Source organism: Hoplias malabaricus, chromosome X2 (assembly GCF_029633855.1).
Source record: "Hoplias malabaricus isolate fHopMal1 chromosome X2, fHopMal1.hap1, whole genome shotgun sequence".
NCBI lineage: Eukaryota > Metazoa > Chordata > Actinopteri > Characiformes > Erythrinidae > Hoplias > Hoplias malabaricus.
Window position 1 is genome coordinate 21,665,358 of NC_089819.1, and position 72,089 is coordinate 21,737,446.

A 72,089-nucleotide genomic window follows, 5' to 3' on the forward strand; every position below is an offset into this window, starting at 1 on the left:
CAAAGGATCAGTGAAGTTGATATTTTAATTATATTTCTATTCACAGGTTTTGTTTTTCAGAATGACTGTTTCTGACTCCAGCATTATGCACATCTAGAAATGTTCGGCTTGGTTCATAGATGTACATTAAATATACATATATGTCATTTGAAAGTGTCTCTTTTTTGGTAAGGATTTTTCAACATAAAATCTCCCAAGACTCCCAAGAGCCTGAAAAAGACTACAATGTTTTAATTATTTTTGACACTTAATTCCTTATAGAGAACAACAAAACAGTTCTCATTTGGATTCTCTGCGAAACATCAGCCACAACAGTAAGCAGAAAGATGCTGGAGTCAGCAGTAAAATAAAATGAATGCAGCAAATAAAGCTGCGCCTCGGGCCGAGAGAGGGAAGGAGCGGATACAGGAGGGAGGCGGACGTCTGAGACATGACAACTGGCCAATTCACGATCCACTGGAGAGCGTCAGAAAGCCGCAGAGCATATTTCACGGGCGGAGGAATGAAAGCTGAGGTTTCTGGTTTGGGGTCATCTCCAGAGTCAAGAACAAGAATCCCTCATGGACCTCCAGCAGGAAGTCATCAGAAAGTTTGTGTGCGAATCTGTTGGGGGAGGACGCCTTCTGACAACTTAAGGACAAACATGTTAATACTACACACATTCTGGTGTAGACCACAAGCTACCAGCACCGCTACCAGTTCTCCAGTGGAAAACTTAGTCATACACTATGCACGAGTTTAACCCATTATGATTGATGAATTCAGCTACTTTAAGGTGCAGCTATTATAAACACAGATGCTCACAGCTTTTATCTCCAAAGAAATGTAAGGAATGAAATGGATCTCTCAGAGCCAGCTTTACCTGTGCTTCTCCAATGCCAAGCATCATCTAGAGCGGAATAAAGCACCCAGCATTAGGCTTCGGAGCAGTGGAATTTAATTATCTGCAGTGGAGCACCATAATACCTTGTGTTTGTTTGAATCGTCAATCAGCCAACACCACACCTTGAGGACACTAATGTCCTTATGTATGAATGCCATCAAATCCTCACAGAAATGGTGCAATATCTAGTCAAAAACCTTTCTACAAGAGAAGAAGCTATGGAAGGACACACAACTCTAAAAAACATACCCTTCATTTCAGAAGAAGACACTGAGCAGTGTCATCTATGTGTAAATAAACAAAGCCCAAACTGAAACACATGATATTCTGCAAATAAAAGAAAATCTGAAACACCTTAACTCTGTCCCCTTATTGTGATATTTGCAAGATTTGTACATTGTTCACCATTTTCTAAGCCCTATCTGTTTACACAATCCCTGTTCTTAACACCAGCACAGCCTCAGCTGCCCTCCATTGTTTAAAGCACTCCATCAAGCCCAGCACCTTCTAGTCATATCCACTGTGGTGCAGCGGAGTTCACCAAGGTTCAGCTCCAGCGTGGATGTGCTCTCAGTGTAAATATTTCCTTAGCCGTACATTTGTCTTGCGGTCCTCATGTGGCGCTTTATACCAAATCAAATTCCAGAGGAGAGCCTGAAGTCTGGAGAGGATCCCACCTCTCGCTACGTGCTGAGAAACAGCACAGCTACAACACCACTTCAGTCCAGAAACCAGGGCCAGGTTTACTAAAGAAGGGCCTTCAGAAATAAAGGCTTAGGTGTGCTTTCGATCTAAAAGCTGTTATTCTTCATAAAACTAATGGACTTATTAATATTTTTAGTAAACTATATCAGAAATATCAAAAGGCTTTTTGAGTCATCGTAGTTCTAGATATATCCACAGTCTTCAGTGAAGAACCAATAAAGGCTAAGCACCAGCTATATGAAAGTTCATTCATTCATTCATTCATTCATTATCTGTAACCGCTTATCTAAGTCAGGGTCGCGGTGGGTCCAGAGCCTACCTGGAATTATTGGGCGCAAGGCGGGAACACACCCTGGAGGGGGCGCCAGTCCTTCACAGAGGAAACACAGACTATATGAAAGTTTCAAACAAATAAATACAGTGGAATTTGAGTTCCTAACTTGTGTTTATTGATAGTCAGAAAACATGTTATTTCTTACTAATTCAAGGAATAAGGTTTAAAAGACTGTTGGTCCCCCCCCCAACGGTGTTCGGAAACTCTAATAGGCGTCTTGCCTGTGACGTAGATGGTGAACAACAACTCTAGAAGTTGCACTTAATTTAATGCAAAATGACGAAAAGGTGTGTTGTTTTTGGCTGCAATCATTCAATGTACAGTGGGACATCTGTGCACAAATGGCCAAAAGATCCCAAAATATCCAGAAAATTGACTAAATTTGTCAACTTTAAACGGGCACTTTAGAAAGGACCATCCTCTCACTCCGTTATCTGTAGCTCATTTCACTGGCGCTTTTCCAACAATATGGGCATGTAAGGACACCAACGAAAGGTGTTCAAGAGCCTATGTAACATGGAGGTAAACAGGGTAAGGACACTCACTTCGCCTGTTTTAGTTGGTGTTAGTTAACGTTAGCTTGACTTGCTAAACTCGGTGACTCAGATTATACTCGGCTACGTAGCTGCATTACGGAGGTTTATAGTGTCGGATGAATTCGAGTTCGACTTCGATCACATTTACAAGAATAACGGTACCTCTAAATTTAAGTGTAGCTTATTGCTAGGCTATTGTCATGAATAATGTTTGTTATTTAGCTAGCTAGATACTGTCATAACAGTCAGTCATAACGGTGTTTTACCACGGCGTTGTTCAGCTGTTGTCCACCAGTGACGTCACGGTTGCATTCAAGAATTTCCGTAGCAAGCTTGGGTTTTTCCGTCAATTTAATAAAATAGTAGTTTTAAAGCAAATTAAGCTGCTATTTTCATTTTAATTCATACTTATATATGTCAGTAACTAAAATAATGTGAAATATTAATGGAGGTCCATTAAGTGCTTAGCCTTTATAGGAGTATATCGTAAAGGTAATATCGCTTGCATTAGACTGCTGAGCTAATTTTTTTTTTTTTCAGATATAAAGCCTTTAAATGTCCTTGGTTTGAAATTCACTAAAATAATTCGAAATATAATTTTTTTTATCATATTATTAACTAATTATTTATTAATAAATAATAAGTAATTAATAGCTGTTTGTAAAATAAGTAAATAAACAAGGGTTTTAAACAATTCAAATTAACATTCATGTATGCTGAAGCATGGGGTTCAAATCTCAGGTCAGGCAGTAAGACTAGTATTTACAGACTTCCTCCAGTGAAGATCACATTTTAAAAACTTGTTGTTAATGTGTCCATGTAGTTTTCTTTATACGCTAGAGTATGTATCACGAGTGAAGCACAGCAGCATTGTCCCACAGACAGTCTCAGAAGAGAAGACAGCAGCAGCCAGTGGGTTTTTATGTTTGATTTTTTTATTATTTCTTGGAAGGACCTTCTGATGAACAGAGATGAGTTAATAGAGGAACTTAAAGGCTGCCATGAGAAAATCTCTTGACACCTCATTTGCTTTCCACTAAAACATAATTATCTCTCTTAACCAGGAGCAGTGTCAGTGTGCAGTAGATTGATTTAAGATTCATATGTATTAGCTTTTTTATTTACTGAGCCACAGACCTTATATTTTTAGGTGTTTAAACTAATATATTCTTTCATTGTTGAGGAATAGCACACACTGGACACTGTTAAAGCAGTCAGAGAGCTAAGATATGAAGGAAAACAGGGATGGAGTAAAGGTTTATTCTGAAAGAAGTTTTATGAGTCTAATCCCTGATCTGTTTACATGGCGGCATTCGGAACAGGGACTCTGGGGAGGACTGGAGTGAAGGGAGAAAACAGAGAATAGAACACCATGCTGAGTATAAAAGAGCTGTGTGAATAAAGCATATGCTGCGCTCTGCATTGGGAAACGGGCTGGGTGTAATCTAAGCTGGCACTGTCTGAAACGAGGCAGGAAGCAGCCTATGGGATAATGCAGCTGTGGCCTTTAGAAAAACTCAACAATAGCGCTGTGCACAACTACGGCACGGATTCAGGGGAAAGACAGCTCAGCTGAACCAGCACGCTTCAGTTCAGACCAGTTATGCTCATAAAACAACTATTTACCCCAGACAGACTCTCTCTGAGGACACACAGAGAGGAACAGAGACTCAAAAAGAGGCTAGACTGTATAATACAAGTCTCAGAAATGGGCATAGCAAACCGTGGTACTCAGATACCCTCCTACACAAGTTACATAGTGCAGTTTCTGCAGTGCTGAGTCCAGAGTAGCAATAACAGGGGCTCTATTCTCCCTATTACAGCTCAGTAAGGTATCACAATGACTTTGATGCTGGTAAAAGTGTCAAGGTATAAACACTTCCTAGAGTTTCTTTACGTAATTTAAACCCCAGTAGTTTCTGACACTGTTTCAGTGCTGTGTATAGAGGACTGATAAAGATTTTGGAGGAAGAGGAAAGAGAGAATGTGAATGAAACAGAAACATTACTTAGTTTAATAATGTTGGATGATCCATTGACCCCTGAAGAGCCTAAGAGTTCTCTGTGTGACTGTGTTCATCGTGTGATAGACTGTGTGTCAACGCTGATACCATTAGCAACACTCACTTAATGTCTTCACCTGTGTAGACCTTTCATTTCTTATTGGCTGCTCTCAGTGTGGGGCCGGCGTGATCATGACCCAGAGCTCAAAATTGAAAGTGCATTTAACATGTGCACAGTGTTTACAGCTGCTCAGTCAGTTGAACAAGCTCTGAGGGGCCAGCCAAACGCTTACCAAATGAACACTGGTAGAAGTACTAGGCTTTGCACAACAGTTACAGGAAGATATTCTGACTATATTGATCAGTACAGATGCTTTCTTTATGTCATATGTGCAACAATGGTCTCATATATATATACAGCAGGTAGTTGTCGCAGGGACCTGGAGGTTATGGGTTCGAGCCCCGCTCCGGGTGACTGTCTGTGAGGAGTGTGGTGTGTTCTCCCTGTGTCTGCGTGGATTTCCTCCGGGTGACTGTCTGTGAGGAGTGTGGTGTGTTCTCCCTGTGTCTGCGTGGGTTTCCTCCGGGTGACTGTCTGTGAGGAGTGTGGTGTGTTCTCCCTGTGTCTGCGTGGGTTTCCTCCAGGTGACTGTCTGTGAGGAGTGTGGTGTGTTCTCCCTGTGTCTGCGTGGGTTTCCTCCGGGTGACTGTCACTCAAAAGTGCCCATAGGTGTGAGTGTGTGAGTGAATGTGTGTGTGTTACCCTGTGAAGGACTGGCGCCCCCTCCAGGGGGTATTCCCACCTTGCACCCAATGATTCCAGGTAGGCTCTGGACCCACCGCGACCCTGAACTGGATAAGCGGTTACAGATAATGAATGAATGAATGAATGAATGAATGAATGAATGAATAAAGCCTTCAGCACTGCCACATAGTGTAAAGGTGAGGGCACCATTCCACTGAGAGTTTAGTACCTTCGTTTTGATAGTGTGTTGTTAGCAGGATGCTGAGTTTGATTCATTTCTGTGCTGTTTTTATGTCACCCTGCTCCTGTAAATTTAGTGCCCATTGTGGGTCAAAGCCCACTCTTCTCAATACCTTTCAACCAGAAGCGAAAGAGAGTTTCAAGTTTGCTCTGATGATGATACGATACATGTGTGAATTCCCTGCCCTTGTCCTTGCGCTCAAAGAGAATGAGCTAAGCGCCGGACACAGGGCATGGGCAGAAACAGCAAATTAGCCGCTCTGACATGAGCGTGACACAAACACATGTGCCGGATGGATTTCCTCACTGTAACTCTTTCTGATTACGGAGAGATTATGAAACCTAATCCCTGGGCCGGGATTACAAGGGCGACGGGTCTGAAGCTGTAATGTGATCTCATTGACACGGTGGGGGGAGGTGGAGAGGGAGCAAGGCACCCCCCACTCCATCCCCCTTTAGCACACAGGCACCCACAGCTTTGTGTCACTCTAGATGCCCTGAGAGTCTTGAGCACTGAGCGACAGGGGGAAATAGTGCACAAATGGGAGAAGATGAAAGGAAGGCCCTGACAAGTTGGGGTTTAAAGGGGGCATTATTTGCAGTCAAAGCCAACTCTCTGGAGCTGGAGATGAGGTCATGATTTGACGTTGCCAAACAGCTTTCAGGCTCCAGGAATGCTGCTGGATGTCACCGACCTTTGGCCCAAGGCCATTTCGCGATGAGTTATACACGAATATATTGCAAAGTTGGTGACCACACTCTGGGAGTTCATAAGATGTACCACTTGATGGCTGCCATGGCTCCTAGATGTTTCCATCACACAATAATATCATTTACAGTTGACTGGGGCAGCTCTAGCAGGACCGACATTTCACTGAACTCTTCAGTACAATCCACTCTTCGGTAGTGTATATCTATGGAGAGTTCAATGCATTTAAATGTATACATCTGTTAGCAATAGGAGTGGCTAAAACACCTGAATTCGGTCATAAGGAAAGGTTTCAACATAATGGTTTTGACAGGAACATCTGACTGATTTATTTATTGTTGTATATAATTGTTTATTTATTGTTTATTTTATACTGTTGCTGTTTCCAAACCCTACCCTCTATTTTCCTATGTGATCATATATGTCATATATCATTATGGATAATTGTCTCGTTCATTAGTGTATATAAACATATAAATGCCTAAACGTCTCCTTTTTTATAGGGTTTAAAGCACCTGTTATTCATTAAGAACTAAATAAAGTAAATAAAAATATGAATAATTTCATTTTAAACACAGTACTCAAGGATTATTAAGGAATATCTGAGTTGCGGCTGTGCCAGGGAAAAGGTGAGGTTAGCAGAAAGGAATTTTTCGCCTCCCTTTCTTTGTCCAAAAATACTGCATGGAAACACTTAGCAGCAAAAGTACATGTACAGGGGAAGCTAATAATTGGCTTAAAGGAGCCACATCTGGTTCCCTCGCTAAAGACGAGTCAAAAAGTAGAGCTCTGCTCTCTGCCAGGCAGAAGCTGAGAATAGGCCCAAAGTTAAACACAAATCCTAACTACAGGAAATGGCCTTGTTATCATAATGCAGCCATTTACATTGGCTAACGGCCAGCGTCGTGCAGAAAAAAAGAACTTGTTTACTATTTTCGCATAAAGCTGTAAATTCTGCAAAATAAACTCGGTTCGTGAGCAGGAGCAGGTTTCAAGCGCATGTTTGGAGACACTTCAAGGAAAAGGAAAAATGCATAACAAACAAGTGTGAAAGGAAGAGTTTGTTTTGAGAGCTATCGGCTACTCAGAGGGGCAGAGTTGATGATCCTCACTGATCTCAGCTCCTAAATGAACTGCAGTTCCCAGATCTGTAGCACGGCGAGAGTGGATAAGAGTAATTCTATCCACATTTATTCAGACTTTGGGCACTACACGTCCACAAGTTTCTAGCTTCACATTTCTGTGAAGATTTGATGGCATTTAGCAATGAAAATATTAGTAAGATCAGGTATTGATAATGGATGCTTGGTTTTTGATCACAAATGCCCATCTAATACATCCAAAAGGTGCTGTATGGCGCCCCATCAATGGGTGCACCTTAATGTAGCAGAAATCCTGTATTATACAGGCATCTTAAAAATGTCTGGATAAATTGAGCAAAATTAAAGGTTCTGCTCTACTTTAAATATTTGATGCCCATCCAAAACAGTAATCAGAACACTGGATTTAGGAAAATATGAGAGGATTTAAGCAAAGTGTTAAATACTGGCTAAAAGCTTATGCTACAGTTTAGCTACATTAGCCTGTTAGCTGCAGCGGAAAACTATAGAAGTCAACTTCACAGAAATTATTAACAGACCACATTTAAAGGACAAACAGTGTCATAATTATTTTCTTTTAATGTCAAATCATATTTCAGTCAGTGTGTGTGTGTGTGTGTGTGTGTGTGTGTAGTACATGTATGTCTGTTGTTCCTGCTCCAGTCTCAGTTGCAGTTCAGTCGCAGTTGCTGCGTCTTTTCATTCAACGCTTCAAGCCAAATCTGTCCAAGAGGCGGCCGAGCGGGTCTCTGTCGCTGATTTTGAACACTGTTCTGAAGAGCTGCTTTGACCCTGGAACTGCTCCCTTGTTAAGGCAGAACCCCACTGAGAAAAGAATTACGTAAAGGGGGAAAAGGCAGCTGGGAACAGTTAAATCAAAGCAAGGAAATTAAACTTCAGAAAACAAAGTAACGTTTTTCTTGTGCTTCCAATTCTATTCTTAAGGGGAAAAAATGGGGTGGCTATTTCTGCTCCCGGCATGTTATCCATTTCGCCTGCCAAGCAGACACGGTGCCGTTAAGAGAGAAATAAAAAATAGAGCTAAAGTAGTTTCAGCAAAGGTCAGTGAAGGAGTGGCCCAGAGGGGGTGTGTGTGACATCATTGGTCATTTATCCACTGAGAAAATCAGCGTGGTCCAGTAAATCAGGCACCAATCAAAATTGCTCTCATTTAACTTTATCTAAATGTCTGCAGGCTTTGATCCCGAGTCGAATGCATGCTCCCTGGCCGCCAAGTTCCAGAGTCCCCTATCATAATGGCCGGCTGATTGTGAATGGGCCACAAGGCTGATTCATTTTTTCCTCCCATCTGGCCAAATCCACCCCAGCTTTAACAAACTGTAAACACACTAGCATTAGCGCCTGATGATTTGCTAAATTGCTGAAGCAGAATCTGATATTAAAACTGGACGACTGGAGCACAAACATTCCTGAACAAATATACACTTAAACGCTACTTAAATGGCCCTTGGCTTGGACGTACACTTCTAACTTTAGATGAACTTTAATCTTTAAATCACATGGAGGTTCAACAAACTTTAAAAACATTCATCACAGTCACACCTTTCATTTATAAACATGGTTCTTCAATGAACCTTCCGCTGAAAGCTCCTACAAGGAACTACTACAATGTTCTGCTAGAACGTCTTCACTTAATAAAGGACCTTGAATTAAACATGCGAAGAGCTTTGGTAAGAAAAAGCTGCTAAAGCTATGGAAGTCCATTCCTTTCAGGTAAAGGTGACAGGGCTATTTCTTGCCCTCGCAGCATATCGAAATGTCAGCCTGACATCTCAAAATGAAGTCCTGGTTTCTGAAATATAGACTAAATATTTTAAATTCATAATGAGTTGACGTAACATTTTGAAATAACTATTTACTTTCTTGAGATTATTTAAGTTTCAAATTTCAAATTTCAACGTTGGACTGCCTCAGAGCTCCAGGATCCCTAAATCCTGGGTTCAATCCATACCTCAAGTCACTGTCTGTAAGAGTGTGGTGTGTTCTCCCTGTATCTGAGTGGGTTTCCTCCTGGTGTTCTGGTTTCCTTTAAAAGTCCAAAAACATGTGTTGGTAAGTAGATGTGGAAAAGTGTCCACTGGCGTGAGTGTGTGTGAATGAGCAGGTGAGCGTGTGATGCTCTGTGAAGTGATATTTTAAACTTATATGAACTTAAACACTGGGGGGCAGCATCTAAACCACATTGTATAACACCAAGCAATGAAAAAGAAAGTTTCAGGGCTGGGGCCGAGCTCGACTGAATTTCTCAGCCGCTACGTCACAGAAGGCTGTTCCAATGAGAAGGACCTTTCGTATACAGCCTACGTTTGGAGCAATTGGAAGGACGCGACAGACGTATCCTTCTTAGTTACCCACAATTCTCTGCGCACCTAAGGCATTTGAACCCAGCTATTGTGTTTTACAGAATGATTTGAAGAAAAATAAAGAATGATTTAGTTTTACAGATTTTAATTGAGGATCACCCATGGCAGTATTAGACCATTCCTCTTCTGACACTGATTCTCACACTGTTTGTGTCTTAGGACCAAGGCTACTGGACAACCAGTCTGCTTTTACTTGACACATAGCTGGAGATATATACATTTATCATGTCTGTGAGCCTCTGTGTTCTATGCTGACCCCTTCTCTGCGTCACAATAGAGCCATTTACACAAATCTATACCCCAGCCTTTATTGCTTCCATGAACAGAGACTTTTTTTTCCTCTATAACCTGGTGGGAATATGCTTCCATACAAAACACGCATGCTAAAACTGTCACGTGAGTTAGAAAAACATCATATCCCCACCCCCACCTAATCCCTCTCCAGTCATACACCCACACATAACTTAATGAGAACCAGTGTGCTCCACACACTACACACTTTCATCACAGTGTTTTAATGGAGCACCCAGCAGAGAGACAGTATACCTTTCAGCATGTTTTGCGGTCTACAAAGATGTTCCACCAGTGCCTGTATGGAGCGACCATGTCGAATCTGTTTTGTTGCTGGCGCTGGCCGCGAGGCGTCTTTTATTTCATTTTGCTTTTAACCATTGTTTTCTTTTGACATTACATTTAAAATAATGGTTCTGGCTTGTGTTAAAAATGTTATAAAATGCTTTCAGGGCCAGATTTTGCATAAATGTGCCTCTCCCAAATTACTCGGCTAAAAAAAAAAATGTTCAAAAGCAAACAAACCCTCAGGAACATTTTTTTTTTTCATCTCAAGTCTCCAAGTTTATCTCGCCATCAGAGAGAATGCATGGCAAGGGACTCCTAGCTTCAGGCCCTTAGCTTTATTTTCTCCCCCTCTCTTGGTTTTTCTCATCTCAATGAATTCCAGATGTGCACAGAAAGTTGTAAGAGAAACTTTTGGAGGGCTTTGGGGTGGGGGTAAATGTACTTCTTCCTTATTGTACCTTTATCAATCACATTAGAGGGTGGAGACAAAGACGTTGGCTGTACAGCCCCCCGGAGCTTAGCTCTGTGAAAGCTGCAGCTGGAGTTTGAATGCTCATTTTCCAGATATTCCTGGATTTAAAGCTCTGTCCTGTGGTGAGGGGGGCTGAATACCTGCAGGAGAGAGAGAGAGAGAGAGAGAGAGAGAGAGAGAGAGAGAGAGAGAGAGAGAGAGAGAGAGAGAGAGAGAGAGAGAGAGAGAGATTCATGACTGCTGTCAGCTCCCTCCTCTGGAGGCTCAAACGTACATTCCTTCAGCATCTTAATTCTGTCTACTATCTATCTGGGTCATGCTGTTTTCCATAACTTGCATTTACGAATTCTTTGGCAGTTTTGGAGTAGGCATAAACAAATACAGTTTCAGGAACATGGAAAAGGTTGACAGCTTCAAGATAAGCCACGGATAAATCTTTCTTCCTAACTCAAGTATATTTTTGATTGTCCAATATATATATTTGATTTAAATCATCACATATTCCTACATTATCGCACATTTACCTCAAACTTTGCTGAGCTCTTAAATAATCTTAAACAAGCTTGTGGTTCATGACAATGTATGTCCTGGGTTTAAATGTCCATAATAAAATTAAAAAGAGTAGCGGCGACCATCTTGAAATTATGTCATGATTTTTTTTTAAATGGAAATATGCAAATGTTTGTTTTGAAAAAAATATTGAATATTGTTATATTTAAATAACTCCACTATTGGGGGCGGCACGGTGGCGCAGCAGGTAGTGTCACACAGCTCCAGGGGCCTGGAGGTTGTGGGTTCGATTCCCGCTCCGGGTGACTATCTGTGAGGAGTTGGTGTGTTCTCCCCGTGTCCGCGTGGGTTTGCTCCGGTTTCCTCCCACAGTCCAAAAACACACGTTGCAGGTGGATTGGCGACTCAAAAGTGTCCGTAGGTGTGAGTGAATGTGTCTGTGTTGCCCTGTGAAGGACTGGCATCCCCTCCAGGGTGTATTCCCGCCTTGTGCCCGATGATTCCAGGTAGGCTCTGGACCCCCCCGCGACCCTAAAAATTGGATAAGCGGTTACAGATAATGGATGGATGGATGGAACTCCACTATTGCTAAAGACAGATTAGCCTACAGTATTTAAGGGTTAATATTTTCCCATCCTGTCCAGGTGAAATTACGACAAACTTTTAGGGCCACAGCACTCAAAAAAAGATTTCAAGAACAAAGTCAGAAAAATTCTGAGATTAAAGTCTGAATACTTCAGAGAATAAAGGAAGAATACTTAGAGAAGCATTGTTTAGACTATTATTTTTTATAATATTTAGACAGATAGACTCCCAGTCTATGCAACATATAGTGAGTTGTGAAAGAAGCGGTCAAAGGAAGTGAACAGAATTATTTATTATACGCTTCCATCTACCCTTCCTTGCAGCCACTGACTGCGATGCATACGGCTTTAGTTTATTATAGAGTCCATAAGCCATAACGCGTATGAACCTCATGGACATGCTGGAGTTCCACTCCCTCTGGATCCATCATTTCATGCTCATGCAAACCTATAATTCAGGGTTCACATACTAAATAACAACCTGGTCCTGATGTGCCAGAGGACTATACGACATACGGTAGTATGACTTCAACAATGCACTGCATTCTTCAGTTACACTGCATAGGGTTGTATATACCTCATCATACATGCAATGAAATATTCTGACTTTCATTCATTCATTCATTCATTATCTGTAAGAGCCTACCTGGAATCATTGAGCGCAAGGCGGGAATACACCCTGGAGGGGCCGCCAGTCCTTCACACAGTCACACATTCACTCACACACTCACACCTACGGATACTTTGAGTCGCCAATCCACCTACCAATGTGTGTTTTTGGACTGTGGGAAGAAACCGGAGCACCTGGAGGAAACCCACGCAGACACAGGGAGAACAAACCAACACTCCTCACAGACAGTCACCCAGAGAGGGAATCAAACCCACAACCTCCAGGCCCCTGGAGCTGTGTGACTGCGACACTACCTGCTGCTCCACCATGCCGCCCATATTCTGATTTTATCCTCTGAATTATTCTGACTTTTTCTACGATTTTTTTCTGACTTTAATCTCAGAATTATTCTGACTTTTTGCAAAATTCTGAATTTATTTTCAGATATTTTATCTTCAATACTGTGGCCCTAAAACTTTGTTTTTGACGCTGTGGACCATTACTATTAGCTATAACATAAAAGACAAAATATTCACAGAAAATCTAAAGGAGGTAACATTCATTCATTCATTCATTCATTGTCTGTAACCTCTTATCCAGTTCAAAGTCGCGGTGGGTCTGAAGCCTACCCGGAATCACTGGGCATAACGGCTGGGAGGTAACGGCCATCTTGTTTTTGTCGTTTTGTATTTTGTGTTAATGTATAGACAGCAGTGAATTGCAAAGGAAATATTTTTTACAACCCCTTTAAGTTTGAACAGTTCCAATGTAGTCTAAATGCTAAAGATAATAGCACATAAATCTGTAGAATTATTTATAGGATGATATGTATTTTCTCATCCAACACAGAAGAAAAGATTAGAAGATTAGAAGAGTTTAGTTTTGTAGCACAACTCACGGTTACAGTGATGAAGTGGTGAACACAAACCTGAAAAAAATCAGGAGGAAAGAATTGTTTGATGAAGGGAGAAAAAAACAGCTTGGAAAAATAAGCTCTTTTCATTCAGCAAAAAAAGAGCAAAATGTGTGTGTTCCTGTCTTAGCGTGCACATGTGTGTGTGTGTATCCATGCATCTGTAGGTCTCAGTGTGTGTGGTCCTCTTTCTCTGAGTAACCCCCGGTAATAGAGTAACGACTGAAAGAAAAATACCGCTCTCTATTTTTAATAAATCTCAAATCCTCGCAGCCCCAGGGGCCGCGTGTGGGCCTCAGCCCAGTTTCATCACTGCTGGGTAATAAAAAAAAAAAAGAAAATACTGCCTTCACGGAGCCTCACACACAAGACGTGTGCAGAGCAGACGTTTCCAAGCGAAAGCCTTCACGCCTTTGTTCCCTTCACCGTATTTCTCCTGTCGTGGTGACAATGATGCTAAACGATAGTGGGGTCTCTCCACGGAACACACATAATGCCTTAGATGGTTTGTGTTTGTGGGGAGAAGTACATTGGGATGCACATTCTGACTGAGGTTGCAATGGCTCAGCCAAGAAACGGATGGCAGTCCATAAATGACTTTGTTTACATGCTCTTTCCAATAGCTTTAATAAAACCTTTTGGTCCGAAGACATTGCCATATTCAAGGGAATCAAACCTTTGAAATTACGCAAGCTGTCCTCTAGGGAGACGTATTAAAGAAAGAGCTGAATGAAATATGATGTGATTTAATTGTCTTCAGCAACACCATCTGCACTTTGTTTTCAACCCAGATGCAAAGCTGTAGAGTCAAAGTAATGCATTGTGTTTGTCATCAGCCTTCAGGCGTCTGGAGTTATTACTGTTGTTTTACTTTACATTAGATTAAACTTGTTCATCTAGAGCTTGGAACACAGGATCTCTGACCTCCTTCTAGGAACAAGAGCACACAATATCGCCCTTGAGGAGACTTTTTTTAAACATGAGCGAGTCAGTGAACGAGTGAGTGAGAGAGTTAGTCATTTCTGTGAAGTACTTCACATGCTGAAATTACCCAAAGCACTCCCTCAGTTGGGAATTCCTATTTGGAAAGTCGTGATCTTCAAGCTCAAAACAAATTACACCATAAAGAGTGTAGAAGTGCTACTGTTATGCTATATTTATCAAAGAGCTGTAGCTGTAATGGGTTAAATCTTAGCCCCCAACACCTTAAAACAGAGTTTAATAATACATTCAGATTCTTTTCAACATTATCAGCATTTTTCCATGTGAAAAATGGCAAGATCATAGGGAAAAAATGGCCTACACTCCCTTAAATCAAGTCTTCATACGCAACAGCAACTGTTTACCAAATTGAAACCATGATAAAATAACCCCTCATCTACTTACAAACACAAGTATGGTGTAAAAAAAAAGTTCACAATCTGCACTTTGGCCAGAATTTCTCAGTTTGTTTCACTGAGCTGTGAGTGAGATACAAATAACTTAAGAGTAAGAGGTGCTTGGAGGAATATACAGCATGGAGAAGAAGACGGAGGTTTATAAATGATTCAGATAATGGCATCGTTCATGGTTTACCTCCTTTTCTCTCCACACTGTGTGGCATTTTCTTTTCTTTTCTTTTTTTCGGTGGAGAGCGTCGCTGGCAGCCGACGATGGGGCAGAAAGTGGCGAGAAGGAAAATAAACTGACCGGCTACGATCCATCCGCAAAAGCTAAATATTGACTTAGTGACCTGTAATCAGATTCACACACATGACAGAATGGAAATAAACACCAACATGTGCGACTGCCGGCCGGCCCACAACACAGAATGAGCGCAGGACAGAGGAACGAGGGGCCGCCTGGGGCCGCCTGTAAACTTAATCCAGTAATGGGCTGGCTTTGAAGTCGTGGGAGCAGGAGAATGGCAGTTAAACAGGCCCCGCTCGTCGTGAGTATAAATATATGGATGCACACATACGTATGTGAAACGTTTGGTGAGTGTAACGTTGCTACGGTCAAAATTGCATGTTTACGACACCAATTGGAGCCTGGCAAAGGCCACGAGGCTCTTCACACTTGCTATAAATAGGCAGCAGGAAAGCATATGCAAGGCCATGTTTAAATGACAGCATTGTACTAGCAAAATAAAATAGCTGAAAAACCTTACAAATGGATGGTTAATAGGGAAAGCTTCAGAACAAATGTTGGAAGATTCTTGTGAGGATTTGACTGCATTTAAACACAAGGATAATAATGAGATTAGAAACGTATGCTGTGATTAAATCACAAAAGCCTCATCTGAAAGATACTGAATGGTGCTTAATCACTAAAGAGAATTTACAGCTCCATAGCCCCATACTAAGAGGCTTTATACCCCTATAGCACACACACAGCCTTCAACTCATGTGCATCTGCTCCAAAGTGTCTGCGGAATGTGGAATGTGTCCAGCTCTGGGTGACTGTCTGTGTGGAGTTGGTGTGTTCTCCCTGTGTCCGCGTGGGTTTCCTCCGAGTGCTCCGGTTTCCTCCCACAGTCCAAAAACACACATTGGTAGGTGGATTGGCGACTCAAAAGTGTCCGTAGGTGTGAGTGTGTGTGTTGCCCTGTGAAGGACTGGCACCCCCTCCAGGGTGTGTTCCCTCCTGTGATCCCGCCCAATGATTCCAGGTAGGCTCTGGACCCACCACGACCCTGAACTGGATAAGTGCTCACAGATAATGAATGAATGAATGAATGAATGAATGAATATGGAATGTGTACTGGAACTGCACTGTTCCAGTCTCAAAACATAAATTCAGACAGTGTTTCTTTTGTCACAATCCCAAGGAACCAGTACTGTCAGCTTTTCCGGTTGGGGCTTTCCATGGATGCTAGAATTGCAGGAAAGTGGCAAAGGGGTGGGTGGACATAGGGTTGTGGATTAGTTTCATATTCATATATTTGTGCATATTGAATTAAGGTGGAGTTACAGCTACACTACTTTAAGACATTAGAGAATTTTTCTTGTTAGGATTAAACTCTAAAAATATCATGGTAACACATTAAATTACAGCCTGCTAATTACTGGGTAAGTACAGAGTAAGTACGTGTTAAGTAAGGTGTAAGATAAAAAAAAGTACTAAGTAAGTAAAGGGTATGATACTAGAAATATGTGATTATTACTGGGTCTCTTACAAACACTTTACAAATAAGGCACGTAACTACGTTATGAATCCATTTGGACTCCTCAGCATAGTTATAGATGACAAAATTTAATTAACAGTTTATGCAAGTGACTATTACTATTATTTTTTATAAATAAGGAAGGCAGATTGTATTTTGAATTGATTGTAGTTCTGAAAGTAATTATAGAATCTTTCAAATTATTTACAGATTACAGATTTTCAAATAATTTTTCATGGTGCTTTGTTATCATTAGGTTCAGGACATGTGATTTACCACAATAATCATCACATACTAATGACTAATGATGAAATGGGTGTTTCTCTTCTGCTCTTATTCCTTATTTGTAAAATGTTTGTAAGATACCCAGTATTAACCACATATTTCTAGTATCATACACTGTCAAAAAATTCTTGTAAACTTTACAGTAAAATACTGGCAGCAGAGTTCCCAGCCATTTACCGTATTTTTACAGGAACACTACTGTATTTCAAATTTACAGCATAGTACTGTAAATGAATAATACAATAATTTACTGTAAATACTGCGATTTACTGTAAAATACTGGCAGCAGAGTTCCTAAGCATTTACCATATTTTTACAGGAACACTACTGTATTTCAAATTTACAGCATATTACTGTAAATGAATAATACAATACTTTACTGTAAATACTGCGATTTACTGTAAAATACTGGCAGCAGAGTTCCCAAGCATTTAACGTATTTGTACAGGAACACTACTGTATTTCATATTTACAGTATATTACTGTAATTGAATAATACAATAATTTACTGTAAATACTGCGATTTACTGTAAAATATTGGCAGCAGAGTTCCCAAGCATTTACCGTATTTTTACAGGAACACTACTGTATTTCAAATTTACAGCATATTACTGTAATTGAGTAATACAATCATTTACTGTAAATACTGTGATTTACAATAAAATACTGTAGAAGACTTGCTGTAAATTTACAGCAATTTTTTACAGTGTACCCTTTACTTACTCAGTAATTATTTTATCTTACGGCTTACTTATGCTGTACTTACCCAGTACTTAACGGGCTGTAATTTAAAGTGTTACCGTGTTCACTAGTTAGAAGTGGTGTCAACAATTTTTTTTTTATTAAAAAAAGTTTTTTTCCTTTTTAATATTATGCTGACACACAGAGATGGAGTATTAAATCTACCATCAAAGTCTCAAAATAAAAACTGGTGGAGCTTTATTTCAACCTGCGACACTTTCTATGGAGCAGCTTCAAACTCAAAATATGCGCACCATTAGTTTAAGAGCAACTGCTAGCTTTGTGCTAGCTTCACCATAAGGACACGTGTGCTCTCTTAGAATTTAATGATTTATACAGTCTTAGCATGTGCCAAGGCAAATTAGCAAAGGCAGAGGATAACACAATCAGACAGCATTTCCACACAGAAGAAAATACTTCTCCTGTCTGAAACTAGAACAATTTCAATCTGACCTGACGTGAGCTTGGAAACTGGCGTCAGTGTTTACTGTTCAGAGAACAGATTGACTTTGTTAAGGCAGAGTTAGCTTTGAGCTGCAATCCACTGAACTGAGGTAAGCGTTCCCGCTCTTTACTGACGGGCCCATGAGCTCCTCAAACAACTGCTCTAATGGCCTTGGGGCAGTTAACTAAGAAGTAGATCTCCTTGTTTTGGAGGTTTGAGCCATCACATAAGTTGAGACCTTGTTGGTATTCTCAGCATGGAAGGTTCTTTTCTTCCAATTCTTACAGACAGTCTGATTTTTCAGAGTCTTAGGTTTCTTTGGAGGGTGGTTTTAGAGCAATGCTTTACATGATCTAAATTTGTTACCCTAAAGAACCTTTCAGTTAATGGTTCTTTAGAACCTGTGTTTACCCCAAGGTGAAGTCTGCAAGTGCTGTTTTCTACAGAATTAGAACACAGCTGGTGTTTTTTGGGAACACAAATGAGACGTAGGCCTCATTATGGAGTACACATCCAATACTACTAAACGTCCTTGTCATGTACACTAATTCTGGCATAAAATTCCTAACTGTCAGTGTTTGCTTTAACACTTTCATGGATGGTGTCCACATATGTGCACCTTTTAGTAATTTTTCATCAAGAGATATTCAAAGACCATTCTTAGATTCACTTTTAAATATATTTTAGATTTGAAAAGAATGAAAAAATGGTTTAATAAAAGCTACGCTGTGTGTCCGATTTGTTTTACATTTTCTAAACTGTAGTTTCACTGTGTCAGAGTGACAGCTGCTAATTCGGTGCCCACTGCAGTCTGAAAGTAGTCTTTTCGTGTATAATCTGTTACAGGTGGATTGTGAGATTTCCGTGGAACCCTGGTTGCTCTCATTAGGTCTCAGCTGTGCGAGATGATTTAGAGTCAACTTTTATGCTCTGCACTGTCATGTGGCTTGGATCTGGATATTAAAACGACAATTATGCATTATTCATTAAGAGGATGCACGTGCACATCTGAGGTCGGATTGTTATTGTGCGCACGTGAGGGGAGCAAGAACACAAAGGAAATATGTTGCAGGCCTAAGAATGCGTTCATCCTCACACAACAGATGGAGGGAAACAAGCTAAAAGATAAGAACATGTGGATGAAAAAGTGAAAAGTTATTTGTAACACATGGCTAGCATTAATACGGCTATGTAGTCTGTTATCTTGGTGTCTTCACTTTCTGTGTTTATTTAAATGAACAAGATCATTCAAAGATATATCTTCTGGGTTTTGAAGGCTTTTTGTTGTTTATTTTGGTTCCTAGAGATGAAAATACCCAGTTAGAACTTGTAAATGTGATATTGATAATTGGTGGTTACCCTGAGTACGCACTTGCATTCTCATTTAATGATTATAATGTTACATTTACTTTTATCTCTAATAAAATACTGAAATTATCATTATCTGTAAGCACTTATCCCGTTCAAGGTCGTGGTGGGTCCAGAGTCTACCTGGAATCCTACACAGCGCAAAACACACATTCACACCTACACATCTGAATTGCCAATCCACCTACCAACGTGTGTTTTTGGACTGTGGGAGGAAACCCACGCAGACACAGGAAGAACACACCACACTCCTCACAGACAGTCACCCAGAGGAAACCCACGCGGACACAGGAAGAACACACCACACTCCTCACAGACAGTCACCCGGAGTGGGAATCAAACCCACAACCTCCAGGTCCCTGGAGCTGTGTGACTGCGACAACTACCTGCTGCCATGCCGCCCATACTGAATTTAGCTACTGTTAGAGATAAATATTGAAATACCTTGGTTCAACTTTATGTTTTGGACTGGTGCCCTGTTGAGGGTGTGCTACTCCCTTCCTTCTCTTCCTTGTTTTCACTTCAAAAAATATATAAACATAAAACATCATTTACCAGGGTGCTTAAACTTTTGCATGAGAGTGAATTTTACTTTTGGTTAACCATTACAATTACACAGTAAAACTCAATTGAATTCACAGCCTAGGTAAGCGCCTAGCTAGCTAAGCTAACATTTTATAAACTAAAGCTCTTAATACTGGGATGTTCCATGTGTCAGTGTTGATGAAGACACTGCAGTAAGAATCACTCTTTTAATGAATGCAAACTTATTATCCTTTGAACAGACAGAGAACAGCCCTATACAGTATGTTGAACTGCCCAAAACACTGCACTGCTAGGAGGCACAGGGCTCGTGAAGACCTCTCACAGACATACAACCACAGCCATTGTGCGCAAAAGAACACAACCCACACTACTACTAAAAGAAACACTACAATACTACAACAGCACAAACTGTCCCCTTTTTAACAGAAATGTCACAGTGAATTCCCCACTCCCTGCAATACTTGCTCTTATGCTAACACCACAATACGGTACCTCAGTTTTAGCTAGCTAACATAGCTAGTGTAAAATAATGATACTGTTCCTTGTATTACGTGAATTATTGCTTGACTACACACAGCACTGATATTTTCAGTGCTTTTTCCACCCTGTCTCTTTCTAAAGACTTCAGTTCACATTGCAGATGTTCTTCAATTGTGATTTGGTCCTCCACACTTCTCCATCTGCTCTTGATTCCTTCCTTCATGCTTCTCATGAATTGTGCTCCCCTATGAATGATGTCCAAGCACTTTTATCATGTGCCAGGACATTAAATGATGTAAGAAATCCAAGATTTTTTTTTTTTTTTTGCTTTTGCTTTTGCTTTGAATTATGATATTGTGGTGTCTCCAAGTCTTGATAAGAATGTGCACCATATTAATGCGAAAAAGGCAGTGGACACACAATGGATAAGTTTAAAATGTTGCAATAGAAAATGTGACCCATATTTTAGCATTAACCACTGAGAGCTGTAGATGGCCTTAGCAGAGGGGAAATCTCAGTCGCTTGCTTGCTTTCTCCAGTGGAGCCTCTAATTGTTTTTTTCCATGAACAGTTCTTTGTAATAATCCCCTAAACAAATCATTTTAGTTTCCAAAATGACCTCTCAATAAAAGGTGCTTTAAAGAATCTGTCTGTAAATGAGACGAGTGGAAAAACACATTCTTTCAGGCTCATTCAAAAACTGTTGTTGTATGGTCCTTCTTTGCGGACAAGTAACTTCTAAGACACAACAGAAAATCTGTGGTCCTTTTAGCGCCCCCTGTGGCTTCCAGTCTGAGAACTTGCAATAAAAATGTTGCACTTTATCATGATCCAATGGGAGCTGTAGGGGGGCTTAGATGAGGGTGAAGACGGAATCACAGGACACATCTCCAGTACTTGCTTTTCTTTCTCCAGCACAGTCTGGAACTGTTTTCTGGACGACCACAGCTATTGGAAAAGCTTTTGGGTGCACCGTTTGTCCCTATAACACATACAGACACACACACACACACACAAACACCACCGCGAGCACACCCCTCTACTTTCCTCGGATAAATCTTGGTTCCAAACGGTGCTTTGCCTTTGGTGCACTGCAAAAAGTGAAATCTAAACAAGTCAGAAAAACTTAAATTTTTTTAATAAATCTTATTTTTTTAATTTTAAGAAAAACTGACTTGAATAGATTTTTTTGTGCAAGATAAATAATCTAGTTTTTAGAAACTTTTTCTAGGATTGTCTTATTAAGAAAAAAAGAGATAATTTTAAGGACAACTTAAAATGATATAAGAAATTTGTTTTAGAGACCAGAAAAATTAAGACGATCCCCACTCCAAATTAAGAAATTCAAGAAAGCTTTACTTAATTTAAGAACTTTTTTAAACATTTCCACTCATACATTTTTCTCTTTCATGACAAAACATTTTTGTGATTAAATAGTATTTTATTGCTATTTTACTTCAAGTTGAGCAAACTTTTAAACTGAGAACAAAGTTTAAAATGAGGTAACATTTCACAAAACTGTAATAAATTCAGCAAAACTCTAAAATCAAAGCATTTTTAGTAATGTAAGTTCATTAAGATTCAGACATTCTGGGTTTTATCACACAAAAACTAAAACAATGAAACTTTGATGGCCAGAATACTAGCAGACATTTGTGCATCTGTGTACTTCAATCACATCACCGAGGTAGTATTTCAGAGGAATGTAGGTATGGTTCTTAAAGCTAATGGCATAGTATGCAGTGTAGTCAACAATCTTATCTGCATCCACCAATGTAGCTTGAGCAAGATTTGGCACCTGAATTTCATAAGAGAGAAACTCAGGGTTGAAAGTTATAGTGTTATACAGCTGACATTCAAAACAATACAATGAAGAATTTGCAATGAATATGTCTTTTATAAGTCCAAATACAGGAGTGCCTTCAACTTCATTACTGATGATCATTGACTTCTGACAAACATACTTATTGCCATTTAGTTCAAGCCACTTTACAGACACAACATGATTCACGTTTTCTATGCCCAAAAAATCTCTCAATTTGTCCTGTACACACTGCACATTTCTCACCTCAGACATTGGCCCTATTACCACCTCCTTTGAGAAAATTGGGTGTTCCACACTGCTGACATTTTGACAGCATTCAAACAACTGGTTGTGCTTTACCAGGGACTTGCACACATTCTTAAAATTTAAGTTTGAAGACCACTGCTTGAAAAAACAATGTTTGGATTCAAACCTCATGCACATATGTCTTACCATTGGTCCTAAAGCTTTCATCTGTGCTGGAATGTGTACCAGATAATGCTGCTTTGGTGTAATGGTGTTTTCAGGAAACAACTGCTTCATATGAAGTAAGTGTTGCTTGATAAGTGATTTCAAGTTTGATATAGTTGCAAGAGAAATTACTGGGGCAAACAGAATCTGAACTATCTGTATTAGTTCAGTAAGTACTTGAATATAGGCATTTCTTTCACAACTGCCCAAAACAAAGGGTAAAATCTTGAGGAGGACAAGCATTTGACCAGAAGATTGCTTCAATTTGTTGTCATTTGAGGATAAGGTTGTAACAGTGATGGGGCATGGCTTGTCTCTGACATCAACTGAGTATGGATATCCCAGTACAGCACAATTAAATGTGTCCAAGTCAAGCTGCCCTGACAGCACAAGATATTTCAACACACTTTTCACTTCTAGAGGCGCTACTCCCTCTAGTACTACATGCATTATATCTTGCGGAGTTTGCTTAATTAGGTCAAAGGATGGAAAGTCAACCAATTTGCTTTTCCTGTTTACTCCATATGTGGTTTTCAAACTATTTTTCAAGAAATCAGTTGTTGCCCTCTCAATTTCATTACACTGTTTGAGATGTCTACTTAATGTCCTTTGAACAAAGCTGTCCTCATCAAATTGAACCTGCATGTCTTCAAAACTGCACTCACAGTGTCTACATTTACAGAATGAAAATCCAACTCCCTCCTTAAACCCTGTTACCTCATGCTGAGCCAAGGTGTCACCACAAAGAGAGACTAATGCACCATATACAGTTCTCTCCTCATCACAGATTTTGATTTTCACACCATGGTACAGCATGTTCAGATCTTTGTGTATTCTGTCCAATATTACATCAACACTACTCTGAGCAATATCAGTTGCCTTTGCAATGGCAAGTAAACGGATAGCAGCCAGCTTAGACCTATATTTCGGATTTATATTCCCTAAGGTATAGTACACCATTAGAAGTTTGTTTTTAGAGGCATGTGAACCCAGAGGATTACACAGTTCTATTTCATCCGTGTACAGTATCAGTTGTAGGGCATTGGGTTTAACAGAGAATAATGGATGTGATTTCATAATATCACCATCAATTATGTCTTTTAAAAATCCAGCCTTGCATTTCTCTATACCTTTGTCGAACATGGCTAGAACCACAGGATGTGAAAGTAATTGTTCCAAACTTTTGACCAAAGGTATGTAGTAAAAGTATTGAGATCTTATAGATAAAGCCCGAGAGGATTCCTTTGTTTTATAGCATGCAGACTGGCCAATCTCGATTTCCTCTGCTTCAACTAATCCAAATAACTTCTTGATAGTTGAGTCTTGCATATATGTAGTGGAAACTCTGACAAATGGGTCTTCAAACTGATCAAAAATGTCCATTGCCTCACGATGCAGTTCATCTGTAACTTGTGAATGTCTCTGAAGTACCAGTGCCATCTGATTCCGCAAGTTCTCCAGCAATGATGCTTGGAATTGCTGCACTCCAGATACAATATCATTGACTGCGCTCTAAAAGGTAACAAAATATTTTTGCAAGTTATTTACTCACAATGTGTAATACAGTATTTCTCAATATTAAATCTAAGTCATGTGTAAATTTAATAAAACATTATGACCATGACTACATTCACAACCCTGTCAACATTATAGACGTTCACATAAAAAAAAAAATTATAAAAATTAAAAAATTATATGAACCTTTCCATCAATAGCATCCGACAACATCCCAATATTGCAGTGTGTGTAATTTTAAAATCAGAGCATCATTAATTTTTGCTTGTTTTGTTATGTATATGCATGTAGTACTTTCCATGTACAAAATGTAATTCAGTGATTTTCCCCCCAACATTCCCCAAGCTTTATTAGTTACTGCATAAATACATAAATTATGCAATTAAAGCCAGCCAGCAGTACTGACAAAGGTTGGTGTCAGTGTATATGCACAAGCAGCACAAATGACAAATTTTGTAGTCAGTTTTAGATGTGTAAATTTCAGCTTAGCATATTATATCTTACCTGTGATAGATGATGTTTCTCTCTAGCAGAGAGCACAAGGGCAGTGGCATGTTTTCTCAGTACCATTTCCTCAAGCTCTTCATGTGTGGCACCTCCTACCTGTTGCAATTAGATAGGTATTTTAATTATACATAAAGACGCACAGCAATTAATAAAAAACTCAGCTTTAAGTATAATAAATATTATTATTTAATAGTATTTAATAATTCAACGCTTTTGCAATTACTGCCCCGCAAATTTTACATTTTCAAAGAAAATGGTTCAGGATTGACACCGACTCCACGAAGAACCGATATATTCGAGTCAATTCTCTTTACTCCAAGTGTAGTTTTTACAGCTGTAAATACTGTTCGTAATGGTCTTTTTGCTTTTTAGTAATCCAACGCTTATGCAATTGCTATCCCACAAATTAAAATGATCAGAGAAATTGGTGGAGTCGACACCGACTAGTCCAAGAACCGACTCTTAGAAGTCAAACGTCTTAGCTCCAAGTGTAGTTTTACAGCGGAAAATGCTTTTCTTAACGGTCAATTTCTCATTACTCATGAAAACATAGTCATGAAAAATGTTCTGTTTTGTCTATCATGATTCTGGTATTACACACGCTTATCTTACATGTGCTATAAATGTTTAACTCCGTCATAAACAAAGTGACCGAAAGTTGAACTACGACCTTTATAGTGCACTACAGGCAAAATCTGTGGCTTATGTACCCTAACATTACATTAAATATGTAGCTAATAGTGATGATTAATAGAAAAACTTCTATTAAACACATAGCGAACTTGCTATTTTGCTATATAAAAGTTATTTAATCACACTGTGCGAAGACAGTCCAATTCGGGATGCAGCCTGCAGTCTAATTCAAACTTGGTCACCGTTTTTTTATTTTTTTAAATAAAGCTAATAAGTACTGTAAGCTGAAAGGTACTGGTAAAAGGGTTATATAGAATTAATACTGTGTTATACAAATAAACATGTTTGTGAACTTACTTGTGTAGACTGGAGCTGTGTCGTATTTTGTTGAGTCTGGGTTGTGATTTGGGCTCCAGGAGTAGAGGGATATGGATTATCATCACGGGGAGCTGAAGCTGAGGGACCTCGGCTATATTCACCATCATTCACACAGTCAGTATTACACACTGCATGACCTGCTGCTGGTGGTCCACTTTCTTCCAACACTGACTGAATGCTAGGTATATCAAAATTCTCGAAATATCTCTCTCTCGGTTGAATTCGGAAAGTTGTAGATGCACAGGGGCCTGCATCGTCGTCTGTGGCATTATCAGACCCTCGGACTCCACTCGACCTGATGCATTTGCGACTGAGAAGATGTGAAGAATGGCTCCGTTTGATATGATAATAAAACGAGTTGTACACTCTGTATTCCTGAGTACAACCATCAATACCGCAAATTACTCGAAAATTTGGGCTACGGCTATGCACAGTATTTATGTGGTTCAGCAATGCTCTTAATGTTACTGCCACAAAAAGGCAACAAATAACACACTGCCAACTCATTTTTATTTTATGCTCAACCACAGAGAGGAAAGCCAAAAATACATTAGCGGAAGGTTACATTACTGAGAAAGGGGGTGGCGGTAAGTCACAATTAGTCGACATTTCATTTTATATATAACGTTACCTGTATAACATAAAAAGACAGGTTAACATCCATTCTTATCATAGTCTTCATATTTGAACTTTGGCAATAGAAAAGATTTTCGGTATTTTACTATGTTAACAGCATAGGTTGAACCCTACTGATCCATCGAGTGGAATCACCCTTCTTCATCTGAGCGGGAAAGTTCGTTAAGCAGAGCTTGGAAAACCTCAGCGCAAAGGTATTTGAGAATGCAAATACATTTTAACTCTGTATAAACTGGGTAAGATAAACCAGATAAATTAATGAATTAAATATATACGTTTATTTTACTATTTTAAGTAATGTTTAACTATAGTTTTTATTTTCAAATCGGCAACTTGGTTTGATTAAACTAATTCAGTTAACTGTCATGCTAGCCTAGCTGAACCTAGCTAGCTATTAGCTTATTAGTCCGTGCTACACTAAGTGTTGTTATTTTAACCTCACATTACTAGTGAACTTTTACCATCAACGTGACCTGTCTGGACGTTACTCCTTTAGATTATGGATGATGTTACAAGAGCTACGTTACAAGGTAAAAATCCTCCTGCCCATTCTCTAAATTGATTCTAATAAGCCATTAATGACTGTTCATTTTCATATTTGAAAGTACAGAATCGTCTTATGCTTTGCTAAAATCATTACACATTCAAGTGATATTTGTTTTTAGTCATGTCTTTAAAAAATCTTTTGACATTTTCTATTTATTTTGTTTCTTAATTAACAGAGTTTATATAATTCGCTATAAAACAATTAATACAGAACAGAAAAGAGGACATATCCAGAATGGGCTTCAACCCCATAAACCCCTTAAAGTGCTAATACAAAACATTTAACAAAAAATATTTTCTTTTTGCATAAGATTCAATGGATTTTATAAAGCAAATTATTTTACACTAAAATGTATACTAACTTTTGTATGTGGACTTACTATAAGCTATCCCCTAATAAGTAATTAAAGTTAGTAATCATTTTTATTCCCTAGAGTAGGAAATGTTCAAGGTTTCACAGTTAAAGGAATTGGTATAAATGTTTACTTAATTCAGACGAATTCAGGAAGTTAAAGACACATTTGGAGTGCATCTAATGTGGTTTTATAGTTTAGTACTGTACTTGCAAAGCTAATTTTTCTAACAGGTGCTACAAATGGATAAAGTTAATCACCCCAAAAATTCTGTTAATAAATGCCCTGCCCTTCTCTCAATCTGCTCATACATTAAGGTCAACCAGTGTTGTTTAAGACACCGTATGTGTTAGTTAAAAATAAATAAAAAACGAAAAACCATATATAGCTTAATACTGTGACAGCCATTTTAGACATAAAATTCGGAGCACCCGTTATGTTCACAAAGGAATGCTACAGATGTGTGTTTTTTGTTGTCTCCTCAGTTTTTTAGATTAGATTGTATGACTTGGGCTATCCTGTTATCTTGTGGACTACTGAAATGGAAACTATAAAATGGCAAATTTGTGTCTGTATGCTTGATGCATGTGAATCTGGAAGTAAGTCGACAAATTGGCTACAATTGCTGTCATCTTCAGCTATATAATAGCAGTTGTGTTTTTTGGCTTTTATAACTTAAAAATAACTTCTTTGTCCCTGACCATGTCAACAAGGTGACGTTAATTAAAATCTGGATCTGCGGTTTGATGCGTCTGAGTTTTGGGAATATGTTTACATAGAATATTTACCTATAAATCCTTGTGTTTGTTAAAAAATGAAACTAAATTTAAAAATAACTAAATGTGTCATTCATGTGGGACTCGATGTCACTAGTTATTTAAATTTAATTATCTTACAATGAAGCTTGAATTGCCTGTGGTATTGGATAGTTATAATGTGGGAGTCCTACTGTGAAAGATCTGTTTTAAAATAAATTTTTGGTTGGGGTACAAGTCCCAGGAATATTAGGGCATTTGTGTTTGTTATTACTTATTACTACTTACTTACTAACTTACTTATTAATAGCAGCGAACATCAGTGAAGCCCTGTTACCAACCCTGTCTCGTGAAGATATACGTGATCTTTTACCTGGACCTGAACATTTTCTTAGAAGAAAGGCGATATGGGACCTCTTTCACAAGGAACAGGAGGTACACATTAAGCTCATCCTGATTGGCTTAGCATGTTTAATGTCATATTATCATTTTATTTCAATAATTTACTAATAGCTTTTTAAGTTTCACAGTAATTTGCTGTATTATATTTACTGTAATTGTTTTAATAGTCCCAGTCATATACATTAAAATATTTTGTAGTCTGCTGCATAATCAATAGCCAGGTTTCCATCCATACGTTTCACAAATTTGATCTGGATTTATGGAATTATGTCAGGAAAAAAATGATATTTGTTTTTTGATATTTGAACAAAAGTTGTTTTCATCCATAATTAAAAGAAAGTTATTAATTGGTTATATTCATGTAATTTTAGCTTAATACTCTTCATCAGGGCCATCAGGCAGCAACCCCCACTCAAGAGAAAGGTTCAAGTGACAGAAGGCTGACTGCAGTACAAATGAACCCCAGTATCTCAGAAACTCCTAGGTCCAGCAACCCTGTCCCTTCCAGACCTGATGTACACAAATCAGTGGATCCTCCAAGAACCCTGCAGCTACCAAATCCTGAATATATAGTATATACTGACAGTGAGCTAGAACATGTTAGAGGGCAGTATTTTGAAATGCAGCGTGTTGGCCAAGAAGATGTATGCTCCCTGTCAAAAGAACTTCGTTGCCGATTAGTGAGAAACACAGTGACCAACATGGTGTCAATCATCAGAGCAACAACGTCTGAATTTATGTATCCATCCAAAAATGATGTCCAAGCTATGGCAAAGCGGCTTGTGGAGTATTATCCTATGCTTCGTGACAACTCTGCAAACTGCAGACACAGTTGGGTAAGTGATTGTTCTGTCTGTGAAATGAGTCTGTAACTTGTTAGTAATGTCATAGAAGACAGCCAAATTACTCTGTGATTGAAAACATATTACACCATGCCCTCTAAGTGTTGGTGTAATACCCAGCAGATTCTAACTATTGTGGAGAATAATGGCATTGAAAAATATCTTATTATTTGAATACATATTTTTGAGCAACTCAGTGTAGTGTTTACCTAAGCTGAAAGTTGAAATAATTATTTGTAATCAGAACACAGTTAAACTTCTGTAAAATTTAGATTCATGACTGTTAAACAACAACACATGGACCTTTTCAGGTGCTGACTCTGTATATTACTTTAGATAGAAAAAAAATGTACATGGCCTTCAGTGTGTAATTAATAATATCTAGAATCTGTTGGGGATATATAGTTAAAATACATTATTATGTCTTGTTACACATGTTTTGTATGCAGGAACAGCTTTTCAAGCAATTAATGAAAAGACTTAACAACATAAAAACACCAAAAAAGAGGCAGGGACCTACACCACAAAGACAGAGGAAAAGAAGACAGTTGGATTTTGAGTGTTCTGATGGCGACTCAAGTGAATCCACCTTTAATACATCAGGAAGCACTGCGGCAACTGTAATCTTGGAGAGAAAAAGAACCAGCACACCATCATCAGAGGGCAATGATTCTATTGAAGGTAAATCCATTTCATTTTAAGAATATCCCATTGTCCAGTAATCAAACCTGAATGTGGCTAGAGAAATTGAACCTAATTGTCAACTGAATTTGGAAAACTGGTTGATTAATTAGGTAAGGGGCAATTTCTTGTTCACTGGGGACAGATAGGGATGAAGAGCATTTTTTTCTTAAATAATTGGAACAATCATTTAAAATCTGCATTTTATGTTTAATCTTGTTGTATTAATCTTATATTACAGTTTTTTACATTCGCTAACATCATTTTTTCCAATCTGTAGTCACATTTATAAAACTCTAAGTTTAATTAGGGAACATAATTGTATCACACTCCTTTATAATTGTAGATTTTAAAGTTGTGTTTATTTCAGTTGTTCTTAAAGAGAAGAGAATGTAATGTACCTTTAGGGAACCCAACTGAACTCCGAAACCGCTGTTGTACCTTCAAAGATACATTCACACTGTTTTTACCTTTAGTGACAATGATGCACCTGTACATTATCTTTTTTTCTCCGACAGTGTACATTTATAAATACTTTTACCATACCATGGTTGTCTACCATACAGTAAATATTATTCATTCACCTCTAGATAGTATGTTACCATAAATGCACACATTTGACCCTAAAGCAAAAAATGTTGTAGATGTCATAACACCTATTGTTTGCTGATAGAACTGAAACATGGAAAGTAAAGCTGTTTCTGGAATGCCATCAACTGTTAGAATTATTAGAGTTGTTTTGCTGTGATTGACTATGTTCCTCTTGGACAGAAAATGTGCCAGTGTTTTGAAAGAATGACTCAATATTGAGGCATGTTTGCCATGTTTTGATAGAGTTTGTGTATGTAGAGAATGTTTTGTTTGAATATTGAAATGAAGACTTGGTATTTAATGAACAAAATCTGGTTTGGAGCAGAAAATTATCTACTTGGCTATGTGTATAAGGTAAGATGAGTTGCTGTGTTATACAGACTGTAATACAGAGTCTTATGTTTATTAAAAAGCAGAAGCTGTTGACCAGAGTGGAGAAGGTATTCATACTGAAGAACTGGAAGGCCATTCTAACACTGACAGTCAGCAAAGCCAAGCGAGACATTATCGCACCCTGCAAGAATTGTATAAAAGACCAAAACCTAATAAGGAAGCTGTTTCTCAGCTGCTAGACCTTGAGTTTGATGCCCGTCGAGCCTTCATCAACTCTGACACTTTGAGAGACCAGGACAGGCCAGCTAACATACTGCAAGCATACCCCTGTTTCAAAGAATTAGATCATGCAAGTATTTATTTTAGCTATGTTCCTAACTTGAAGATTGCTTAAAATTTTATTAATTTTATTAAATCTTTATGTATGATTTTATTTTTCCCATTTCTTATGATAGGTCATGGAAGAACTTGGTCGCATCCTTGACAGACAAAACCCTCAATTAATTTCACATCTGAAGACGCGCTGGGAGAGCTTTTATCGCAAAGCTCAGTTCTATGGGGTTTTTAAAAAGGTTTTGAGGCCACCGACAACACTTGACAAAAGTGAGAAACTTAACAGGATGTACTACTTTTCTGTTATCCTTACAGCTTAACATACACTTAACCCAGATGGTGGAATTCAATTCTGACTTAGACATGAGCTTGACTTTTGAAAAACTAAATGGAATGTTATGATAAAAATGCATTAATACGAACGGACCTTGTTATAGGCAACATTCAGGATTTTAATAAAAAAAAGAAAAGAAAAAAAACACTTTTAACAAAATTCTGAGGATGTTTCATTTGCTGCTCTCCAGTCGGTTTTCATGCTAAATCAATCTAATGTGTTTACAAACCTCAAGTGTCAGTAAATGGGGTTTAAAAAAAAAAAGTGTCTCGGCCCGGTATGCTAGGCTTTGTTTCTGGAAGCTTTTATTCAATGAATCGACCTTTGAAAAGCATGAACTGATATGAGGTTATTGCTCTATTCTTGCTACATAGATGTATAATATTGACTTATTTTTGCTATAGATGGAACTGACTCTAAATTCAGGAGAGAGCGAACTCAAGTTACAAATGACTTTCTGTGGTAATTCCAACAGTGAATAATAACTTACAGATACGTTTAACATCAGCCACCTACAAGCAACAATCACCCCCCCCCCCCCCCCCCAACCATACCATTCCACCTAGACAAATGAAAGAACAGCGTTTTTCCACTTTTGTAGATGTTGCCTTTAACACGCCCTGTAAATTTGAGACACTTTATTAGATTGATAGCAAATTAGTTAGACATCAAATCTATGTCAGATTAAAACGATGAAACTCAAGTCCAATTTTAATGCATCAGTGCAGTGTATAATGTATCATACTGCTTATGTCTCAAACAGTGACCCACTGTATAGCCATGATGAAGGCTCTGCCTGGGATGTTCCCATCACCTGTGGCCCCACCCAAGAAGCTGGGACATCCAAGTGAGGCGATAGTGCATGTTCTTGAGGTAAGCAATTAATGGGAATGCTTTAAGTGAAGTTTATCAGAATCATGAATATAATGATCTGAATAACTAGGAGAGGGATTTTTAATTGCATTTTGTCAAATAATTTCTGTTTGTATATTACTGTCAGAAACAAGTCATGATCCTTACATTTTGGACCCTCTATCCTTGTCCACCTCAGCACATTTTATAATCTTTTTTAATTGATTTTAAACTTTTCTCCATTACAAATTTTGAAAGTAAAGTTCAGTTGAAGTGTTAATAACTCTTATATTTCTAATATTCTAATATTTTTTTATGTTACAGCCCACAGAAGACCCAAACACCTATCTTCAGAGAAGACCTATCTTTAGTCCTGTTTTGATGGTTTGTGATAGCAACTGCATGCTGGCCATTGGTTCTTCACCTGTGACAACATTTCCAAAAGAGAACATAGACACAGGTGTGCTTTACCTTCTGGCATACTACTACACATTTCATCTGACCTATCCAAAGTGCATTGCAACACTCCTGTCAGTACTTCAGACAGAAGTCCTACAGGATGCCATTCATGATCGAGATGCAACTTCATCCTACAAAAAAGCCTTATCTGAGTGGAAAAAATTCATTGGAGAATAGGGAAATTCCATTGGCCATTCAGCAGTTGCTGTGTTGCAGTATTGTTACAGTAGGGGTAATAATAATAATGTAATAATAGCATATAATCCAGTTTGATTCACAATATTGAGATTATTTGACATTCTCAGAATATTCTAAACATATTATGGTGGAGAGGGGTGTTGGTTGTCATTGGTAATTAGACAAAACAACTGCATTATATTTCATAATAATAATAAAACCCTTCTAAACAATGCACATTTATCTTATTTTTACATTAGGCTTCCAGAATTTCTTGGTGCATTGTCATACCCTGAATAAAGTAAAAAGCATAATGAATATGTTGTACACACTTATGTAGTGCCTGTTGGTTTCTTGGTTTTTACAATGCATCTGATTTGTTTTGTAAGCAAGTGCTATGCATATTCTGATAATAAAGCTGTTCATTATTATATTTAATTTTCCAATTTGTTTCTCATTTCAAGAAGAATTTAAAAAATGGTGTCTAATTTTAAGCATTATATTTTTAATTTAAGAAAATGTAAAATATATTTATATTTATTTTATTACAATATTTTCCATTTTAAGGTTTAAAGTGTGCTCAATGTTTCTAATTTAAAGTAAATTTTTACCAAATTAGGTTTTTTGAAAGTAAGATTATTAGGCTAGTTTTGGTGATTTTTGAATCATTATTATGAGATGGAATCCAGTGATTGTTACTTAAATCTAGCCATAATGCCTCAAATCAATACAATTTTTACTTATTTCAAGATTATAAGATCATTAACAATGCAAGATATTTTTTCTAATTTTAAGAAAGCTTAACAAGATAAATTTACTATATTGGCAGATAATTTTACTTGATTCAGGTAATTTCTTTCTTGATTTGTGTTTATTTTTCTTATTTTTTGACATAGATTTTTTGCAGTGTGAGGCCTTTGTTCCAAGTGCCTCTAATTACCGGGTGCCTGGATAAACTGTCAACTCAGTGCCATTTCTTATGCAGCCGTCCAGGCCTTGCCCTAATAGGCCATTAGTCTTGCCTACAATCCGAGCACATTTTTGGCCCGACTACACAGAGCCGCGGAGATAACGTGCAGCTGACGCCAGGCCCTGTCCAGAAACGCCATCCTGCCCACTGCAGAGGGAATGAAAGAAGAGAAAAAAAATCAACAGCCTTCATGGCGCTTATTTTTAAAGCATTGCAGAGTAAGGGGCTCTTTTCGTGTCTAATTGGTGGTGGGCCGAGGCAAATCATTCCCTTGGTTTCTATTCAAACAATGCTGACCCCTTTCACAAGCTTTCCTGACCTCCCTGGATTAGCATGGACGCCCCTGCAAGTCAAGGCCATGTGCTAAACAGACCACTGGAATGGACTTTGTTGCTTTATTTAAATACATTTCTTTGAACTCTTTGTATTTTGCCAGGCTTATTACAAACTAAGGCTTATTATTCAGTAAATAAAGTGACTTCACTGCAAACTGGTGGGGATATTCTTAGATATAGATAATGCAGGCCCATGGCCATTTGCTACGAGGCTGACTTTCCCTGCATTTCAATTTTGAATATCATTGATGTCAAATTTACATAACGGGTTACGATGGCGGGGCGGCATGGTGGCGCAGCAGGTAGTGTCAGTCACACAGCTCCAGGGACCTGGAGGTTGTGGGTTTGAGTCCCGCTCCGGGTGACTGTCTGTGAGGAGTTTGTTGTGTTCTTTCTGTGTCTGCGTGGGTTTCCTCCGGGTGACTGTCTGTGAGGAGTGTGGGGTGTTCTCCCTGTGTCTGCGTGGGTTTCCTCCGGGTGACTGTTTGTGAGGAGTGTGGTGTGTTCTCCCCGTGTCCGAGTGGGTTTCCTCCGGGTGACTGTCTGTGAGGAGTTGGTGTGTTCTCCCTGTGACTGCGTGGGTTTCCTACGGGTGACTGTCTGTGAGGAGTTGGTGTGTTCTCCCTGTGTCCACGTGGGTTTCCTCCAGGTGACTGTCTGTGAGGTGTTGGTGTGTTCTCCCTGTGTCCACGTGGGTTTCCTCCGGGTGACTGTCTGTGAGGAGTTGGTGTGTTCTCCATGTGTCTGCGTGGGTTTCCTCCAGGTGCTCCGGTTTCCTTCCACAGTCCAAAAACACATGTTGGTAGGTGGACTGGCGACTCAAAAGTGTCTGTAGGTGTGAGTGAATGTGTGTGTGTGTGTCTGTGTTGTCCTGTGAAGGACTGGCGGCCCCTCCAGGGTGTATTCCCGCCTTGCGCCCAATGACTCCAGGTAGGCTCTGGACCCACCGTGACCATGAACTGAATAAGCAATTACAGATAATGGATGGATGGATGGGTTACGATAGCAATTCTAAATGCTTTTGGCTAAATTAGCCTAACTCTGTAATGTCATTAAAATAGTAAGCTGCTCTAGATCCTGCTGAACATATGATGAACAGCTTTTAGATTTATTAGATTTATTTATTAGATTTATTCAACTTGTGTAAAGGCTTCAAACTAGATCGGTGTCATCCTTGTGGGTCTACAACCAACCTGGAATAGCTGGGCACAATGCAGGAGCACATGCAGACACTGGGAGAACACAACAGTGACCTGAGGCACGGACTGAACCCACAACCCAACCCTAGACCCTGGAGCTCTGTGTTAGTACCATTACCTGTAGCACCAAAGTGCTGCCATAAATGTAAATGTACATTTGAAAATCAAATTGAAAACTGCCGCCCGCCAAACCCAACATCTTCCAAATGAAGAGCCCCAACAGACTGAATGTGACCTACTTCCAATTAGGTGGAGATTGAATTGGGTCACACACCCACATAATTGTACCACTGCTGCAATATTAGGGCTCAGTGCTTGCATTTTTTTTCTGAGCTTTGCTTCGCAATCTTCCAAATACAATAATAGCTTTGTAACCATTCTGGAATGCTCATATTTTCCCAGTTTCTCTGCTTACTCATTTTTCAATTTATGGCTTGGTCGAGACATCTATTTTATACCCTTTTGCTCTCCTCTTTCTACATTTCACTCCTTCAGGGCAGAAAGAACCTCTCACAAACCGTGTAAACCTCAAACTGTCTATGACGAGCCGATAGAATTTCAAAAGTCTGTTTACCCTAAATGTCTGTACCCTAAAGACAACTGTTAACCGCTATAAATAGGCACATAAAATCCAGCTAAAACCTCATGCCTTATCTGAGTTATATTTCAAACTTTCTGTAACAGAAATATTATGTTCAGCACATTACTACTGTACTTCTCGGATATTCTAGTGCTTCTCTCTGTCTCACTATAATTATTAAATATAAATTATTATATAATTGGTCACCAGTTTGCATTTTGGGTGATCAGTTTTATCTCAGAATTCCACAACTCTAATCCCCTTGTCTTTTTCTGAAGAGTGCTGTCACTTTCTTGAATTTCCCCTGGGGATCAATAAAGTATCTATCTATCTATCTATCTATCAATCTGACCTCTAATGATACTGCTGTAAATTATGTCCCACAGGATAAAGGTAGGTTTCTTTTTTGACTGATTTATCTTGCATTGCTAAGCTGAATAACATATGTCATCACTGTCACGTCAAAATCTCAAAAATATACAAAATGGTAAAGAGAAGGAAGAAAATGTTCTTTGTTTTATTGGGATTAAGAATTGGACTGTCATTTTAATCCTTTCTTTTTTGGCCTTTTCTGATATATATATATATTTTTTTTGCAACTTAAAGGGCTGCTGCAGATTTAAACTTATAGCTTAGCATGCTGGAAGAATAACACTTAAAGCTAATGCCTGGCACACAATACAAAATTTGATACTAAAAACGGTAGATTCCACACCAGAACATAACACCCCTCCGTGTAACTCAACTTTATGTTAATTAGCCAGTGTTCCGATGAATGGACCTGAATTTGAAATAGCATTAATTAACCTATAATTATATAGGTTTATAATTAGAATTAAATGTAACATTAATAATTGGTGACACTTCTGCTTTAAAAAATTGTCAGACTAAACTTTTTATTATACCTAAATATATAAAATATAAACTTTTAGAAACCTTTAGTGAAATTATTCTAGGTTATTTTTGGTCATATTTAGTGAAGTGGCAATGATTATGAGGTAATGATTCTAGAGAGTTCTGTAACCAGTTAGGTGTATAAGACATTTAGCAGCACTTCAAACTTGGATGTTAGCATTAGCAGCTAACAGTGCTCAGTTTAAAGCTTGGGTCAAAAAGAGGCATTATGTCCTCCATGGCAGCGCTTTCTGGCAGCAGTGTAGAAGCTGACAGGGTGTAGTGTAGACGTCCTGCTGAAGGATTACTGTAATTAAAAGGAGAAGGGCAGCACACAGGACCTAACAGAGACCCACAGTCAGCTAACGCTCAATAGCTTTTCTCACTTTACTGTCTGTTATTGCATTACTATGTAATTTAGATTGAATGTAGGTCTAGTGGATGTTGTTTGGGTTTTAGATCTAGTTTCAGCTTTGGGTCAACACAGCGTTACTGATGGTGAACAGAGTTTTATTCAAAATGCACCCACCCTTTGAGAGAAGCACTTTTCCCTTGACATTTTGAGTGTAGCCTTGGTTTCAGAGAATAAAATCTGATATTCAGCTGAGGGTTGCTTGACTTCACCTCATTATAGTGGCTTATCTCCATCACACATTTACAAATACTTAAGCTAACTGTCGACCCAAGTATCAACAGAGGTCCATTCATGAGCCGGGGGCAGCTAACTCGAGCCCCTTGACTCCGTTTTCTGAACCGTTTCTGAAGCTAACGCAACAACAACAGCCGCTATAAACTCATGTTTACTCTGAGGGCTTTTACGAAAAAAAGAAGAAGAAAGAAAGCCACAACTTCAAACTCCAACAAGGTTCCCATTGTGTGAACAACAGAGCTTCCTTGTGAGGGAACAATTCCAACTATATCACCAAATCTATTCACTCCCTTTCCTGGGGGAAAAAATACCAAAAAACCTTTAATTTTTTTCTGCCTTCTGAATTGAATTAGCATGTGTAATATAGCGTTTCACTTTCCTAGCCTCATCTGTCAGAGAGTTTTAGCTTAAAGCTACCTCCAGTCTACTTGAGCCTCTTCCTCGATGACATTGTGACGGCTTTCAGATGATTATGAGCCCGTAATCTGTAATCTACCTTTGACAGAGGGCAAGATGACTTTTGAACAGCAGTCTCTGTGAAATGGGATAGCTCTTCCTGACAAAAAAAGATTGCCGCGAGATTTTTTTCCCTTCAGAATTCCAGAATACGCTTCAAATAGTTAGCCAAGGAGACAGATATGATAACTGAAAAACAGGATAACTCAGATTGATTAAATGGTGTTTTCATCTGTTGCTGTGGTGATGTTGTGTTTCTTTGGCAGAAATTGGCTCTCACATTCCAGGACAAATTTGACTCCATTGCTGTTGAGTATGATTGTCTGTTTAGCTTGGCACCTGTGTGGAATCTCTTTTGGATTTTTTTTCCTCCTTCTCTGATGAAAAAGCAGTGTAAACACATTAGTGCTCTCTCTCTCTCTCTCTCTCTCTCTCTCTCTCTCTCTCTCTCTCTCTCTCTCTCTCTCACACACACACACACACACACACACACACACACTGCTTGCACTTGTGTGGGATTCTCACATATAAACATTCATGTTTCGCTGCAGCCTCCTGGTGAAACCCTAAATTTGTCAGTGGCACAAATTAGCAACTGTTTGTTTGTGTGTGTGTGTGTGTGTGTGTGTGTGTGTGTGTGTGTGTGTGTGTGTGCGCGTGCGCCAGGGGCCGCAAGGTGCGGCGAAGGTGCATTTAACTGTAACTACACTCAGCCCGCTCTAGATGTGGTCAGTGGTTTGCAGCAAAGATACAGCAATCTGAGGTGCAGATCTGCCGCAGCTCTGTGTGTTCAGGGAGATAAAACGAGCCATAAATCTAACACCATGGACGTTTATTTACTTTCACTTATATGTCCTTTAACACCCTTTAAGAAGAGCTTACTTTTTTGTTTCCTGTGGTTCTGGGAACAAGTCTGTACAAATCAGAAGACACTGAGCTCTCTCTCCGTACTGTGCCAAAACCTGACAAGGTCTTACCAATGGACTCACCGTTACGGGAAAGCGCTAGCAGACTCCAGAAAAACACACTCCATCCAGCAGTGGACCGGACAACACGCTCACGCCCTTCACACCATCGAGTTCATCTGAGCACAAACACTTTTACCACAGGATCTCGGCTGCTTGCCACTTGAAAAGTTTCCACCTGTGTATGAAAAGTTTGTGGTGGGAACTGTCACGGTGTTGTGCTACAGTTCCAAACTTTTCCCTCTGAGGAAGCATTCAGTTCACATGCCAGATGCTACATGGACGAAATGAGAAAGAATGTGCGTGTGCACATGCAGACTTACACAAACCTGAGACATGAGCTGAGCTACATCCAGGGAATGTGGTTTTATACAGCAGTTTACGCAATTAAACCTACGCCAATCCAAGTCAAACTACAAACAGTAAAAGATGTTTGGAAAAAATATGGATTTCCTTTTGATGGCTGGCTTAGTTCCTCTTTCATAGTTTAGTTCCTCTGCTAATCAGTACATTCATTCATTCATCTTCTGTAACTGCTTCAACCTTATCAGGGTGGTGGTGCGTCCAGAGCCTATCCAGAATCAGGAACATAACGTAGACAGGGGGCCAGACACGCAGTTCTTAGACTGTGGAAACCGGAGCAAACCCAAGCAGATCAAATCTAGGGACTCAGGGGCCTGAATATATGTGGCAAGGGCCTGTGTGTCTGTGCCTCTCACCAATCAATATATTCCCGTACTCAAAGAGGTTTCTGTAACTAATTTAGGAGGTTTTTACTTATAGGCTTTAGGCTTTTACTACATATATTTACTTACAATCTACACAATAGCTAATGTAAAATATATTAATTCATAGCAGCAATCATTGAAGGCTCTTTTCAGAGAGCTGTGGCATTCATTCCAGGATGAGGAATCAAACTCCCCATGTTCAGGGTGATACATTATCTATTTTGATACCACTACAGGATACATCAGCTAAGTAAAATAAAAAGAGGGTAAATTAATGGAACTTAAGACAGCAGTATACATGATTAAATGGTTAAGTGATATCTCCATTATGAGCTAAAGAGAGTAATGACAGTTCTATGACATAGGATGCATTATGTTAATATTAGTTAAGGCAATATTAGCCGTAACTAGTATTATCTTTAATATTACACTATATTGGTAATCACTGCTCTCATTAATTTTTTTTTTTTTTTTTTTGCATTATTTAATAATTATCAGTATTATTTCTTCTATTTCTGACCGTCCCCTAATTCCGGCCACTGCCGTATATGGTGCAATTCCGCTCTCTCTCTTCGCCAGTCGCATTGGGTAAAACAATAAAACATAAGATCAAGCCTTAGTAGGGCATTTAAACATCAGTCTTGCAAGAAATCACACATCTAAACAATATTTAAGTATCTCTAACAGTGTTGTAATTCTTTGTGTGCAAAACTGCATGTGGAACACAACACATTTCCATTTCGCTAAAGATATTTCCCTCAGTGTAAAAGTTAGCTTAGCGGTTAGCTTCCTTTTCTCTGAGGGGATAATCTACCGCCATTTGTAATCCTTACATGTAGAGTACGAATACCAACACAGGACAAACGTAATCTCATTGTGAACCTCTCAAAACCACTGGATGTGGTAGCAACTGTCTCGTTTGACTGCCACAAGCAGGGGAGGTGGCCAAAGTTAGGGGGCGCTAATAATCTTAGCAGTATTGGCACCTACTTAAACATAAGTGTTTTTATCTAAAAATATATTTTCTTTCAAAGTCAAGCAAGTCTTGGACATTAATCTACACATATTTGACTCCTGAAAAAAGTTGATTTGAGTGAGTAAAGTACTTCTATTTATTTACAGTTAGCTAAGATTTACAATATTGTAATTAAAGTGGCCGGAAGTTGGGGTAATTTCGCTAATAGTAATGCAAACATTATTTAATATTTATCCCCCTCAGCCATATATATCCCCTCCAAACTCACATCGTTTCCACTTCAGACAAACTCACTTCCACCTCTATCCCGTCTCCACCCTTTCTCTTGCTGTCATCTATCCAGTAGAAGGTGGGGGTGGGGGGGTTTGACTGGGGAAGGGGCGGGGGGTGAACACATTCCACAGCCGCCCTGAACTCCTGCCCAAAAGCTATTATCTGAGTTTGCCTCCCAGTTTCAGCCTTCAGGCATGGTCCATACTAGCAAATGTACTCTTTTTGTAGAGTGATACCTATGATATAGTGGGATATACTAGGCAAGTTTACGTTGATGTGTTGGAAGCAAGAAAAATGGGCAAGCATAAAGATCTGATCGACTTTAACCGGGGCCAAATTATGATGTCTAGACAACAGGGTATCAGAGAATCAGAGCCTCTTAGCCACAGATAGGTCAGAGTCCATATGTCGATATGAGCATCAGAACAGGACCGTGGAAGAATGGAAGAAGATGGCCAAGTCTGAAGAATCACGCTGTCATGCTGTATGGCCGAGTGCATTTACATTACTTACTTAGGCGAACCTGGAGACACATACAATGCACCTAAATATTGTTGCAGACCAACGATGGGAGGCCCTGGATTCTCCATCACTGCCTGGTGATCTCCAAAGCTTGAGCGTGTCCTGATGACGCTGACTTCACTCTGCTGCTGTGTGTGGTGGCCAACTTCAAGCTACTGACCGCTAAAACTGCCATAATCTACAATGACGGCTAATTCTGGCCCTGTATTGTTCATTTGCCACTAAATACCCTCATTATTTTTTGTATTGCTTTGATCCTCTTGATGTTCTTTGTTTTTGCTATTTGTAAGCGCTTTGGGTTCTTGACAAGCACTACACAAATAAAATGTATTATTATTAGTAATATTAGTATTCCCTAATGGCAGTGGCCCTTTAAACAGGATAATGTGCCTCGCAAAAATAATTCAGAACTGGTAGGAGGAACATGACAAATCGTTCAAGGCTTCCAAATTTCCAAGATCTCAATCTGATCTCGCATCTGTGGGATGTGCTGGAAAAACAGGCCCATGGAGGACCCACATCACACCTTAAACTTAAAGGATTTTTGCTAAAATGTTGGTGCCAGTAGCCCTGTTAAGGACTGGCGTCCCCTCCAGGGTGTATTCCCGCCTTGCGCCCAATGATTCCAGGTAGGCTCTGGACCCCCCGCGACCCTAGAATTGGATAAGCGGCTACAGATAATGGATGGATGGATTGGTGCCAGTATCACAGGGCACCTTCAGAGGTCTCGTGGACTGGTGGATCATGGGTGACAGCTGTTTTGGCAGCACTAGAGGGAAATAAACAATATAAAGCATGTCAGTTTTTAATGTGTTATGGCTGATAGTATATCTACGCAGCATTAGACAATGAAATTGCAAACTGCAATGCAATCACTGAAATAGAACACAGTGGCATTCACCATCCAAGCATGAGGAAAATGTAAAAATAAGCACTTTGTAGACACAAAACTTTTAGTAAGGTATATTGAGGTGTGAAGAGAAAGTACTTGTTGCCGTATGGAAACACCATGACACAACAAAGCATTTTTCTATAGAGGAATTTCATGAATATTCAGTTTGTACTTTTTGAACTTCCTCCATGTATAACTCTGAATTAACAGCAGCTGTGGATGTGTTGATTGCCTCCATGTGTTATAAAAGCAGTGTGTGCTCCCTCACCTTTGTGGCAGCCACAGCATGAAAGGGGGAGCCTAGATTATAAGTGGGGACTGAGAAAAATTGGATAAAAAAAGCAAACTTAAAAAGAGGAAACCACCAAATAAATAAGACAATGCCAAAGATGCAGATTAAATTCCCAGTTGGTGAAGATAGCTGGACAGGAGCTGCGTTTGAAAGCTACAAGGCGCTGGGGTCGAGAGGTCAATGAAGGAGAGGAAAATAAAGCCCCCATCCACACAAGGACCTGAGAGCAGCACATGCCGGCTTCCCTTTGATAACTGTGTTAGCTGTAGTGTTGGGGCCTGCTTCTACAAGCGTCTCTCTCTCTCTCTCTCTCTCTCTCTCTCTCTCTCCTTCTCTCTCTCTCTCTCTCTCTCTCTCTCTCTCTCTCCATCTCATCTAAGTTAGCACTCCCAAACAGGAAGCCAGAGAACATGCTAAGCCGAAGTGGCTAATGCTACGGGAGCAAATTTCAAACCCCAGCAGAACCATCACACAGACGGTTAGCTTTAAAATGAGCAAGCGAAGTTTAAGCAACTTACCAGGCAGCCCATCCAGCTCGCCAGAGGTTGTGTGGAAGGCCTGCATTACCATATTGTCTAGACTGTGGTATCACGTGTTGTTAGCGTTTATAAAACAGGCCCTAGCATAAGTAGCTAACGTCTGGTTTCGTGATCGTCTGAACATATACTGATATGGAAGGGGCTCTATGGTGGTCTGGTTGTACACATTAACTTCACGAAGCTCCAAGGTATGGCTGGAATTTCAAAAATGACTTGCACACACAAACACCAATAAATGACCAGTGATTGGCATTTCACTGGGCCAGCCCAGGACACGCTTCTTTGCTAGGCGATTCACACGCGACTTTGTTTTACTAAGCTCTGACACGGAAAGACACACCATGGAAAAGAGGAAGGTGGTCTGCAGAGGGAGGGCAAGCAAGCTAAAGAGAGCCGTGGAGCGAGAGAGAAACGCATGTACTTTTCTGAGCCTCATTAATGTGTCAAGTGCAGTGAAAATATCATCAGCGTGTGACTGCGAGGAAGGAAAAAATGAGGCATGAGAACAGCAGTGCAGTTAAAAGGCTCTGGAAGCACTTTTCTAGTCCTATATATATATATATATATACAGGAGTAGCCTACGTTTTCTTCATATCCTGACCTAGGGTCAGCTGGGGTTTTTTTTTTTTTTGGAAAGAAACCAAATTCTTAATTTTTCTTTTCTCTGTTCCCCTAGTGTTATGCTATAGCAGGCTGTTTTTTACTCTGCCTTTATGAATGATATATGTAAATGATATATCAGTCTTTCCCCTAACTCCCCGTCCCCTAATTCCGGCCACTGCCGTATATGGTGCAATTCCACTCTCTCTCTTCACCAATCGCATTGGGTAAAACAATAAAACGTAAGTTCAACCCCTAGTAGGGCATTTAAACATCATTCTTGCAAGAAATCACACATCTAAACAATATTTAAGTATCTCTAACAGTGTTGTAATTCTTTATGTACAAAACTGCATGTGGAACACAGCACATTTCCATTTCGCTAAAGATATTTCCCTCAGTGTAAAAGTTAGCTTAGCGGTTAGCTTCCTTTTCTCTGAGGGGAAAATCTACCGCCATTGTAATCCTTACATATAGAGTACGGATACCAACACAGGACAAACGTAATCTCATTGTGAGCCTCTCAAAACCACGGAATGTGGTAGCAACTGTCTCGTTTGACTGTCACAAGCAGGGGAGGTGGCCGAAGTTATCTAAGCAGTATTAGCACCTACAAAAGCGTTTTTAATAATAAAAACATATTTTCTTTCAAAGTCAAGCAAGTCTTGGACATTAATCTACACACATATGACTCCTGAAAAATGTTTATTTGAGTGAGTAAAGTACTTCTATTTATTTACAGTTAGCTAAGATTTACAATATTGTAATTAAAGTGGCCGGAACTAGGGGTCTCAACGCTATGTAATGTCCTATATGTAATATGACTCAAAAAACAGCCCAGGCTGAAACACGTCAAATAACGCCTTGGTCTTGGCGCATTTGCTCCCAGTCCAGTCCACACAATCACTACTATTTAAAAACTCTTCGTCCACTTTAAAGCAACCTCGTTTCAGTTGTTTGCCCTTTAATGCACGGACAAAGCAGCTCACTCAATGACAAAAATAATGTCATTGAAAACTAGTCTTTTACAAATTCTCTCTGTATTCTTCTGTATCTATAGCTTCATTTTCATAGTTGTCCCACCAAGTAGAATCCGACTGGGTCTTGTCAAAAACCGACAGCACTGCAGCACTGTGCGTACGGGTGCTGGAAGTGAGTCAGAGTGCACCCACCAAAGATTTTTATTTTACTTTGTCACACTACTTTTGAAGTTCATACCTCATATGGTTTCTAATGCCCATGTGTTAACTGTAATAATATTGTATACAGTTATTATTATTATTATATGTATCTGCATATTACATAGTTATACTACTACAATAGTTATACTATTATTACATTTTAATAATTACAATAATATGTGTAAAATGAATGTATAGTGTCAAAGTTAATGTGTAGAAATTTGTGTTTACAAAAACTCAAATGCGTTTATTTTATTATTTTTTATAATTATTCTTAAAAATGTGAGGGACAATGCACTTAAGTTGATGTGACAATAAATTTGATTTAATTCTGAATATCTTCTGCCTGAAAGGATGTTTCCAAAAGGTCTGTTTACTGTGAACGTAAACCAGTTCATGTGTGGACATAAGGCACGACATTGTTTACACTATTTTAATTGTATTGAAATATGTCCGTTTAAAATAGCGAGAAATACAAAATGGCTGAGGGACTATTGCTGTGTAAAAAGAAAATTATTGCAGCTGTACTTCCACCTCCAGTCTGGTGTAGTGCAGCGCTAAGCTGATAGAAACATGAGAGAGCGAAAGAGAGAGAAACAGCTGTCCAACTCCGGCTGTGTCAAAGACCACAAGTAAGATTATTTTAAGCTGGGGGCTTCTTTGAAATCCCAGTGCTTGGAGTGTGAGTGGATGCCTCCTCCAGCTTGGCCTGCTTCACCACTCCATCAGCCTCCAGCCTCTTTTGAACCTCCATTAAAGTATTCATCCTGTAAGGTCATTACTGATCGTGACCATCCATTTCACTGAGGAACTTTCTCCAATGAAAATAAAAAAGCAAACACCAGTGTTTATTCTGCTGTCATTAGGAAAAAATTATGAACATTTGCATGTGGTTGTTGCCTTTGTTTCCAAAGGTGTCACCTCCAGAATTTGCTTATGTGAAGTAAACATTTCCAGGTTGGGAGATTTGTTTTAAATGCCACCTTTCGTTTGTTTTTACTCTGGTTTATGAAGTCCCTCAGGTTTTCCAGTGCAAGAACTGGGGAGGAAACACTGAGGTAGAGCGCCCTCTTGTGGTCATGAAAAATATTGTCGGTACTAAAATTCCTTTCCAGATTTTTAATAACATATTTTGAAAGACAGTCCGAAGTTAGGCCTAACATCAATTCGTTCTAATAGTTCCCAGGAAGAGAAGCACTTAAAGAACCAATTCCAGCACAATTTTACACTTAACTGAAGGTGACTGCAACAAATATAATAAACAATGACTAAAACTGATAATAAATCATGATAACAGCCAACTCTGCAGGTTTTTTGGTGTTGGCTTCATGATGGCTCGGCTTCAAGAACATAATATGATTATCTAATCTAAACTGCTTTTCTGTTGCTGGCACAGATCGTAAAAATGTTCTCACATATCTGTTTATACACGTCTGTCTCTCATCAACTTTCAAGTTCATTATTAAGAAGAAACAAACCATTTGTTGCATAATGCAGCCCTGCTCTTGCTTTAGAGCTGAAAAAATCCATTGGTGTCTGTCAGTCCTTCCACATCTCAGCACTAAGGGTCTGAAAGTATATGGATCTGTGGAAATCGAAGGAAATAAAATACACAAATAAGAAGAACTTTCTTAATGTATCGTTAAAATCCGTTGCTGTCCACAGGGCAAGGGACGAGACACCAAGGATGTGTTTGGGTTTGTTTGGAAGCAGAAAATTCAAGCAGCATCTAAGACTGAATCTTCAGTAGCTCAGTAGCTATAATATAAACAAAGAACTTTATATTTTGGCCAGTGCTAGTGTTAAACACATGGTATGCATTTACACCTGCACACACATCTCGAATTGTATACAGTCGAATGTGTGTGAGAGCGTGTGTGTGCCATTAGCAACTCCTTTTCAACCCCTTGCCTGTGTTTCTTTCATTTTTTCTCTGTCTTTTTTAGGTCAATTACTGCAAAGTTTTTCCAGAGACTTTGGCCTGTGTTTTGGAAACCCAGTCCGGTACTGAGGGCCCACAGGAGACCTCAATTAGAGCAATAATGGACCTGCGCTTAAAGGCCATTACTACAAACTGGAGCACAGGTTGATGAGGAGTGGTGGGATCTAAGAGAGTGAGGGTGGACCACCTGCCTGGGTTGGGGGTGAAATGGAAAGGAGTTGGAGTGATGAGCAAGGACTCCGGAACAAGGAAAAGTGCAGAGCCCAAGGCCTGGTAAACACAAGACCCGTCAGAGTGGATCTCCCACTCAGTGACCGTGATGCCCCCAAGGACGGTCACATTAGGATTAATGGCCACGGTTTCCTAGGAACTAGGGTAAATTGGGAGGAGAAACAGTAGGAGGGGAGAAATCACTGAAAACAACATGTTCTTTCAAGGGGTTAAAGGTCATATTGGCTGATGGAAGTGAGAAAAAGTGTGTGAGTGTGTAGAAGCGAGAGCAAGTAAAATTACACAATTTGACAAGCCCTCAAGGAGAAGTGGACTCAAATTTAAATTCTTTTCTTTTATATAAGCTATATGCTATTATATTTCTAACATCCCAACAATGTCTTTCTCTCATTACTCTGTATTAGTTTCATAATAATTGCAATTTATAATAAAAGCAATTTTTTCATTCATTCATTCATTGCCTGAAACCACTTATCCAGTTCAGGGTCGTGGTGGGTCCGGAGCCTACCCGGAATCACTGGGTGCAAGGCGGTTATACACCCTGTATTGGTGTGAGGGTGACACACACTCACACACACACACACCTTTGAGTCGCCCATCCACCTACCAATGTGTGTTTTTGGACCATGAGAGTAAACTGGAGCACCCGGAGGAAACCCACATGGACACAGGGAGGGGAGAACACACCAAACTCCTCACAGACACTCACCCGGAAGAAACCCACACAGACACAGGGAGAACACACCACACTCCTCACAGACAGTCACCTGGAGGAAACCCACGTGGACACAGGGAGAACACATCACACTCCTCACAGACAGTCACCTGGAGGAAATCCACGTGGACACAGGAAGAACACACCAAACTCCTCACAGACAGTCACTCAGAGGAAACCCACGCGGACACAGGGAGAACACACCACACTCCTCACAGACAGTCACCCGGAGGAAACCCACGCAGACACAAGGAGAACACACCAAACTCCTCACAGACGGTCACCCAGAGCTTGACTTGAACCACCTTCAGGTCCATGGAGCTGTGTGACTGAGACACTACCTGCTGCACCACCGTGCCGCCATAAACACCCATGACCCATAAATCAGTAATACAAGTAAAGTGTAACCTGTCCATACAGAATGTAAAGTTAATTTTCTTCATTGCGTAACCCACTATGATATTAATATATCGTTACATATTTTGACTTTGGCTTATGCTTTATGAACAGGGTAAACAAAAAAATAAAGAATGGATTTCTTTTCCAAAATCACTGAAAAATAACATTGCATCAGATCCAGTAAACTCCTATGATCACATTTAATATCTGGATTATAACACTCTTTCTCCACTTGATCTAAAGAGTGATTAATAACAATAGTAATAATAAGTACTAATTGACAGAAATGTAATACTAACTTCGATGTGCTAATGCTACCGCTAAAACTGCAGAGGTTTCTAGGTCCTAATATTAAGTTCTCACTCTCATTACTGCGCAACTTACATATTATTTTAAAGCAGTTGCCAAGTGAGTCAATGAAAAATATACTTTAAGAAGAATAATTGAATAATAAGCCTAGAGGTCACAAGGTTAATATGTGCTAAATGAGAAGGAGGAACTAGCAGTCAGTTTGGACTGTGAGTAAACAAACTAAAGCCCAAGGAGCAGAGAGGGGGGCCCATGGGAGTTGTAGTACCTTGCTGAGGGTTCAGTGCCAGCGGATGGTGTTTGGTTTGGGTACGGCTCCGGCTCCGGAGTTCGTTTTTGGGACGTGGGGAGGAAAAACATTCTCACAAGACGAATCATCTGATCCTGGTCCCACACCTTAGGGAGGAGCTAGGGCTGGCCATGGAATCAACTTTGCTCCAAGCAGTAAGGTTGAACAGATACATCACTTCAAATTAACATTACACCCGCACTGTGGTTATCACACACCGGGCTCATGTTTCATATCCCAAAACATGCTGCTTGTATTCTGTGCAAGACCACATCCACAAATCAGCATGTGTGGTAATCCAAATAAAGACCATGACTTGATGTTGGATCTTTTCTGAACAATAGCACAACCATGCTTTCAAACATTGTGGGTTCCCAGTCCTAGAGCAAGGCCAGAGCACATAAACCATACACAGTTCTGTATAAAAGCTTGAACACCTCTGGTCAATAGACAGATTCTGTTTAAGAAATTAAAGTAAATTACATGTGAAATAAAACATAGTTGGTCAATAATTCTTATTATTAAATATCAAGTCATATGCAAATTTTTTACATTGTTATTTTGGACAAAGAAAACACAAATAGTGTCATAATATTAAACACACCGAGTTACATCTGAACTCCAGCAAGTTAAAATCCCAGCATCAAATGTAACTCAATTTTACAAGTTACAGAGATCACTTAGAAGATGTGTACGTAATATGTAACATGTAATATGACAAGGTGTGCCCAAATGTTTGCATACACTGGTACATATTCAATTACATACCAGTAGAAATACATATGAACCTGTCCTTTAAATATTATTATAACACAAGTTTTGTTTATTAGATAGATAGATAGATAGATAGATAGATAGATAGATAGACAGACAGACAGACAGACAGACAGACAGATAGATAGATAGATAGATAGATCAACAGACAGACAGATAGATAGATCAACAGACAGACAGATAGATAGATCAACAGACAGATAGATAGATAGATAGATAGATAGATAGATAGACAGACAGACAGACAGACAGACAGACAGACAGACAGACAGGTAGATAGATAGATGGATGGATGGATGGATGGATGGACGGACGGACGGACGGACGGACGGACGGACGGACGGACGGACGGACAGACAGACAGACAGACAGATAGATAGATAGATAGATCAACAGACAGACAGACAGATAGATAGATAGATAGATAGATAGATAGATAGATAGATAGATCAACAGACAGACAGATAGATAGATCAACAGACAGACAGATAGATAGATCAACAGACAGATAGATAGATAGATAGATAGATAGATAGATAGATAGATAGATAGACAGACAGACAGACAGACAGACAGACAGACAGACAGGTAGATAGATAGATGGATGGATGGATGGATGGATGGATGGACGGACGGACGGACGGACGGACAGACAGACAGACAGATAGATAGATAGATAGATAGATCAACAGACAGACAGACAGACAGACAGATAGATAGATAGATAGATAGATAGATAGATAGATAGATAGATCAACAGACAGACAGATAGATAGATAGATAGATAGATAGATAGATAGATAGATAGATAAATAGATAGATAGATAGATAGATAGATAGATCAACAGACAGATAGACAGACAGACAGACAGACAGACAGATAGATAGATAGATAGATAGATAGATAGATAGATTGATAGATAGATAGATAGATAGATAGATAGATAGATAGATAGATAGATCAACAGACAGACAGATAGACAGATAGATAGATCAACAGACAGACAGACAGACAGACAGATAGATAGATAGATAGATAGATAGATAGATAGATAGATAGATCAACATACAGACAGACAAATAGATAGCTCTTTATTCTTATTTGTATCATGACTTAATCATAACTTTCTAATGTCTGTGTTTGATCTGAATGACTTAATGTGAGCGGCGTTAGTGTAAGTGCCTCAAACCCACATGAGTCATGGTCTTGCACTGCTTTTTTAGGGTCTTAAGAGGGAAGGGGAAAAAATCCCACACCCAGCGAAAATTATATGCTGGCTTTTTCAGAAAAGCATAACTTGTTACTCAAATACGCAAACAAACAAAGCCAAAGCGTAGCTAAGGTCACCAAATTGCTATGTGGGTTACCATCAAATTACAAGGTAACATAATAGTTTATGCAGCAATAAAGGCAATAATTATGTATTGTGGCTTTGTAAATGCGTTGAATCTCAAATTTAGGTCTCCCTCCAAAAGGATAAATACCTTTCTGTTAATTTGCTCCGTGGCTTATTTTCGTTTGATATGTTGATTGTGGGGAGATAAATGGGCCTTTTGCCAAAGCTCACCACAAACTATCGAGGGGAAATGACTAAGCTCTGCATTGGCATCACTTCAGTAATAAAATATTTCTAATCTGGAGGAAAATATTGAGAAGCCACAATGGATTTTGCAGGAGTGGTTTCTGGCCTTTGCCTTGCAAAGTTTGATTACGGCCTTTAATGGCTGAAGATATCTATAATCTTTTTATATGAGCATAAACAGTTTTGTCTCTGGAAAATATGATGTTCCTGAAAGTCCAGTCAGGTTTCTTTTAGGATATGCCTGTGATATACAGCATAAGTCTTTACAAAGCAATGCCTCTTAACATTGAAAGCATAACTGATGGTAAAAGAGGAATACAGTATAAAGTGTGTAAATCTGGCTGATGGTTTATGTTCTGCAATTGCACATGTACACAAAATGTTGGCTTTGTTAGAACCAGACTGCTGTCTGATTAAATTAAACTTGGGGCAAAATAGCTAGCTAAAAGGAAAGTCTAATTACTCTAAATAGTGTTGGGATATGTTTAGTCAGAGGTTTGCCTCTTTAATTAATTAATTCCCATAATCACCCAGATATTTTCCAGAAATATTTTCATAAAACATAATATTGTTTACAGCTTAGTCATTCATCATCGCTATGTCAGCGCTTATTCAGTTCAGGGTCGCGGTGTGTCCAGAGCCTACCTGGAATCATTGGGCGCAAGGCAGGAATACACCCTGGAGGGGGCGCCAGTCCTTCACAGGGCAACACACACACACACATTCACTCACACACTCACACCTACGGACACTTTTGAGTCACCAATCCACCGTGTGTTTTTGAACTGTGGGAGGAAACCGGAGCACCCAGAGGAAACCCACACAGACACAGGGAGAACACACCACACTCCTCACAGACATTCACCCAGAGGAAACCCACACAGACACAGGGAGAACACACCACACTCCTCACAGACAGTCACCCGGAGGAAACCCACACAGACACAGGGAGAACACACCACACTCCCCACAGACATTCACGCAGAACGGGAATCGAACCCAGAACCTCCAGGTCCCTGGAGCTGTGTGACTGCAACACTAACCTGCTGCACCACCATTTTAGGTAACAGAGTGATTACAGACACAACATGATGTGTTTTGCTCTATAGCAAGTTTGCTATACAGTTCAATATAAATACATATTAACAGCATTAACATAATGTTTTATGCGTGCCTTTGTTACGTAGGCTGTGAGCTGAATTACATTTGCCTAAACCCTGTTATGTTCGAGACTCATTGGCCCTAGTTGCTTGTTAGGTGTTGATACCTGTTACTAGCTCCAGTTACAGATAATCCTTATTGGTTTTGGCTTGAATATACTATAATAAAAATAATATATTAAATGTTTTTAAAACAAACACATTAAGATTAAGAAGAATCCACTGAAATGTTAAGAAAATATCCACTGAAATTTTAAGTAACTTTAACTTTTTAATGTATATTAAACCGCATCAGCAACTTCAAATAAGTGTACGTTTCCCTACACGGACATGACTTTTACTTACTACTTTTATTTCTTCTGCTCTCATGAGAAGTTTAAAAAAACCCTCATTTTCCACACATTTTCACATTACTCCAAGAGGCGTCAGTGTTATTGAAAGCGACCAAAATTGTTGATTTAAAAGGGTTTTATGTGACCGCTTGGTTCTGGCTCGCACATGCCTGGGTACAGAAGAGTCGTCGCTGGGCTAGGCCCTGTGCAGCAGCTTTCGCTTCAGATTATTGAGTTTATAAAAGCAGCGTCAGATCCCATTAGACGAGACGCTGCGCCGGCACACTGGAGTCACTGGCAGAGGCAGAATGGAGTTAATCAGATAGAGCAGAGCTCCAGCAGTGTGCTCAGTGGGTTAGTCCTCGCTAAGCTTGGGTTTGAACTGGAAAACATCGGCCTGTTGGCAGTGGAAGGTTCATGGCTCAGGTACTTAAAGTTGGAGAATGCGGAAGTAGAGCAGAAATGGCTGAAAAAAGAGGGAGGTAGTGGATTGGTAGGATTATGGGCTGTAATTCTAGCTTAAAATATGATCTGAGGGTATTTCACAAAGCAGGTTTCTCCAATAGCAGGACGAGTCTAAATTCAAGACTTGCTGAATGAAGCAAAAGTGCAGGTCATTCCTACAGGAGCCTACTGGAAGCTACTGCACTGTACCCTGCACTCATAAACCACACACCTTCATATTACACAACAACACACTTTCTCGTGTTTTAACAAGTACTGCCAGAGGACATACACACTCTCTGAAATGTGTGTGGACATGTGAGGTGGATAATGAAGGAGGTGCATATTGTCCTGTGACAGGAACTGAGGTGGGGGTCTAGCTGAGCTTCATCCCTGCTGGGCACCACAACTCTGGCGTCTCATCTAAGCCAATGTGCTGGAAAAGAAGCATTCAGAAACAAGCCAGGCCTCTTTCATACCACAGGGCATTTGGACTCCTCTCATTTCCTCCCTTTACTCTTACTTCACTGAGTATGAAAGTCAGGAAGAGCTTCACCTGTTGACTGTGTGTGAACTGACATACCCCAGTGATACAGACATGAGATGGCATTGTTGAACACACCTTGTAAAGCCATTTATTCTGACCAGTTCTGCTCCATTTCATCTGGCTAGGAGACACCAAATGTTTTGTGGACACTCCTTCTAATGAGGAACGTCCGCTGTTTGAATTCATTTGCATCCATTGTTGACAGGTGTTCATTTGCACACACAGCTTGTATAATCTCTATAGACAAGCACTGTAGTTAAGATGAGACTTACATGAATGAGCTTAAAGTCACCATGCCTAGTGCCAAGCATGGGCTATAAACTGGTTCATAGTATAGTACAGTGTAAACATCAAGTAAACTCAGCCCAGTGTATCTGCTTGATGCTGAATATCTCACATTAAAAAAAAAACAATTGCCTGCATCCAAGCTACTGCTTAAATTTTTATATAATTAAATATTATTTTTAAACTTATATGAAATTATCTAAGGTGATATTTGCGTATAAACAATTACTTTTATTAATTACTTTAATTAATTTTAAAAGTCAGTCAGCTTTATTGTTATCACAGATGTCTTGAGGGAGAGATGAAATGTAGTTTCTTCAAAAATAAGTTATATATTTTTCAGCACTGACCTGTTTTTCTCAGCGCAGCCTCAAAACAAACCCCTGTAGGCGGGACTGTGACTCCATTGGCAGCAGCACTAAATGATGGACAGCTAAGTCTGGCTGCTGATTGGCTAAATAAAAGTAGCAACCAATGAGAAACGCTTTCACTGTTTTGGAGTCGTGGCGTATCTGCGTGTCTCAAGCAAATCTTGGTTTTAACATTCATTCATTATCTGTAAGTGCTTATCCATTTCAGGGTCATGGTGGGTCCGGAGCCTACCTGGAATCATTGGGCGCAAGGCGGGAATACACCCTGGAGGGGGCGCTAGTCCTTCACAGGGCAACACACACACTCACACATTCATACCTACAGACACTTTTGAGTCGTCAATCCACCTACCAACGTGTGTTTTTGGACTGTGGGTGGAAACCGGAGCACCCAGAGGAAACCCACGCTGACACAGTGAGAACACACCACACTCCGCACAGACAGTCACCCAGAGGAAACCCACGCGGACACGGGGAGAACACACCAAACTCCTCACAGACAGTCACCCGGAGGAAACCAACGCTGACACAGGGAGAACACACCACACTCCGCACAGACAGTCACCCGGAGGAAACCCACGCAGACACAGGGAGAACACAGCACACTTCTCACAGACAGTCACCCGGAGGAAACCCATGCAGACACAGGGAGAACACACCACACTCTTCACAGACAGTCACCCGGAGGAGACCCACGCAGACACAGGGAGAACACACTACACTCCGCACAGACAGTCACCCGGAGGAAACCCACTCAGACACAGGGAGAACACACCACACTCCTCAAATACAGTCACCCGGAGGAAACCCACGTGGACATGGGGAGAACACACTACACCCCTCACAGACAATCACCTGGAGGAAACCCATGCAGACACAGGGAGAACACACCACACTCTTCACAGACAGTCACCCGGAGCAGGAATCAAACCCACAACCCCCAGGTCCCTGAAGCTGTGTGACTGCGACACTACCTGCTGCACCACTGTGCCGCCCTTTGGTCTTAACAATCTTGCCTAAAAAATACAGGTTAAAACGTGTCCCATATGGGTCCAAAACACAAGATGGCATTTAGGGTCCAAATACAGGACGAATGGATCGGGACATCTCTACGACCTGGAGCACCTACCAATTAACAGACTATGAAATAAGTCAGCTTTCAGTGGGCTGCATAAGGGAGAAAAAGTCAAAGGCACTAAACAAGATGTAGAGAATGCTCTGATATATTTTACCTGTATTGCCTCAATAAACAGATTTTAAAAAATCACAGACACAATTGTGAAAACGAACAGGGAAATTTGAGTACTTCTTCTGTGCCTGATTCTCATTTGAAGAAACATGTGCCCAAACTCATTCTGAACAGAGCTATTTAGACAGGGGAAGAATGGTACAGTGATATTTGGACTAAAGCATGTCACAGACATTTCATTAGGACATAGGGGAACTATGCGTATATTTAATTAAATGATTTAATTATGACTGTTTAATTACACACAGAAATAAGTGTATAAAATGGTATCCAGTAGTGGGAAAGAAGGGTTTATATTTTTATCAGAGTCATGGTCTAGGAATGATATTGACATATTCTGTGCAGGTGCATATTCCACTAATTTAAAAAATACAGTAAATACTGGAAGATTAATAAGCACAGAATAATCATTGGGCGGCTAATTTTTCATAGATTGCTCCCTAAAGAAATAAAGAGATGTGGGCTGTGAGGATCTGTCTGAGGATTTTGTTCATATCTGAGAAGTCCTTCCCAGGCTGAGTTTGGCTGACTTCACCCCTGGCTTTTCTCCAGCTTCTCCAGCCCAGAGTGCATAATGAAGTGCAGAAAGCCAAACTGATAGTGTGACCAAACCCTGCAGAAATCCACAAGAACACAGAGTTACTGGAGGATTTTCAAAGATCGTTCCTGTACTTTGTCATGAACTGTATTTACGAAATTCAGAGGATTATTAATGAGTCCGTCCTCCTTTTACTGCACTAATACCATCTACTCTTCTGCGAATACTGTATTTTATAGATTTAAAAAATAGCTCTGAGTTTAAGGTCAGATGCTGATGTTGGATGATTAGTTTTGGCTTAAAAACACCACACCAATCAACCCAAAGGTTTTGGATGGAGATCCATTACTCCACAGAACACATTTCTACTGCTTCACTATGCAGCATACTGGTCATATAGTGTATTTCAATTGTATATATATCTAGTACCAGACCCCTGCTCCGATTCAAAATAATCTACCAAACTTCACACCATCTGAAAACAAACGTAATCTTGACCTTTCACACCAAACTCCTGATGAGTTTACAGTAGCTGCATCTTAAGGCTTCCTCCCTCATGTGCCTTAAGTATGTGTGAGGTGGAAAGAGAAGTGATGTGTCAGCACAGTGAATACACATCTTCCAAACTGCCCGTGGCGAGAAAACAAAGGCTCTGACAGATGCCGGAGTGGAGATTTAATGAGCGAGGCGGTTGGCTGTGTATGTGCTGTAAAGCCAACAGGCCTCCACCCATCACTTCACTGTCAGGACGTCAGGATTGCTGAGGGGCTACAGCAGATTTGTTAGACTCGAAAGCTCATGGGTCACAGCTCTGCAGACTTCAGTGCTGTGCTTTTCTAAACACACCTGATTCAGTTCATCAGCCAACTGACAAACCCTTCATGAATTTCGACATACCTGACAGTTTAATATTCCTGAGATACAGGCACCTTACAATGATGGTTAGATCAAATTGAATGGTATGGATGGCAAAGATTTGAAGCACAATGTTTCAGTGCATTGTGATATATTCCATTTAATGCGTTTTGGTGAAGAAGCATAAATATCCGAACGCCTACGTGAACAGAAATACATTTCACCGACTGCTATAACTGTAGCTGCTGTCAGTATAACAAAATGATTTGGCTTAGATACATACTAAAGCTATGTGGCTAATGTATCTAATATAGGGTGACCAGCTCTGTGATGGTGAAAAAGAGGACACGTCTCGGCGGGGGTGGGGGGGTGGAGTTTAGCTTAACCTATGTGTGCTTTACACCTTTATTTGCTACACAAAACATGGGAATTTCTTTTTTAATTCATCCGAGAACTTACATTTACGTTTCTGCATAGCTGCTTTGCCTGACGTAAACAAGGACTACTGACGTGCAGACTGACCAATTAAATGTTTACAGAGAAGGATATCGACCAATAACGGTAGCTCTACAGTCAGACCGTCCAATCAGAAGATTTTAGGCTTTCGCCACGCCCCTTCTCACTCAAGCGGACCAATCGGAGTAGGGGAGGGCGGGACTAGTTTGTGAATGAAACGCTTCTCGAAGTTCTATGTAAGCTCTAGAAAAACAACATCCCGGACGTTTGTGAAATTCCGCCCGGACATTTTTTAAGTCTAAAAAAGAGGACATGTCCAGGTAAAAGAGGACGTCTGGTCACCCTATCTAATAGGTAATGATGTAATGTTTCGCAACTAATTAGCTTTGTGCAAAATGTGCAAGTAACTCATCACAAATAATACATTGTTAAATGATCTTATTAATACAAAGTGTGTAAAGCTGTCATCCATAAGATTGAAAAAGTATAGCTGAAATACGTTTAACATACTTTCCTCCACCCAGATAGCAGACACATTTGGGCCTTATCTTTGCCACTTACGGCTCAGTTATGGCACTGGCAAGTGGTTTTTGGGCAAGACGTAGGCCAAATATAAAGAGCAGGACTTGCCTTTGTTTATGACATGTGGTGTGGGCTATGTCAAATGTGATTTGGCACAGATTTGTTCGAAAACACACCTGACATCTGACTTAATACAATGCCCCTGTGGCTACGCTGACGCAGCCAGATTCACCCTGAATCAAAGGAGGGCCAAATGTGGACCATTGAAGAATGGCAAATGTGCCACATTTGGGCCAAACATTCATTGGTATCTGTGTAACATACAAGTGTAAAAAACAGAAAATCCAGGCTGATTTAGACTAATGAACCACTCAGAGCAGTTTTAGGATTACTGCTGATAATAGGAATGCTCATTACACTTTGCCAATGGGTGGTTATATTTATGTTTATGGCAAAGTTACAATTTTAATCATGCTACAGAGAAAAAAGGATAGAGCCTCGTCCATGGTCTCTTCTGGCTGTAAAGCTGTCTTCCTGCCCAACCCACTGCTGTGAGGACGGCAAGCTGTAGACTGCTTGTTAGCATTGTAAACAGGGTGCAAACCAAGAACTAAACTTTTCACCATGGCTCAGCTGATTAACCACCTTTTGGGTAACTGGGGAAATTAGCAAACCTTTACTTTAAGTAATGACATGAAAGTACATTATTTATAGATTGCAGTGCAGCACCATCTGTGTGAACGCAAGTGCCTATTCTAGTGTGGATCCACAGCTATGAGCAGCTGTGAAAACAGCAGTGATTTATGGTCACACCTGTGGCCAGTTAATGAGGCGAAGGACAGCGGGGTACTTCAGTCTCTTAGACATCACGCTCTCGCTCACCTCATTCTGCACTTGATCTTGTTGTTGTAACACTGTCTTGCTCACAGAACAAGTCCAGAGTTTGGCATGTGGGCCTGAGGCTGTGGGCCAAGGTCACACGTCCATCACAGATAAAGACAAAACTAAAAATCGCTGCAGCCGTTTTGACAAACGCTGTCTGAAAGCACCTGTTGTTCCGCATATAGGTTTTCACTTGTTGTTAGAAAACACTGAAATAGAATGAGATGGCCAGTGGCCTGCTACAGATGGATTACAAGAGGACATCCACATGTAGAGTCACAGGGGTATAACATTCCACTAAATAGGCCATATATCAACCAAAATTAAGGCAATTTATTATGCTTTTGATGTGCTTTATAAACATGGCTTTACTTACAGCGCCACAGCAATAAAAACAGCCAGTTTAATTCTAACCACACACAATGACCCTACAATCCTAAATCATTGTTTTTAATGTGGTGTAGCTGTGCACTGTGCAGCTGCTTAAAGGGATAATAAAAGGATTAGGGAAAATGAATGAATTATGAATATTTTTGGTAAATAAGCCCAAACAAGTCGTATAAGCAGACTGCATTGGAGAAAAACATTAATGCAAGAAATATATAAATTACAGATCCTTCTATTTTGAAAGAGTTCTGTTTTGAAAGCAATGAATCTACTGCAGTTGTCTGAATCAGTTTTGTTGTTTTTGTATTATTGTGCCCTCTGGGAACATTGGTACTGATGGTATCTGAGTCAAGGCAAAGTAACCACTTTAAAGGCACTGACAGTAGTAGTCTTCATAGCACAATGCTAATACTGCTGTCCACACAGCTGGAGGTTCAACGCCCTGCTTGGTCAAGAACATGCTATACCAAAAACAGTCGTTGGTCAAGACTCCTAAAACTGCACTAGCTTAGCTCTGTAATGTGATTACAACTGTTTACTGCTCTGGGTAACAGCCAAATGCTTTTGTTGCATTCGCCATGATCCCCACATGTCAGTGAGGAATTAGGGGGCATGACCTTGTAGAGCAGTTCCTGGTGTGCCCCATGTCCCCAGTGGAGAGACTGTGCCGTATACGTTGTGTAGATGTAGTTGGCTAGCTGATAGATTTTGTCTTCACCTCCTTTGACACATTTGACTATGCTATGAATGCTATGTTTTATAAAAACACAGGAAATGATAGACATTGTTGCTGGTATATTTTCATATGTAAAATAGCTTGCATTAGCAGAGCAGAGAGAACAGGCCCAAGATAAACAGGCTGAGATCCACAGTTTGTTCTAAAACAGAGCCGCCAAAAATGAGAGCGAGAAAGAGAAAGTTGCTCCACGTTAATTAAACAAAGAAGTGGTTAAGACCACACAAGAATTGGGGGAAAACCATAGTTGGAACAAAAACCCCAAACCATAATGAGAAAATGTAGACAACAGTGGAATATACAGAGGGACAAGTCAGCGTGCATAACATGGTGAGATTGCTGATTACTGCAAATTTTAATAAAGAATATTATGATAATTAATTTTACATGTTGCACAGCCTCAGACCACCCACACTCCCTCGCTTATATAAACCCTGAGAAGATGGCCAGACTCCCAGCACTGGAGGGTAGAAGGAGTGATCAGAAGCGAAGATAAAGATAATGAAGTAGTACGAGAAAACATGGATCTGGATGACACAGAAAAAAGAAAAAGCAGACAGTACTCAATCAACTGGAACTGGAAAGTTCCTGGTCATATCCCCTGACTGGCAGGAAAATTAGGGGCAGGGGGAGTGAAAGAACAACACTGTCTCCTCCCTGACTTCATGCCTAAGGTGACATTGAACAAGGTACCAAGTACCCAAATGCTCCCTGGGCACAGAGGGGTCGCTGCATGCTGCCCCAGGTGTTCATTGACCCTGAGTACTTATATAATTATCATAATTGTCATTGATATAAGGAAAACAAACCGTTTTCTACACCATAATGAAACTAAATACAACAAAATACGAAAAAATGAATATGAATATGAATATGAACAAAATTATTTTTTATTCATGCTTCTGGCCAATTATGGGTCGGGCTGCAGATTTTAGCCAGAACCGGAAGTGTTTAAAGCTAATAGCAAAATAGCTAATTTTGAAACGGAGGAATTTATTCTGCTGGTAAATTAAAAATGAGCACACTTGACCCATTTCACGATTTAATTAGAAATATGGCCAAGGACGGTGCAGTATATGCTGAGATTTTTACCCAGTAAACAAGGAACGTCCCTGGACGTTCAAAATAGGTCTGAAAGTAGTCTGTCCGTCAAGGACATATTTTAAACGTCAATGGACGTCCAAAATCCATCTTAATAAGTTAGTTAAGTGGTGACCAATCGATAACGTCAGTGGACGTCCAAAACGCGTTTTATACAAGTAATTTATTTCGAGACCAATTAATAACATCAATGGACGTCCAAAATACGTCTAATAGTCGTCTTTTCAATGTCTGTGTTTGGACGTCTTTTCAACTTTCATTTTCAACCTTAAGAGAACGTTGATTAGACGGCAGTCATTACGTTATTTCAACGTTGAATCAACGGCTAATTGTTTACTGGATATGTACATTGTGAACATGGGTGTCTGGAGAGGGTGTCCTCTCAGTAGCAAAGTTTGGAAACCGCAACAGAACGGCTATGTTGACAGATAGCTTTATCTGTTATCTCCCTGTAAAATATAAATTTATAGTGCACTAAAATCAAAATATATCCGATTCTAATACTCCCTGTATTTGTGTTTATCCCCTCTAAAGGGACCATTTGGAGATTGGGTGTTCAAATTTCAAAGCAGTTTTAGCTGATTTCAGACACAAGATGGCGCCAGGCCATTGTACTCAGACTTAGACTCGTTAAAGCAGTTTGCAGACAACCGCTCGTCTATGATAACAATATGGAGTTTGACCCTACGATTTGATTGCATTCAGCTACTCCAACCTTAGAGAATTCAACTGCTGGTACTGGATTAATAATTTTGCATTATAAATAGGACTCCAACTTTTCCCAGACGTATGTTGATGCTTTGTCCTTCCACTTGATCTAAAAGTGGAAGTCCATATTTACAGATGAACTATAGTAGTGTTTTTGTATTATTATTACTTTTATATACCTCTGATTATGGCTGTGGTTATTAACTGGTGAGACTAGAGAAAAAAAGTCATAAATCAGTTTATGGCAGTGGAGCGCACCTTCAGTTACTACTTCAGGAACTACCAGAGGCCATTGGTGATTTCATCACTCTCATACTGGTGTGTGTAGGCCCTTAACAACTCAAACTCAAAGAACAGTAAACAATGTAGTAGCACAGTTTAGATGACAGACACTCTGTTGGGCAGCCTAGTGTGTTTATCATCCACCCGAGGCTTTTTAATTATTGGGATTAAAACTTTTGCATCTCTGCATGTCAACACTGTGTCTATTGTGCAGAGACAGGAGTCAAAACCCATCATTTAATGTCTATGAAAAAATCGAGACTATGACTGTAGCTGCTGTCAACAATACACCATGAGTCATGAATCAGTCGACACGCCGTACCATGTTGCCTTGTTTTGGGTGTAAACTCTTGGGTGTCTTTGTCCTGTGGAAAGCAGAGGAGGGGTGTTGAGTAAATTACAGTCTGGATCAAGCCTGGTAATTTACGATTGATGAAATATGACACTGCAGTGTGTTATCGGCAAACCTGCTTATTGTAATGCAGTGGCTGATTCACAACCACATTCACTACCACAGGCATTGTATTTAAACCACAGGCAAGTAAGTAATGGAGAATAATGCTGATCTTGGATAAGTTTCACCTTTCAGATACTCATGAATATAATTACGTGAATAAGGACAAACTGATCCTAGAGTGTTCTCACTCCTAATTGCTTAGAAAAACAGATTTCTTTAATATGCATTGCATTAAAGTGATCAGGTGTACATAGAGAATCTGCTTCATTGAGTAATAAAAGCTTATAGAGTAAGAAAATCAACCAAATATGTTTCTTAAATATTTACCCTCATCAAAAAGGAATTTCATGGTAGTGTCACTGTCAATTTGCCAGTGGTCTACCACTGAAACTCATCCAGCCAAGAGTGGATCTGTGGTTAGAGACTGACCATAGAATAAGGGCTAAGTTATAGCTAATAAAACCAACAGAAGAGACTGGACGATCAGCTATGGGCAGCTACAGTGGAGGGGTTTCTGTGGAAGAAGACATGACCATGTCCGCCTCCACCCAAAAAAGATTAGTTCAGCATTGGACCTATAATCAGAACCTAACCTGTGGAGACTGGGGTTGAGAGTGGAGGACAACACACGACAGTCTATAATTGTACCATTATCTGGCAACCTTTATGGATGTGTTATTCTATTTTACTTGCAATGCACAGTTCCACCAACAGATGGCGCGAGTGTATAATATTAGCATATATGAAGTTTAATATTTGTAAATAGCAATCAAGCTAAGTGTTGTGTGATAGAGCAGCATAACTTCAGCGCTTGTTTAATATTTCGCTTTTTTAAACCTTAGGCACTACACAACACAATATGCTGACATTAAAAATAATAATAATAATAATAAAGTAAAATTACCCACAAACAGCTTGACAAGAGTTATATAATCCATGTTGGATATCATCATTTGAAGTGATTGTTAAAACTGAAGAAATCACTCAAGGCCCCACCAGCCACCTAATGATGGTGTGAGTTACAAAGGGGTCCACGTCGCTCCTTATCCACAGCCTCTTCAGATCAGTCGCACCATTGTTCATTATTGTAAATGTTCACTCAATAGCTAGTGTATAGTTTTTTTTTATGTTCATCACTCATGCCTGAAGGCTTAATGGGTGTGAAGCACAGGGGGACATTTTCCAGAGAAATGAGGAATCTATTCATGAGGCATATTACACACACAAAACTGCAGTATATGAAAGTAAATACTACACCACACCACACAATAACTCGGTAGTTGAATATTTAACAATAGTTCATTATCTCTGTTCTCTGCAGTAATCCACCTAAAGACATAAACCAAATATGTATAGTGCTCAGGATTTGTACAAATATGGGTCATCAGATCACAAAGGATAGTGTGTTTATGGTATTACCAGTCATTCACATATTATTAACTACATAATGCTTTCATTCCCATTAAACTAATTCTGTTTGCTGTTTACAGTAAGTCAATAAGTAAGTTAAGTTCATTTAGAAAGATTACACTAGTAGATATCTATATGAGGCCAAAATTCTGGGTGTAAAGTGGCACTGCATGTTGTGTTGCTGCCACTCCGCTCCAGAACCTTGGTGTCCTGGGTTCAGTTCTCACCCCTGGTCAATGTCTATGAGTTCAGAGTGTTCTCCCGGTGTCTGCTTGGGTTTCCTCTGGGTGATCTAGTTTCCTTCCTCTGTAGGGCAATTGGTTATGCAAATCTGGCACAAATGTGAGTGAGTGGCCATGTGTGTGATGCCCTGCGATGAACTGGCACCCTTAGAAAGGTGTGTTTGGCACTGCACCCAGCGATTCTGGGTAGAGTCACTGTGACCCAGGATGAAGTGGTTACAGAAGATGAATGAAGACTTCCGACATTATATTTTGAAATATGTGCTATTAAATGTCAAGGAAATAAATTATTATTTGGACATAGTATATCAAATAAATATTTTTTGGAGATGTTTAGATGTATTGAGATATAAGACCGAATTGTTTAATGCAGTTATTAAAGGCAGACCTGTGGACAGATATGGAATCTTTTAACTCAAATGCTGCTGGAAATGTAATGGCTTGAGGCCATTTCCCCCCCTGAGTATCAGCTCTATACCGCCTCCACCAGACAGAAACACCGTGTCGTTACCCACACACACACCTACATTGTTGCAGTCCTCCCATTTCCTACGTGTGTGTGTGTGTGTGTGTTCGTGTCTCTCTGCTGAACGGCGGCTATGCCGTTTAACGTTGTCGCTTCTCTCCGGACTTTATCTGCTTCACCTCACTGACGACGGCTCAGGTTCTGAGGTAAATTTCACTCGTTATTTTCTTACAGTTGATGCAATGGCAGTGTTCCGGGTGCTCGTATCCCACACGTTTCATTAGTGAAGTGAACCAAATGAAGCATTGGCTGCGTTTGTCGCTTCGTTTTGCCAAGCGACAACACCCACATTTTACACGTTTTATGAAAGTAGACGTTAAACGGTGGCATTCGCTGTTTAAAATTTGAATTACAACGGTCGTTCCGATTGTTCGTGTTTGGCGTGCGCGCGGTGTCGTGTCTGTAGTGAGGTGTAGTAGCGGCTTGGTATTTTCCTCACACAAATACCCAACGAAACGCTTGGGGAATACATTTTCGTAATTTTTCGCCACGGAGTTTTCAGTTATCCCGTTGGTCCTCGCTTGTCTTTAACTGTTTTAGCTGAAGTTGCTTTGTTGTCTGTCTGTGTTGTCTAGCTACACTGGAGGGGGATACCCAAACCAAAACCTAGACTAAACTGACTGACGTTGGCTAACGTCGGTGATTGTAAAAGAGGAGGGTACGCTCTCCTATTTTTCATCCTCATTTCCCCTGAAACATCTGAAACTGTCTCTCCGCTTCCTCCAAGGCGACTATGAGAAGGTTTCGCGAAAAGCTGTCATGAAGCAGGGCGGCTGCTTTGGGAATCCCGCTGTTTAGGAAGCGCCCAGCACCATCAACACCACCACCATGACCGTCTTCAACCAGGAGAACGTGGAGGATTACTACGACATAGGAGAAGAGCTTGGGAGGTACGTTTTGTTTTTGTTTTTTGGCCATTTTTGCGTTCCCTCCTTTAGCTGGCACAATCCAGACGGGGCGTTGACTATCAGTGGTATCATTTTGGGGAGATTTGGTCTGGTCCTTTATCATTTAAAGCAAGTTAAACCTCGTAGTTTAGTCTCTCTGGTCTGGAGCTGCTCTTTACCTGCGTTGAAATGTGCTGCTGTTGTTATAATCATCATGTAGTGGTCAGTCCCCAGAGGAAAATTGTGTTCCTCAAATGGCACTGGTTCAGATTTCTTAGAAAATAGGAAATAGAAGCACTAGAGTAGGTATGAGACTGATATAAGTTGTTATAGTTACTTGTTGCATGAAGGCTGATTAATTGAAGATAAAATAGTGAGTCCTTCTTTAGTTTATAACCAATCAGATAAATAAGTGTTATTATCTTGGCAAATCTAAGCTCAGTGTACGACTGGCAGCGGGAAACTTTTAATTTCTGTGCAGATCACTGGGTAGTAAACATTGCGCAATTTTAAAAGGACTACCCTTAAACACAAGCACAATTCATGCCTGTCAGTCACAAAACTCTTCTAATTTTACAGCCAAAGTGTGTGTGATGATCTTCTGCTTGGAGTGGTCATCCAGGAGCCGCACTTGTCAAGTTGGCGGTCCACTCACGATGACCCTCAATTTACACAGTCTACTTCATAGCAGTTAATTGTCAGTAAGATTACAGGCATCATCTTGATTCACCGCTTTGGCCACTTGGTCCTTGTGACTCTCGATATAAAGAGATTTCATCACTTATGGATGAGGTTTTTCCAGCTGCATGCCATGAGGATGCAGAATCTCATTGACTGCCAGGCATGTGGGTGGTGTTGCTCAACACAGATGAGTGTGCTCACTGTGTGGGCTGCAACGAATTTGACTCCTTTTGTGTTTAAGAGAAGTGATTTATGTGCCAATTCTCATGTAACAGCCTATAGAAGGAGGCAAGTGGCTTTCATGCCCTATACATAGTTTGATATGATTAGGAGATATGTAGGAGAGATTGTGCCTTTCCAATAGAGTATACGTAAAGGCTCTTGAGGAGGCTCTTGTCATCTTGACTTCTAAAAAGTGGAAGCTTATGTCAGTCAAGCTGCACAGATTGCATAATCGATCCAGTGTTGAAGTGGGCATATAGAAGGTGGGACATTACTTTGTTGTAATTGCTTCGTTCAGTTGGTTCTGTAATCGAGAAACACGTATAGGTATATGATTCCACTCAGAAGGAAAGTAGTAACCTGACCCACTGTCTTCTTGCTCTCAGAGCTGCATGAGTTAATGACAAAATGAGTCATTTAGGGGTGTGCAGTATTCCTAATTCAAATAAACATTGATTATATGCTGATTTAAATTGATTCATATGGTTTGCATATATGTTACTGGGTCGTGAGGATGCTTAATTATTATTATTATTATTATTATTATTATTATTATTATTATTACAACATTCGATATCCGATATCTGCTGCACTCTATTGGACCAAACGTTATTTGATTTAGATGAATATCTGTTTGTATTCCCTACAATTCATCTCATTAAACTGGTATTGGTTTGTGAATCCTCAAGCAGTCCTTTGACTGAATGAGTCAATTTATAGATCTTAGTGCTGACACTTTTGTCTTGCTCTTCTGACCAGGAGATGAGTGAGCAATCAGTAAAATGATGCCAGAGCTTAGCTGAGGATGAGTGGGTTCTTCAATCAGTAACATCACTGAAAATGATCAAAGAGTTTTCTCATCCTCGTTGTTAAACACAGGTATGGAATACGAAGAGTAAGGCAATGTTTACAACTGTTTCAACTGAGGAATTTGATTGGATATGATACATGCCATGAGTACTGATACAGAGTATCTCAGCACTGGGATGTTTAACTATAAATGTATCATTCTGGGGCGTCACGGTGGTGCAGCAGGTAGTGTCGCAGTTACACAGCTTCAGGAACTTGGATGTTGTGGGTTTGATTTCCGCTCCGGGTGACTCCTCTGTGAGGAGTGGGGTGTGTTCTCCCTGTGTCTGCATGGGTTTCCTCCGGGTGACTGTCTGTGAGGAGTGTGGCGTGTTCTCCTCGTGTCTGCGTGGGTTTCCTCCGGGTGACTGTCTGTGGTGTCTGCGTGGGTTTCCTCCGGGTGACTGTCTGTGAGGAGTGTGGTCTGTTCTCCCTGTGTCCGCGTGGGTTTCCTCCGGGTGACTGTCTGTGAGGAGTGTGGTCTGTTCTCCCTGTGTCCGCGTGAGTTTCCTCCGGGTGCTCCGGTTTCCTCCCATGGAGGAAAAAAAAAAAAAACACACATTGGTAGGTGGATTGGTGAATCAAAATTGTCCGTAGGTGTGAATGTGGGAAGTGTGTGTGTTGCCCTGTGAAGGACTTGCGCCCCCTCCAGGGTGTATTCCCGCCTTGCGCCCAATGATTCCAGCACTGAACCCACTGCGACCCTGAACTGGATAAGGGTTACAGATAATGAATGAATAAATGTATCATTCTGATTTACAGGTGCGTTCTAATAACCGGGCATTAAAAAGTATAAGGATGTTTCAAATAGAGGCTTTACTGCATCAACAACTGCCTGAATGGGTTAAAATCATTATAGAGATAACTGCATTAACACAGTGTATCTGGCCTGTGGTGATGTAGGCTTATACAAAGTAGCACTCTAGTGAACAGGCAAATGTTCATGTGTTGCTTAGTTGTGGAGCACCTAATGTATGGTGCTTGTACAACTGAGGTATAAAAGCAATATCAAACACAAGTTCATGCTGATACACAGAATATTGGCACAGCTGCTGATGACCGATCTCAGCCGTGCTCACATTCAGAGTAAAAGCACTTCTGTGATATTGTTTAAGCAACCTTTAAAGGCCTTGTCACATAAACAGAGAAGTATTCACTGTCATTGATTATGCACCAATACAATAACCCCTGGTTCACACCAGCTGAACAGAACTCCCATTTATGGTGCCAAAATTACCACTCCCGAGCTTCTCATTCAACTGGATTTGCCCTGATTGGCTCTTCTGCTTTGGCTTTGATGCCCCAACTAAGTGGTTAAACCCGATCCCCACCTCCCACCTCCTCCCCTGCACAGCACTGAAGCGTTAAATAGCCTCACATCAGAGGGTCCTTTCGTGCTACTTGGGCTTTAGGGTTAAACACACAGACCCACTCTACGGGCTTTAAGAGACTTCAGCCAGGGGAAGCTCTAAAGGATAAAGGGGGGCTCTTTATTCTGCTAATGGCCCTGCTCCGGGTGGTCCAGCCTTAGTTGGGGAGTACCGGCCTATCAGATGAATGGATATTGGGCACACAGAGGTTGGCATGTGTATTCATGGTCTAGGGCTGCGTTGCTACAGCTTGCATATTGCACTGGGATTTACCACCAGGAACGGACTGACTACAGATCAGGTTTTTTTAGCACACAGATGAAAGTTTTATTGAGTTGTGTAATCGCCTAGGAGGGATTTTATTGTTGAGTTGTCACTTTGTTGGGGGCTTAAATTGACTAAACCAAATTTAATATTGCACTGTTTCCTCACTAGACATTGGTACTGACCTTAAACAACAATAGATCTCACATTTGAATGCAAATAAAAGTGTTGTTAACTCAAAGGTACCTGAACAAATTCAATAACGCCTGGATGTATTGGTTGCTAACCACTGTTCTCATTACTCTTTAATTCCACACTCACCGAACATCCATGGGCTGAGGAGTGCACTACACCACTCTATACATTATACATCAGGAAATTGACCTTCACAGCAATGAACGGTGCTGTACCGCCTTTTATTTTAGTTGGCATAATTGTGGTTATGTGAAAGTTGTTTGAAAAATGAAGATGTACACTTTGAGAAGGCCATTATTGCTCAGTGATATGATGCTTTGTGTCATGTCACATGCACATTATACACGTACCTGCCTCTACTAAGTCTTTGTGATTGTTACTAGCCTATGTTGTTTGTGTGTATGGTGTGGGCGGTTGGGGTTCTTATCCCCTTTGTGTATACCAAAACAAAATGCTTGCTTTTTTATAAAGGATTTTCAAGAGGCTTTACAAATCATACAGTGTATCTGCGTTACAAAGATTTTATTATTAAACCAATTGTGAAAGTGATATGGGACAAAGAGGGAAAGCCTCATTAATATTCACGGCACTTCCTAATGCCACGCAGAAGATCCAAACTGTTTCCACACACTGACCTACATTGGGCTCCCAGTGTGACACACAGGAGGGTGTCCGTGGTGGGGTGCGCTTCTGGGCTCTAATACTATCACATCATTACATGAAGGGGAAACCCCCATCCCCCAAAAACACATTTCTGTCTGCAGTGTCATTTAGACAGACCATTAGAATTCAGCACCATGCGACATCCACTGCATTTTATATCACAGCAGTTTCACTGACTGGACGATAAGGATATAATATACCTACATTTACAAAACATACATCCAAATACACTGAGAAAGACTTTGACAAAACTGTAGTTGGTAAATTCTGTTATAAACATTTATTAAACTATGTTTTAATGGTTTGAAATGTATTATAATAAGTTGGTTTTGTAAATATCTTCTCACTTCATGTGTAATACTGTTGACCTCATTGTAGTTTGTACTTCTGTGTTTTGTATCATTTATAAGAATTAACTAATGAGTTGGCTCCAGTTCTTGTTCGTATATGTCGGTTCAATGTGGACTACGTTCTGTAAACGTTTAACCATCTGGTGAGCTAAACATTTATTTGTGTAATGGCAGGTTTGTACACACTGGGGTTAATATTAACTAGTTGGCTGGTTATCTGTGGGTGAGTGAAATTATACTGGTTTAGATATCAGACACTTTAAAGGTAGATGGAGTTTCATCTGAACTGTCAGTATTTAATTAAGTAAATAGGAGCCTAAGGCATGGTTAATGATTTAGGCTAGGTCTGATAGTGTGCCTGTTTCAACTGTCTTCTGAGTGCGTTGCTTGTGCTGCTGGCAATAATTCCTCTTGAGATCTGTGTGTGTATATGTGTTTGTGTGTGTGTGTGTGTGTGAGTGTGTATGTCACAATATGTGTGGGTGGGTAAGAGAGAGAGAGAGAGGGATGAAACGAGTGTGTCAAGTGAGAAATAAGTTTGCGTCCTGTGAAACAAGTCCAGTGTGAAGGGTAAGCTCTGACCAGCCAAGTGTGTCAAACACCAGAGAAAGGGAGAGGGAAAAATCCTATAACAACCTTCATTCCTGAGTCCTTTGCAAGATACACCACTTCCTCCACGTCCAAGATATTCTATGCTTTCCACAAACTTATCAGATCATCCAAGTTATCAAAACATATAAGTATTTAATCATTCAGCCACAATCTTTTTGTTGTTATAAGGTACGTATATATTTGAAGTTGTATTGTTTAACTACAAGCACTTGATAAGTAGGGAACTGTGCATTGAGACAACCATTTGGGCCACAAATGTGGACCACAAAAAAACCACTTCTGCTATAAAAATAATTTCAGCTGGTGCTGAATCCTAGCACAATGTTAGCTTTTGGATAACAGCAAATCACATGATGTTTGACTAGATTAATAACATGTGGTTGCTGACGTAAATTTAAATATGATCGGATACTATAAAAGTTATAAATGATAATGATATTGTGGCTCATCCCTGACGATTAATCATCTGTGCCCAGCCTTCTCTACATAGATTCAAGTTTGCATTCACCAGAGTGAAACCACAGCACCACAGGCAAAAAAAACAACCACAAGGCACCTGAAACCTTTTTTTTAACCCACACCACTCTTTTAACATTTTCTGTTGGTTTGTTGCCCAAGTGTGGAGGTGCACAGTGTAAACTGACAGCCTAATCAACAGAGCTGAGCACAGGCCTTTGTCCTGGGCTCCAGTCTACTGTGATTAATGGACAGACTGGTCACAAAGAGGCCGGAGACAGCTTCCAAGCAGTGTGTGTGTTTGTGTGTGTCTGTTGGGTACATGATGTATGTTGATTGGCTGTGATGAGATATTTTGTGCATGTTAAAAAATAAAAAAAAAAAAGACGACACACACACAAAGAGACTTCAATTTATTTCAGCAACAATAGAAAAGCAGAAAGGACCTTTAAACTTTTAGTGTGTTCGTATTGCATGTTTTTAAAGGGCTCATACAATGGAGAGCATTATCCTCTCTCTTTTGAAATGTGACTTCAGTGTAGTATGTAAACAAGGTTACAGTTAAAAACCTAATTTTTGATAGTTAGTCCATACGTAATTTATCACAGCCCTTTTTATGAATATTTACATTATTTTTTAAGAGTGAACCTCCTGTGTTACACATAAAAACATGCTTCCAAGCAGATTAGGGTTAAGTGTTAACACAGTGATTTAGACTGGACATACAGGGGTTGGACAATGAAAGTGAAACACCTGGTTTTAGATCACAATAATTTATTAGTATGGTGTAGGGCCTCCTTTTGCGGCCAAGTCCTGCACAGTGGTCAGAGGGATTTTAA

The 72,089-nt window shown here is 39.9% G+C and overlaps 2 protein-coding genes across 2 annotated transcripts in view; both read left to right on the plus strand.

Moving 5' to 3' along the window:
- Positions 1 to 26,417: 26,417 nt before the first annotated feature.
- LOC136677273 (uncharacterized) lies at positions 26,418 to 33,329 on the plus strand. Its single transcript, XM_066654766.1, has 9 exons — positions 26,418 to 26,454; positions 26,757 to 26,790; positions 28,228 to 28,349; positions 28,688 to 29,152; positions 29,608 to 29,839; positions 30,844 to 31,112; positions 31,219 to 31,366; positions 32,194 to 32,303; positions 32,607 to 33,329. The coding sequence occupies exons 2-9, from the start codon at positions 26,760 to 26,762 to the stop codon at positions 32,916 to 32,918; spliced, it is 1,689 nt and encodes a 562-aa protein (XP_066510863.1). The 5' UTR covers positions 26,418 to 26,454; positions 26,757 to 26,759; the 3' UTR covers positions 32,919 to 33,329.
- A 31,207-nt stretch (positions 33,330 to 64,536) lies between these two features.
- The window catches only part of LOC136676624 (death-associated protein kinase 1-like), a 75,551-nt gene continuing 67,998 nt past the window's right edge, over positions 64,537 to 72,089 (plus strand). Inside the window, 2 exon segments of the mRNA XM_066653732.1 lie at positions 64,537 to 64,847; positions 65,429 to 65,591. Of these exon segments, the coding sequence (XP_066509829.1) occupies positions 65,530 to 65,591 (62 nt within the window). The 5' untranslated portion in view covers positions 64,537 to 64,847; positions 65,429 to 65,529.

Coding starts and splice junctions, on each gene's coding strand:
- LOC136677273 (XM_066654766.1), top strand. CDS start 26,760: ATGGATGATGTTACAAGAGCTACGTTACAAG. Junction 29,153..29,607: donor CAAACTGCAGACACAGTTGG/GTAAGTGATTGT, acceptor TTTTGTATGCAG/GAACAGCTTTTCAAGCAATT. Junction 31,367..32,193: donor ACCGACAACACTTGACAAAA/GTGAGAAACTTA, acceptor TGTCTCAAACAG/TGACCCACTGTATAGCCATG.